At 38.9% G+C, this 72,089-nt stretch overlaps 1 protein-coding gene across 1 annotated transcript; it reads left to right on the top strand.

The window, feature by feature from the left end:
- Positions 1 to 12,910: 12,910 nt before the first annotated feature.
- On the top strand, positions 12,911 to 70,053 carry LOC116329203 (protein phosphatase 1 regulatory subunit 29). Its single transcript, XM_031751188.2, has 5 exons — positions 12,911 to 13,225; positions 25,919 to 26,076; positions 65,467 to 66,101; positions 67,139 to 69,184; positions 69,251 to 70,053. Exons 3-5 carry the CDS (start codon positions 65,763 to 65,765, stop codon positions 69,671 to 69,673), a joined length of 2,808 nt encoding a protein of 935 aa, XP_031607048.1. The 5' UTR covers positions 12,911 to 13,225; positions 25,919 to 26,076; positions 65,467 to 65,762; the 3' UTR covers positions 69,674 to 70,053.
- The last annotated feature ends 2,036 nt before the right edge of the window (positions 70,054 to 72,089 follow it).

Raw genomic sequence — 72,089 nt, 5'->3', positions numbered from 1 at the left:
TATTTCAATAACTATAATTATCTCCGTGTCCTGTGGAGAAACGTCCTGTTCTAGGCTCCAGTACCTCACCTGCTCAAGTCTGCCTGCCTGCGAATATCACCCTGTTGTCTCATCCCACAACAAATTAAAATAATGACCCAGGAAACGTGAATTAGGTGTTAGGCAATACAAATTAAAGCGCTAGTAGTATTTAAACAAATAATAATGTGCAAATAGGAACTGGGAAAAGACTTCTGTCCCTAAGTTCAAATCAAGCTTCCAATTAAATCAAAAATTTTTTAGTTTCCAGTCCAAATTAACAAAGTTTCCAAAGTTTTCAGATGATTCAGTTCATAAATTCACGATTGCAGTGGACATGCTCTGGAGTGACGCTTGCTGATAACCATTCTAAAGATGCTCTCTGGTGTGACTTCAGCCATTTGAGAGGTGCACAAGCCTTTTTACAGGACAAATACATCTATACAATAAAATCCTACGTCGAAGAAATTTTATAGTCGACGTCATCGATTATGTCGACAGATCGTTGCAGCCCTAATTAATTGACAGTGTCTGGAGACACTGATGCAGTAGTGGGTGTCCAAGCTGTGATACGTGTGTGTGTGTGTAAATGCGCATGTGTGTCTTTGAAAATGATCTGCATGCATTATGTAAATACACAGTATAACAAAGGAGGGACTTTTGTTCACTTAGATGATGAAAGAGGGAATGTATATAATCAACAAATAAGGATGCTTCCTTAGATGGTGCCATTGGTTTCTCCTTGTAGTGACAGGCTTGGACAGGTGACAAATTAAAAGAAAAAACATAAATGGTTGACCCAGCAGTGAGGAGACCCCCGTTGACTCTGTTATGCCCGTGGGGTTATTTTGCTGATGGTTTTGGTCCACTCGTCCACTTAGATGAATGTGTCGCTGCAAATTTGGGGAGGGTTGCTCTGACATCCTGTTTTTCTACATCCTGACTAGAATGGCGTCTTCCAGGATTATAGACCCTCCATCCATAGGCACAGTGGTTCACTGAATAGTATGATGACTGAAAATACTGTGACTCAGCTGCAGCTTTCGCTACACCTAAATCATAATTATTTGCACATAATTAACAACAAGTCTAACGATGACGCTCGACACCATCACCAAAACACAAAACTGGGGAATACATTATTATATTTTATTATATATGTATTACAAATGAGAGGTGGGAATCATCAGATACGCTAAGATACGATTATTATCACGATACTTCACTCATGATTTTTTATTTTACATTTTGTGACAATTGCAATAACACATATTGTGAATTATCACCTTTTTCAACTGCAAATTATCCTTAAAGTTTAACTCTGACATTATCTGTTTTATCCAAAGTTATCTCACTTCATCAATTATTCCCATAATACAGAAGTCAGTAGTCATCAGTATGCCATTATATGGGGTGAAGTTCACAAATATATGCAATATATTTCTGATAATACAGCAGTTAACTGTGATGAATCAGTGAACATCGCGTGTTTCTGTCTACATGGACAGAAAATCACATTTAACTATTACATCTGCACTCAGCAACCTTGTCCTGTTCCAACTGAATATAACCAGCTAGCAGTCAGCTAAGTCAAGTCCCCATGAGTTATACTTATTCATAAAGATTCAGACTGATATCAACATGTTGGCAAACTGTCTGCATTTATAAATTAGATAGAACTTGCAAACCTTCTGCAATCTCTCTATTGGAGACTGCAGTCTGTCCAAGTCAGACTGCGACTGTTTGCAGAAAGGTTGCTTCCTATCAAGTGAGGTAAGGCCTCTTCTTTCTACTATTCCCAGAGAATTTTAACTTTTTTAACAAAACATACATATTTAGTGTCTCTTTATCAATACAATATCGTCTCACAAAATATGGCAATACAATACTAAATCTTTTTTCTCTCCCAACCCTATTATTTATCAGAATCAGGATCCAAAATCCTGCTATAATTTTGTTATTGTGATTTTTTTCCTTTAATTTGTCACATGTCAGTAAGCAGGTGGGTTCCTTCGTATGCCATATAGTAAATTAGCTTTCACTGAAGTGAAAGCCTTTACTGCCCATTTTTTACCCTGGCCCCGTCAATCACTGTCGTCACCTACTTGAATAAATAAGAAATACATTAGAGCTACATGTCAAACTATAGAGAGCCCCATATCTTTCCTTAATAGTATCAGTTTGGCTTCCACACATTTCTTAATTTTCTCTCCACCTGCTGCATTCATTTGTCCCATGATTCCTTTTGTTGCCCCTGGAGGAATGATGAGCAGTCTCCAATCAATTGCAATCACAGATCAGCGGTGCACCAAGAAAGAAGGGGGAGAGAAAATCAGTAGGGGAGGTGGGCCTGGGAGACCTAAATAATGACCACCTACCAACCAAAAGCCTTTGGCTTGCTGCAATATAATCTTCACTTCATCAGGATGCTATTGAACTGTGTTACTCACAAAAAATCTGTGGTGCTGACTGTTAGGTTAGATCTCAAGAGCTGACAAATATAATACTAGCAAAAAGTTTGAGTTCAGTTTTATTTCAGTTTTTATGAATGAAAACACTATAAATGGACACTGCAGAGTTCACTGTGCATAAAACGGAGGAAAGAAAGATAGGTGAGTGGAGGACTGGACTGGAGCCAGATGGGTGGGAGCTTCAGTAGTTATTGAAAAGTTAATGACTTGAGCCATTAGTGCTATTTTATGGTCTTAACCTCAGAGCACTTAGAGACCAAGATCGTTAGAGCTCAGCTAGCCTAATTTAGGCATCTTGTCCTAGGATCCAGGTCAAACGATGGTGGTTTGGTGAAGGAGATGAATGAGTGAGATGTTATATATTTAATTGCAAATTTTTTCGTAAAGTCTAGATGTAAAACATAATATTTGCTATCAGAGAGAAAGGACATTCTTTTTTCTCTTTCTATTCCATATGGCCAGTCTAATAGCACACACTAATGTGGAGATTAAATACATGAAAAATGTTGTACATATGTGACGACATGTATAGTGTGCACTTCTTATTACTGATGGGATATGAACCCAGATGGCTGGGAGCGTGACTGACTGCTTAGCTGCCTTGCTACTAAATCACTACTGCTATCTCACAGCCGACTTTGTTGAGATGTTGCCATTTTGCAACTCTAGACTCCGAGCTGTAGATACAAATTCAGCCTTATTGATAACAGTATACAAGAAATGTAGCATTTAAAACACAGGACTGAAACTTCCTATGACAAGGGGACATACATACACATTATTAGTTTCACAGATGCCATAATTTTAATTTGCTTTTTACTGTTTTTGCTACAGTTACAAAACACATGTATTTTATTTTATTTGCTGGTAAAATAGGACATAAGTATGAAAATTTATTGAAATTCTGTTCAATTCTAATGGGGTTGAAAGTCAGTATTTTATATGATCACTTTCTTGGGCAAGCTTTCTTGTAATTCCTATAAGTAGTTTTCCAGCCTTCTTTAAGGAAATTAGAAGCTCTTCTTTGGATGCTGACTGTCTTTTGTTCAGTTCTCTGTGATCATGATCCCATTCTGCTTCAGTGATGTTGAGGTCCGGGTTATGGGGAGGCCAGTCCATGACTTATAGTTTTCCATTGTGTGTTTTCCTATCCAGGTACACTTTTACTGCATTGGCAATGTTTTTGGGATCATTGTCATGCTGAAAAATGAGGTTGTTGCTAATTGGTACTGCATGGCGGATCACCACCTGATGATACTTTTCTGTGGTTCATACTTCCATTGAATTTGACGAGGATCCCCAACAATGCTGGCTGAAATGCACCAAACCATGACTCCACCATGTCTTTCAGATGGCTGTAGATAGTCACTTTTGTACCATTCTCCTGCCCTCCTCTATACATACTGCTGATGATTTGAGTTAGAAAATAAATCTGAAGATAGAGACTATGAAAAATCTGCTACACTATGAAATTGCAGACCTCTGTAAACTTCTACAGTAAATAAAGATGTAAATGTCAGTATCGTGCCTCCCTAAATGCGGGTTGATTTACTAAGTTGCAGTTCATTACGGGCCAGTTCATTTTGAGCACTGTGCTCATAATGGACTTACCTAAAGTTTATATTTCTGGAAATCAGGTTTATCAGCTCACTGGCCCACAATTGTCACTCCCAACCAGATTTACCTCTCGTAGCCTCCCTTTTCCCAGCCACACCCCTCAAAATCAATGTCTGGATTCACCAGAAAAGATTATGCAAAGATCCTGAGAGGGATAACCCGAGGGAAACATTCACACTTGCTTACTCCTCCACATCAAAATTCTTGGCCACAGCACACTGTGCTCCCTTTTCAGCCTACCAGCTGTTGCGGTGCTGTGTGCAATCAATACAACAGTCATGTTTCACAACAACTGTCACTCCTTCACTGCCAAGAACCTGTGGGAGGTCCCCTTGGGCAAGAAACTCAGACACATAGTAGACAGTGAATCTGTGACAGCGTTTCAGAAATGCAACATCCAGTGACAGATTTGAGAGATTTAGAGTCATTTTCATTAGCTGTACTTCAATTGGGCGGGAATGTGTTGATAGGGGGGAAATCTGTGTTTCCCTGTATCGGAGGATGAGACGTGAAAGGAATACAGACGGTTTACACAGAACGGTGCTAGGAAGTGGGAGAAATGATGGAAAGCAATGCATGTAACAGGTAGAGATGGGAAATAAGAATGTTACAGTATGAGGAATAGGGGCAAGAAGAAAGGGAAAGAACAGGGAGGAATAAGAAGCTGGTGAACCTGCTCTTCAACACCACCTAACCCGCTGAATGACAGGAACTCTCACAGGAGGGTTCAAGCACATCTCATACCTGTCAAGCTAACCATAAATTCAGGAAAGAGTTGATGGAAAATCTGCAGAAATCCTTGTCACCAAGTATTTTCAACCCAGTGCTGAGTGTAAAGTCCCACGCTGCCTAGTGGCACAGACCCGTTATGCACTACCTGAACTCAGCTACAGTGTGACTTTAAAAACAATGCTCAAGTCATTTTAGCTGAATCAGCTAGAGGCATAGGCATTTTTTTCTCATTACTTTCATAGCCACATGCAGATCCGCAGAAAGCCAGTGGGCTTTAAACAGTGTGGGAATTGACAAGCACTTTTAAGTAAGGACTGAGCTCCACATCTGCTCAGTAAACTCACACGAGCCTTTATTTCAGGGCCAGTCTGATTTCGGCTCTCGCATTAATAGATTTGCAACTCCTAGCTTTATGACTGTAATTGGAGTGACAAAGTGGTGCAATATGACCTGACACTGACAAAATGATTCTGACGGAGAATGGCTGTCGCACACAAAGAGGAGGGTGCACTGATGCCTGTCTGTCTGACGGAAGGTGTTGGTGACAAACTCAAGCAACACATGCACGAGTGTTTTGATGTGTGTATGGACGGTCACGCCTCGCTTCAGAACAGAACATGTCAAATTGGCTACACTGTGAGAAACATTTTCAGCATTGCAATGGTAATGCATGTAAAGGGGCAAAGTTCAAGCAGTCAGCAGAGCTGCACTGTTGCACACGCACACACGATAAACCTTCTTCTTGACATCATGCACCAAATGCGTGCTTCGAAACTATTCAAGCTGCAAATTTTCCCGTCTCTCCCTGCACTCTGCCAGTGCACATTTCCCCTGCTCAGCTTCAACTACCACGTCACCCACCTGCAGACCTGCAGACTGACTCGAGGTATTTTTACTCATCATTCCCCAATACCTCTACGCAAATGTTTTCTGCCAGGAGTGATGAGGTCAGAACTCTATTCTCTGCCTTACGTAAGTACTCCAAATGTGAGTTGTCTGACTGAAATGGTCAGAGAGAGGGAAAAAAAAACATATCATCATATGCGAGTCAAGGTTCCAGATCTGTGTATTTACTGTAAGGTGGTGATCTGGAGCAAAAAGTCCACAGTTTTTCAAAAGTGAATGGAAATTAGTTCAACTAGTTTGAACTTTATGAAGTGTTTGGAGGCTTTCTAAATTTAATAATCTCAGAGGATGAAGGCGTTTTGACATGACTCATCCAATATGCAGCTGTTACTGATGTGAATCATAAGAGCAATATTTTTAGAGTCTTAGAAAATGGACTTACTCATATGTTAAGCGCACACAATATAAAATTGTTTACCTAGTAAGTGTCAATCAAAATCAGTGTCGGAGAGAAAAAGTATATTAGAGCTATTTAAAATGCTGTGATTGGTTTTCCACCATATCTGCACAGACTTCAACAGAAAGTTTAAGCTTTTGCATGTCTGGATGGATGCTTATTACGATCCATGAATGTTATGCATGTGGTCATTTTTTCATGGCATGAAGATGTACTGTATCTGCTTAGTGTTCAGTTTTTGTGTGCACTGTATGTGTGTTAAGTAAGGACGCCATCTGCCATCATCTTTGGTTTGTGCCAACCCCCCCACCCCTTTTAACCCACACCCATGCTCATATATACAAAATCCCTCGGCGTTTGAGTTTCACGAAGGAGCGAAAAAAAAAACAAAAACTCGCTTGCCTGCTGTGGATGTGTGTGTGTGTGTGTGAGAAGGAGAGGCAGGAAGTAGAGTGGGAGGGATGTGTAGAGCAGTGCAATTGTTCAAGGGTGATGAATAAAAGCACAGAGATTAATCGCAAGAGAAACTTGTGGTATTTCTGCTTGATATTTAACCTCTGGCATGCTACTTTCACTTTAAATGGATGCTTAGCATATTTTCTTGTAGATTACACACAAACACGCACACACAGATAATGAAATACAGTTACGCGCACATACTTGCACACACATAGCAAGTGGATTTTGGAATAATGCCTTGTTTTTCTGAACTGCCCTAGATTCATTTGGCATCTGTGCTGCACACTCATCTCTCTCTCTCTCTCTGTTGTTATCACTCTGCTTTTCCTCTTACTCACAGACAGCGACACTTTCCATCGCCCCTTTTCTTGTAGCCTACCTCTCTTGGATATCTCCCTCTTTTCCTGTCTTTATCCGTCTTTCCCCCCCGTCTTCCCTCCTCTGTTAGTACTGACTCCTAAGATCTGGGTATAAATATTTTAGCTCTGTCACCCATTCTGCAACTGCAGTTTCACAGAGAGACTGTATCTCTAGTCAGCCTGCTTGTGTGTGTGTGTGTGTGCCTGTGTATGCATGCCTAGGCACTGTTGATTTGGATGAGTATTTGGTGGCATGTTCTACTGAAGCATCTGTTTGCATTCTAATTAGTGTGATTTTTGCCTACAGAAGCTGACTGTTGCAATGTCTTGGCCACAGAGTTGGTCTAGAACCCAGTGTGTGAAATGTGTTATTTGTTTTCCTCTTACATACGCAAAAGTTAAGAGCATTCTGGTACTGAAAACAAAACGGCATCCAGAGAGCACTGAACACCTGAATACAGTGGCAATTGTTTCATCTGTTGAGATCGCAGTAGAAGTTTAGCATTTTTGTTATTAATGCAATTTTCTAAAGAAATTAGGCATTTATCATACTTTATAATTCACTTAAGCTGTATTTTGTTGTGGGAAAAAGGTGAAGACAGACCCTGGAGGCCTTCTGGCTGATTTGACGGAAAAGCCAAGCACTGACAAATCACTAAATTTGCAATGCTTATATAAAGTTTTAAAACAGGTTTAGGTCTTCTATATTTTGCCATGATTTAGACTTGATTCTTTTTCCCCTTCAGTCTAAAGACAGGAAAAATGCAAAAAGCAGATTTTTTTAAATACAGATATGCTACAAATGTGTATGCTTTGCTGCTTCTACAAACTAATTGGAGTACACCCGTTCCTAACTGAATTCCCTGAATCTTATCTGCACAAGACCTCAGTTTCATGGGCCTTGCAACCAGTAGGAGACCCTGCTGGAGAAACATCTTTTTTGCATTAAAAATGCCGTTATATATGCAAACATTAGTAAGGTACTTCCCGAGCAGTAGTGAAAATATGGTTGGTGCAATGGAGACTTTCACTTTCAAAGTGAAAGCTGTATTTTTGAAACTTACATTCAAAGTAAAAGATGAAGATGAATTATTTCTGTTTCTGGTTTGCATTACTCTTACAACCCCTCATCTAAAAGTCTAGGGGGGACAACCCAAACCAGAAATCTGGAACAAGATTATGGAACAAGCATAATATGAAAAAATGATTATATATAATATATATAATATACAAACTGTATAGCAAACTGTAGCAAAATATGTAACAAAATATATATAAAATGTAGCAAGTAGACGTCAGGGTCTCTAAGGCCAAGACAAGAATCATAAATCCCCATTCAGTAAATAAAAGAAATACTTAGCTAAATCAAAAAACAAAATTTCAGTGTCTAAGCTTCCTGGTCACCTGGTCATGAAAAAAGAGGAAACCTATACAAACACAGTGGCAGAGAACCCCTATCAAGCTTCCACGAACATACTGGCAAGTTTGATCAAACAAAACAGGACGCAGCCCACAGTCACCTTCCAAGATCATTTTGAGTTTTGACTGAACGGCATTAATCCTGCAACTACACATCACAGAGTGCAGTGGCCAGATGGCATGGAGCTTTCGCTAGATAGACAGTTTCATCATTGAGAGAAATGCTGTTTAGATGTGGCAATCAGGTGTGGGAGACCCAGAACATGAAGGCCCAAGCATAAGTCGACGCCACAGTTGCTCTTTTTGACATTTCACTTCTGCTTGGTGAGCAATTGATAAGTGTTTGTGGACAAGTTGTTGTCTTTCATCCTTCACAGAAGTCTGATTTTGACCAGAAGAGTCACACCAAGTTTTGGGTGCAGCCCGTACACAACTGATTTTACTCCAGCAACCACATGCCAACCAGGCAGGGAACACACATTTTCTTTAAGTGACGGACAGGAGGTTGGTCGATTTCTAGGCCTGTGTGAATGAGGCCTAAGGTCTCACTAAATGAAATGTGATAACCCTTTGGGAGCTTGCCACAAAGCGAACAAGACTGAAAATGCACTGATCTGATAAAGTGAAAATTAAACTGTATTGTCACAGGTCACAAGTTCTCGGCATTACTCCACTAACAGCATCAAGAAAAGATTTTCCAGAGTCCTCAGTCCTCTAGGTGGTAGGATACATTTAAACAAGACAAGAATCTGATGCATACCACTAAAAAACACAGAAATGACTTCATGCTCTACTGCGTTCAGAGCATCTCTTGAAAGACCTGAAAATAGATGTTCCCTATTCAACCTAGATGAGTTTGAAATGTCAAGATGTTTTGGAGAAACTGCTGAGAGCAACATTTGCTAAGCTTCTAGGTTAATTCCTGAGACATGAGGTTGTCATTGATGCCAGCAGTACTTTAACCAATTACTCAATGAAGGGCCTGAATATGAGGGCAGCAATCAAGTTCAGAGACTGTACTTTTAAAGGAAAAATCCTATATGATTTAAATTTGGCTGATATCCCCTTTTAAAGTAGTGTCCTTGTGTAATTATAAACTGTTCCTAGCAATTCTGCTGTGCTGTGGATTGCTGCTGTTATTTCAGATTTTCATTTGTAACATGCACTGGATTTCCTCCACTATGTCAAAATGACAACCGTTCAAAATGAAATTTCTTTTGGGGATGAGGAAGAAATGTAAATCAACCCGATCTGGCAAATAGGCAATGTTTTGAGGAACTACTATGTTGATGGATTTAAAAACATTCTGTGAGCAGACACAATGTGGCACATGCCTTAGTTCAGGATGTTTTTGACAAATGTTCTCTAGTTCAGATGGCACAAAAGTTGCAGTAGAACTCAGCACTGGCAATCTGTGGAAAAACCGGTAAATGTCATAGAAAAATATGAGAATGCATTTGGTCTTGCTCCTCACTTAATGTGCTTTCATTGGGCTTAGACAGAAGGGTGAATTCAGGTTTGTTTATACAGCTCCAAATCACGACAACAGTCACCTCAAAGCCCTTTCTACTGTAAGGCAAAGAAGCTACAGTATTCTGGAGAAACGCCCAACAATCAAAAGACCCCATATGAGCTAGCACTTTGCAAGGAGAAACTGGCTTTTAACAGAAATAAAACTCCAGCAGAAGCGAATCCTTTTATGGTAGTTGTCGCTAATGATAATCATTTCCATGAATCCAGAGTCTGAGATTTTTACGTTTTTTAAAAATACATTTACATGAAAAACTTGGCTTTTACATTGTTATTGTGGAGCACTATTTGTGGATTAGTGAGAAAAACAACAAATTAAATAGATTTTCGGATGAGTTGGAAGCTGTGGAAAACTTCCAAAGTGACTGTATTTTATGAAAAAAAATACTGAAACACGAAAAGCTCTGTTTGGACGGATCACCCTTTGATGATTCTGGGAAGACCACTTCTAAATTGTTCCAGCGGATTAGAGATTAGATCATCCCCCACTAACCTGCAGCCTGCAAAAACCTGTAGGTACTTGTGGCTGCTTTGAGCTTTGAGCTTACAGATTTCTAGACATGAAAAAAACAAAACAAAACCCAAACCAACACTGTATATCTGTGCCTTCATTCATAAAAAAGACTCATGTTCACATGCTTTCAGATTTACAGTCATGTTTTCTGGCTGAGAGTCTTCAGCTGTGGACTATAATGCAGAAATAAGCTTTCAGCGTGAAATAATCGATAGTCAAACACTACCTTTCCCTTAGTCAATAATAATATTGATTGCGGTAGATCCTCAGTTAAAACAAGCCAGGGAAAGTTCATTTGTTCTTCTTTTTCATTTTCCAGAGTCTAACACCTTTTTTTTTGTTTTGTTTTCCTGGTCTGTAGGCACAGAAACCCACACAGACTCACTGCAGGCCCCAATACAAGCAGACATAGGCTGTAAAATGTGCACAAAGCTAAGCCAAATGCACATCACATAAACACAATGCATATGCATCCTCTTTGCTCTCCTAGGGTTTAAAATCATTTCACAAATGCTCACACTTAATCCACCAGCCAGGCAACAAAGGCTTAGATGTGTGTGTGTGTGTGTGTGTGTGTGTGTTGTGTATGTGACACTGCACTGTGCCATGGTTTATATGCATGGCACAGTCATGTCGTTTATACAGTGTCATACTTTTGTAAACAGCTTACATAATAAAAGTTGTGAAGTAGTAGGCAAACTTTCACGATTTGGATATCAAAGATCTGAAGCAAAAGTAGATTTTTTTCTTAAAATCTAAATGTTTTTGTTTTTATTCAGATGGAAATCCACTAGCTGCTTGAGCTGGTGATGACAGTGACAACATATCTGTTCCTGCAGTTTGTTAGACTTGCCTGAAGGAGTGAGTGAGTCAGTGTATACATCTAAAAACCTTGTCTTTTAGTATTATATTACATAATATATATCGCAACCACCCAAAATATCCATTATTGTAAAATTTCACAATTCACACTGATGCCAACCACCTTTCTTGAATTAAACTTAAATCCAGTTTTCATCAATAAAGGATATTTTCATGATACTTTATATGTATTTGAGTTAATGATTCTTACCTGCCTTACCTCATACTTTTCTATAATGCTGTGGACGCAGCTATTTGTAAAGTGGAAAAGTATCAGTGATAACACTACAATTACTTATCAAACAATTGTGCCGTTATTTGTATCCTATACATTTTTTTAGCTGTCTTTGTTTCTTCTATACTGCCATTAGCCATCAAATGTTGCTTTTCAACAACTGCCAAACTTTAGTTTGCACATCAGCTATGACAGAAATGGCAAAACAGGCAAAATATGCTCAGGAGTAGACATATGCACATCACTTTGTCTGATTGTCACTTAATGACTCTACTCCATCTGAGTTTGTTTACATCTGTCAACCTCGCGATAATTCACCGCAAGCACTGGAAAGTTTTCCCTGTCCACTCATTTGAATACATTGCAATACAGCTCCTTGGATCTACTCCCACCATTATATGTACTGTGTACCAGCCACCTAAGCCAAATAAGGATTTTTTAAATGACTTTGCTGCTCTTGTTACTCATTTCTCAGTACTTTCTCCAAATTTGATAATTGTTGGTATCCATCCAGTATCCATATGGACAATGATAAAATCCCTCTTTCCAGAGATTTTACTTCTTGACTGGAAAGTTTTGGGCTTTTACAATACATAAAATTATATATCTTGGATTTGGTCTGCTGTTCTGGTGTTACCCCTACTCACTGTAAAGCCCATTTGTTTCCCCAATCTGACCATATGTTTATTTCTTTTACTGTAAATACAACAGCCTCCTAAACCTGTACTCCCCGTGACATCACATTTAGGAAAATTAGTAATATTAACCCTGCTGATCTTTCATCTGCCATTTATGACCTTCCATTTATTCACAGCTCCTCATCCCCAGATGAACTTGTTTCTCACTATAATGTCAACCTCCATAACCTTCTTAACATATTTGCTCCACTTAAACACAGAACGGTCTCATTTTCCCGTTCAGCACCTGTCAGGGTCCTGGGTCCCCTGACCCAGCATGTTTAATTCTTTATGATTTTTGTAGTATTGTCCTTGTGAGTTGTATCGTTTCTAGTTTCGATCCCTTGGCCTTTGTGTTTCTCTGTGTCCCCTCTGTTCTGTGTAGTCTGTCTGCATGTTGAGTTTCCCTCTGTGTCTTTCGGTTCTTAGAGTCCTGTCTTATGGTTTATGTCTCTGTGTTTCTTAGTTGCTGTCTCCACTGTGCCAAGTTCGTGTCTGTGTCATACTTCCTGTTTTACTTTGAAGGTCCGTGTCTTATGTAAATGTGTCCTGCTTTGCTCCCTCGTCTCGTCAGTCCTGATTTCTCCCAGCTGTGCTCTCCTTCTGTGTCTCATTCCCCTCGTCACTTCCCAATGTATTTAAACCCTGTGTTTCTCTGAGTCAGTGTCGCGTCGTCCCTCAAGCTGTGTGTTTCCTCGTGTGCCTCTCCGTCAAGTGTAAGTTTATATTTCCCAGTTTAGTTTAGTTTAGTTTGTATGCCTTTTCCCCTGCCAGCCAGTAAAGCTGTGACTTTGAGTTTACACCTTGAGTCTGAGCGCCTGCATTTTGGGTCCTACTCCTGCCCGCCACACAGCGTTTCATGACAGCACCATGGTTTACTCTTAACCTGCGCCATCTCAAAGCTAGAGGACTGGAACGTCTGTTCAAGAAAACCGGACTTACCATACACAAAGAAATATCTTGTTGTATAAGGACCGCATTGCTTCAGCCAAATCTGCATACTATTCTGGTTTAATCAGTTCTAGTGAAGGTAACTGCATGTCTCTCTTTTCATTGTTTAGTAAAATTACAAAACCTCCGGACTCATTCCCCTCTCATATGGACTCTGCTGACTTTTGCAACTCTCTTATATCTTTTTTTCACTCATAAAATTGCTGATATCCACCAACAACTTAGCTTTGTAGGAGCTTCTAACTGTGAAGTAGACTTTATGTTTTCCTCACTGTCTTCCTGCCAGTCATTTTCAAGTTTTACTCTTCCCTCCATAGCTGATGTATCAAATCTTATTCAAAAATCAAAATCATCCACTTGTCAGCTCGACCCTCTTCCCACTGTGTTAGTTAAAGCCTGTCTTCCCTCATTAGCTCCTCTCATAACTAGTATTATCCACTCTTCCCTTAACACTGGAATTATTCCTCCATCCCTGAAAACTGCTTCTGTCACTCCAATTCTCAAAAAGCCTGGTGTAGATCCCAATCATTTTGAGAATCTTCGCCCTATATCAAACCTCCCCTTTATTTCAAAAATCCTTGAGAAAGTTGTTGCCTCCCAGCTTCACTCATACCTCAATGACCATAATCTCTACGAACAATTTCAGTCTGGTTTCCGCCCCAATCATAGTACAGAAACTGCTTTGTTAAGGATTACTAATGACCTTCTGATGGCAGCTGATTCTGGTCTTTTAACCATTCTCATCCTTCTCGATCTGAGTGTGGCATTTGACACAATTTCTCATAATATCCTCCGGAGCAAATTAGCATCCATTGGCATTAGTCACACCCCCCTTGCCTGGTTCACCTCTTATCTCTCAGACTGCACTCAGTTTATCCAATTTAAATCACACTCTTCAAGTCTCTATCCTGTTTCTGCTGGTGTGCCCCAGGGTTCAGTATTAGGGCCTCTTTTATTCATTATCTACATGCTCCCTCTTGGCCAAATATTCAGAAAATATAATATCAATTTTCATTGTTATGGTGATGACACCCAGCTCTACATTTCCTCCAAACCTAATTCATCCCTTCCACCTACCTCCCTCTCGAACTGTCTTATGGAGATCAGATCATGGTTCTCCTCCAATTTTCTTAAACTTAACAGTAATAAAACAAGTCTTACTCGTTGGGACAGCCTCTACCTTAACCAAATCTCACAGTTTCTCGATTAATATTGAAAATTCCCCCATCCTTCCTTCCCCGCAGGTAAAGAGTTTGGGTGTCATATTTGACAGTACTCTCTCATGTCAGTCTCACATTAATTACATAACCCGGTCTGCATACTTTCTTTTACTTACGTAACATTAACCGACTTCGTCCCTTCCTTACCCCCCTTGCTGCTGCCATCCTTGTCCATAGTCTTATTAGTTCCCGGATTGATTATTGCAACTCCCTCTTATTTGGTCTCCCCAATAAGTCCCTCCATAAACTTCAACTTCTTCAGAATTCTGCAGCTCAGGTCATAACTCGTACTCCCTTAAGAGACCACATCATATTCTTCAACAGCTTGACTGGTAGAAGCCAGGATAAACTTTAAAATATTAGTTCTCACGTTTAATTGTATTCATAACCTTGCCCCTCCTTATCTCTGTGATCTGCTTCATATCACCACTGTTTCCCGTTCTCTCAGATCTTCATCTGCCGCTCATCTTGTTGTTCCCTCTGCTCATCTTATCACTATGGGGCACAGAGCTTTCAGTCGCTCTGCTCCTCGGCTCGGGAACTCACTTCCTTCAGCCTTAAGAAGTATAGATTCCCTTCCCTTATTTAAGTCACAACTCAAAACCTACTTGTTTAAACTGGCTTACTCGCTTTAATACAGATTTTACTTGCTGTCAAATCATGTTTTTTTTTTTTTTTTTTTTTTTTTTTTTTAAATTTGTTGTTTGTGCTTGTATTTTGCAGTTTTTTGTATTTTAATTTATTATAATCTATTTTAATCTAGTGTTTTATTGATGTCTTTTTCTCTTGTAAGGTGACCTTGGGTTTTAGAAAGGTGCCCTCAAATAAAATGTATTATTATTATTATTATTATTGTTATTATTGTTATTATTATTATTAAAAAGAAGAACGTGACCAGAAACAGCTATCCTCTGCTGCAAACAAAATATCAACTTAATCCAAGCGCTGGCCAAAGAAATGTGATACATACAATTTCAGTTTGTACAGCAGAGCTGCGGGTAACACATTTTTATGTCAGATGCTCTTTGGGCAGGTTTTCAGCAGTTTTGCTGTTGGTGGATTGTACACACTCCTTAAAAGTAAATTTGTGTTGAAATGTAGGTCATGTTAGGTGATCCTAATGCTGCAAAGTAATGTAATGAGTAGTGTAAAGAACTGATTCTTATATAAAGTAAGTAGAGAAATACTCTTCTGCTTGGTTGCAACACTGCTCAATGTGTAATGAAAAACCTGAGTTATTGTATGCAGGTGCAAAAATGTGCTGACATCCTATTACCAAGTTAGTTTAAAAGTTTTTTTTTTTTAATAGGTTTTTTCCTTCTTACATTTTGTATTATTCGTTCTTTATCAGTGTCAAATGCACAGATCCATTAATTTCTTCTTCCTTGGACGCCTTTTAAAGCTGTTGTCAAATCAGATTAGAAAAGCTAGCACTGAATGTCATGCTTTATATCAACAATGAAAATGTATCTTTAGAAATAAATATTGTTGGACTTCAATTTAAATCAGTTAAGTTTAATTCAATTCAGATTCATTTATGCAGCCCCAACAGCAGTGCCCTCTCTTTATGCTAATAATAGAAATATTACAGAGATGTTTTTTCTTAGAGAAAAAATGCAGTATATTAAATATTATCTACAATTTTATTAGATTAAAAACTTGCTATAAGGACCAAAAACAAAAAGAGATTTTATTAAACTGCTACATTTTGCTGTAAATTGCTTCCACATGCCTCTGCAATTGTTTATTATCAATAAGAGTAACCTGTACTACTCAAAGAGCAAAGTAATTGTATTGTGTATATGTTTAGGGTTTTTATTGTGAATAGCTTCGGACAGAAAGAGGACGTGCATAGGACATACCTTGCAAATTGTTACAAAGCCTAATTTGAATTTAGAGAGATTCCAAGGGGTATATCTCGTAGCCAATAAGGAGTATTGCTTTTTTCTGGCCCTCTTATGAGTTTAGTTAGTTTCCCAGAAAGGCAGCTATCAGGATTTGTCTATTGCTGAATATAGGTAGGAAATTCATGGGTAGCAGACTTGAGGCATTGTTGTAGCAGATTGGCAGGTGATTGGCCAGGAGGAGGAATAGGAAAAAGCAGCAGGATAGCAGGCTAGAGGCTAGCTCAGGAAAAGGCCTGGGAAAAGGGGGAAGGCTAGTCAGGTGGATAACTTTAGTCATTCTTCCACACTTAGACAGGTTTAATGAGTGCTTTTTTTCAAAAAATATAAATTGATTTAGTTTTACAATAATTATAATTATGACCTCAGTATGTCACAGATCAGCACTCCTATCGCTTTACAGACAAACTATATACAGTACACATATATATATATATATGCTGCTGATTGACATGGATGATATACAGCATATTAGAGTTCCCAAGATTCTCGGAAGGGGAAATAGAATACTCATGCAAAATATCCAACACATCACAATAGGTACGAAAAGTACCGAGTCTGTAATTGGCAGGCAAAGAACGAAGTAGTGTGTTTTCTGATATCAAGGCTTTATTCAATCTTTTGTCACAGTATATCACTCCTTGTCATCCTTTCATCGCTCTGTCTCTCCTTTTCTCTCATTTTTCTCTGTCTCGCCTGCCTTTAGCTCTGCAGTCAGAGGCCTCTGTGGCAGATTTTGCCCAGCAGTACTAAGGACACATGTGCCTTGAAGGAAAGACAGACAAACACACAGATGGGTGGGCCGTGAGGATAGACAGTGTTTGTTTGAAGCTCAGTTTCCGTCTTTCCTCATTCTCAGTCAGTGCCATTCGTGGTGTAGTCTGGGAAGACGTGGGAACAGTATCCATTTACTGGGCTGATTAAATTAAATGTTCTTTGATAATTCTGTTCTTACAGCAAAAATACTATGTAGTACTCATGCATGTTTTATTTCCCTTTTTTCTTTTTTTCCCTTTACTTTGCATTAAAAAGTTGTATATATACTGTGGGATAATTAATCTTGAAAGAAGAAGGCTGAAAGTTATGCCTGACTTTCGCATCATTAGCTAACCATTTGTGACACATTTACCAGATGTGGCCTCCTTCACTCCTTCAGCTCAGTTAGCTCACCTGCTTCCCCCCAAATTTATGACCTTCGTTGTGAGTCATGCGATGCTGAACCCAGTCTTTGTTTACAGCCTCAGTTTCTTGCCTTGCAGGGTGCTCATTATCATCAAACAGCAAACGACCTAAATACTGGCAGAGTGAAGATTTTGATACTTTTAGGTCAAATAGTTGTTTTCATATTCAGCTTCCACTTCATTAGGTACACCTGTCCAACGGCTCATTAATATAAATATGTAATCAGCTAATCACACAACAGCATCTTAGGGTAGTGGCATGTAGACACAATCAAGATGACCTACTGAGGTTCAAACTGAGCTGGGATTTTCCCACGAGAATGTCAGAAAAAGAAATACTATGCTGTAAGCAGCAGTTCTTATGCCAGAAAATGCCTGGTTGCTGCAAAAGGTCAGAGTAGAATGGCCAGATTGCTTCAAGCTGATGGGAAGGGAAAAATAATTCACCACTTATCACAACCAAAGCATGCGGAAGAGCACCTCTAAAGCACAATGATCCTTGAAGCACATGCAGCAGCAGCAGAAGACCACATACCTCTCTCATACTGTATGTATTTCTGTATAAAAATATTGTATTCTCGTTTATCTGCTCAGTGGCTGTATTACACATTTAAATGCAGCAAAGTGCTTGGATGAATTTCAAGCATAATTAAACATTTTTTATTGCTTGCAACCACCAAAAAATTACATAGATCATAATCTGGCATAATCTCACATCATCAAGACGCTGTGTCAAGTTAATTAGGACATGTCTTTATGCTGAGATGGTGATAGAGAGGTCAACACTTTGTCTTCCTCACTGAACGATTTGTCTGAATTTAGACAAACCAAAATATTGTAACAGCAACATTTAAAGAAATAACTCACTGTAACGGCTGACTCATAAGACTAATGAAACCTTGTCAAAGACAAAGACAGCATTAAATCCTTTGTAGAGTTCATGGATGAAACCTTATGTGAAGTCTTTGCTATGGTTGGTTAACACTTTACAGTTTTTTTATGCTCACGTAACCATGAAGAGCAAGTAAGACCCCAAAAATTAATTAAAAAAGGATTCAAATCTATTTTAAATCAACAGATTTTAAATAAAGTAGTCAAGATGCAGTCGAAGAGTAATTGAAGAGCAGACTTACAGCATAAATTCACATCAAATGTAATTGACCAATTCACTCGAAAGCTGTTTCATGGAGAGATGTGGGAAATTCTTTTGTTGTTTCTTAATTAATGAAGTGGTTAAAAGGTCTGGAGATGTCAATGGCAATTTTATTTTCATTACAAGCAAACTCAATTGGAGATGAGTCAAGGGGTATAATTTGGAAGCAAGGAGCTCTTAATGCAAGTGAAACATACTCAGACTGCAAAACAATATAAACCATCATAGAGAGAACATCGGGAACGTTAAATGTGGCCAGTTCTTACATTCTGAGAAAGAAAGCACTGGTGAGCTCGGGAACACAAAAGGCCTGAGTGTTCAGTGAAGAAACAGTCATAGATAATTGCAGGGTCCTTCCTGTGCTGGAGAAAAAGCTCTTCACAGCATCCAGCTGGAAGCCCCCCTCCAGCTCTGAAACCATATTCTTTCAACAGATGATGCAAAGATGAACCAAAATGTGGGTGTGCAGATATATGTAACATAATGGACAGATCTGAGAAAAAAAGTGCATGGCATGCTCGGTTTCCAGTGACACTGGGCCTCTGGTATTTATAAATGATTTGAAAAGAAGACAACTAGAACTAGGATAAATTCTGAAATTTGCATGGATTCGTTCCTCTCAGATTTAGCCAATTACAATAGATATATCTGATAGAGCTTCACAGTATAACGCGGATAATGAGCATAAGCATTCCATGAAAGCGACTCAGGTGGAAATGGATGAGTCTGACACCTGAGCTCATTCAAATGAGCGTGCAATTCAGTGGTGAAAACCAAACAAGAAACAATAAGAACAGGAAATAGATAGATAAAATGATTTTGTTCTATTCCAACTTTAAAAAATAAAAACAAAACAAAAACACGAAAAAGTTGCTTTGACAACCGTAAGTGATTTCATTTGGCATCTCTTACACACAGAACAATTTCAAATGGTCTTGACACAACAACACAAGATATAATGTATGTATATGACACCTGCAGTTACCCAGAACAACCACATTTAATATACCGCACCTTTGATCAGTACTCTTCTCTCCCCCACCGTTCTCTACCGTTTGTGTCTCATTCTCCTAACCTCTTAACTTCGAAACTCCTTTTTCCCTCTCTTCTTATCCCTCGGCACCTCATGAGTCCTTCCCAGTCATCATTGTTATACTTTTTGTCTACTTGCTGGTTAATTACCGTTAATGCAAAGAATTGAGTAACACATGGGCAAACACAGAGACATAGCCTCCCACAAACGGGAGATTCTGTAACCCATTTGTGTAACCCACCCATGGACCCATGAGAGGCAGTGGGAGCTATAAAATGCTGACTGCACACAGCTATGAATATAGTTTAGTTTACATCTGTGCTTTGGACGGCTTCATTTCCAACCTTCTCAGTGTGTCAGCAGCTGCTTTTCTTTGATGTGATTATGGGTGGGAGAGTGAGAGAAAGCCTGACAAGAAGAGACACTTGTATGTAAGGAAAAAGAGTCAACTCTGCAGTAATCTTAGCCAAATAGCTCCAGTTCTCTTTCTGGTCTTGTGTCTGGCTGGCTGAACTAATATAAATGATTTTTTTGACACAGTAATGTGTATTAAGTATTAGAGCTGGGAAATTAATTAATTAATTGTTTTGTTTTTTTTGTTTTTAAAGTCATTAATACACTGCACCCACCAAGCCACCTTGTACTTTATGTACTGTGCCTTTAAAACGTACTACCGTGTTTATTGTCACATGACTCTATCCAATCCACATTGTGAAGGAAAACTCCAATACTGAGGCGACTGTGCAACTCCAGCAGCTTGTAGCAAATAGAAACGCGATGTCTGTTTAAGTACAGACAACACAGACAAGAAAACTGAACCGAAGGTAATACCACCAGTCGTTTACAACATTTGGAACAGACTCAAATCACTAAAGAAAGTATCCCAGATTTAGTCTATACGCATATTGACAGTACAAACCTGTTGAACTAAATTAATAAATGAAAATACAGCAAAATATATAACTGATGCTGAGAGACAAGTACATGCTTAGTTTACACTAACTCTATTACATCATTTGTTGTTCACATGAAAATAATGGATTTGGGTTAAATTTGCTTATTTTGTATGAATTTTGAACTTGAAGGCGTCAGACTTCGCCCATTCAATTATAATGGTTTAGTAACACTACCAATAAATAAATTCACTTTTACTACATTTACTGATAATTACATTTCTAATAAAAACTCCACTGTTGATCAATCACAGTACTCACAGAGTTATCACCACAGGCCAAAGATAGAAAAGTCACCAGCATCACCACAAGGCCACATTTCACTGGCTGGCTGACCAGGTCGATGTGTTCTGAGATGTGTTCCCCGCTCACAGCTGAGGTGTTTCCTGGACGAAAACCAAGGGCAAGATAGTGCTCTGTTTATTTGCAGTTTATGCATCAAAAAGTGTGCAATAAACCTGATATGTTGGAAAACATTTTGAGAGATATTGCAATCAGTGAAGTTCTAAACAGTAAAACCCGAAAAACATTGCATTAAGGCCAAACATATCCACTTTGGTCTCAGCTTTCCAAAGGAGTTCCAGAAATTTTGGTTTGCTCAGATGCAACTTTGCAAACTTAATTTGTGCTGCCATGTTCTTTTTACAGAAAACAGCACTGTTAAAAAAAAATCCTAAAAAAACAGTAATATTCCAGCAGCTGGGGCGCCAAAATAATACCAGAAAATAACAGAAAATAACTTTCTCATAAAAATACGGTTATTTTCAGTAATGACAATACAGTTTGTTGCCCTAATGTTACATGGGATTCTGCCTTTTTCAAGTGCTTGTAAAGAGTAAATTAGGAACATTTTAATGTGATTAAACAATGAAATTACCTATAAACAAGGTCAATGAATGTGGCAATATGAATAATAATACGTAAATGTACAGAAATATACAGTTAACAGTTGGTTTAAATAATAATGGATTGCATGCCTTGGGACAGAGGCGAGGCTGCCATATTGCACCCTCTGGCCATCGCCAGTAGGTGAAGAGTCTTGACCAAGGACACAACGACCGAGAGTGTCCGAGCCGGGGCTCGAACCGGCAAGGCGAACTGCCAACTCTTGAGCCACGATCGCCCTAAATGGCAATGATAATAATACTTCTGTGATGTAACACAAGCTTATAGGAATCATGTTATATACTTTTCCATAGCATTACGTTTGAATTCAACAGTTCAATCTTTCAAATAACGGACAAATATTTGTGAAATCATGATACATTTGTGAATGTATTTTAACAATCTAAATATGCATATGTACAGACAGATACATTTAAAAAACATGAAAATTATGTTATATTACATTACAGTGATTTAACGTTAATTGACATTTGAAATGTGAAGTCACAGTCTATTTACGTAACTTTAATGATATTCTAGAAGAACAGAACAGAACTGTAAAATGCACAGTAAAATACTTTTATATTAGGATTTTTTTTTTACAGTGAGGCTTTCACCTGGCAACCCTTACAAACAAGCCATATTTCTTCAGTCCTTTTATAATTGTACTGCTGTGGACTTTTAATATGCTAACTAACTAACTAACTAAGATGTAGCTCTTGGATTTTTATTTATTTTTTGCTGTTTCTTTGAACATGGCAAGGCCTGACCTTGGAGCAAATTTTTGTGGACGTTTCAAAGACTGTCTTGAATCTTTTCCATTTGTGAGTATCCTTTCTTGCCCTAGAATGACAAACTTAAAATTATTTGAACATTTGTTTATTGGTTCCGAGATTACAAGCAGCATTGGCTTCTCTAAGACGACTGATGTCCTAAGTCTAAGTCCTGATGTCTTTCCTCCTTGGCATTGTGCTAAAACACAGCTCAATGCTCCAGATGAGAGTCCTGCTAAGCCTTCTGCTTTTATAGAGGTGCTCACAGTTGCTCATGATCAATTATTCAATCCATTTGATTAGCAGCGCCTGGTTGCTGCTCACCCTCTTAATTGCTATGGAAGCAATAAGGGTAGATTTACTTGTTTACAGTATTGCATAGAGTCCTGTGGAAACTTTCTTTTTTTTGTAAGTGTCTTTGCTTTACTTCATGCTTTGCTATTGTGGTTAACATCTAAAGTTGTTACTGACTGTAACATGGAAGGCTGTCCAATGAAAGCATAATTGAAAAGGGTTATTTTCTGGGGGAAAACTTGGAAAACTTGCCACTTGGAAAATCTTGGAATCTGTTTTTTAGTGTTGCAAACACAACACAACATTTCCAGAGTGTTTTTTGGGCCTTATTTTTTAACACATCAAATTAATAACACTTTTAATAGAAATGCTACTTAGTGACAGACAAATCAGAATCTGATAACGTGGGTCTATATACTGTTGCAGCATCTCAAAATATAATCTGTGAAACAGAAGGAGATCACTTGCTTTCATAATATTTGTCACTCTTTTTGTGCTTACTTCAGTTTAGATAAATGAACATAATGAAAAAGTAATGAAGGAATTGAATTGACTCCGTACTCTGCACACAAACAGAGTAACTAACAATAAAATTCAACTAAGTTTAAAGGTTTGCATCACTGAGCTGCTTAATTAACATAGCTTTTTCTTTCCAGTCAATCTCATTATCTTCTGTAAAGTCTTTGACACACCATACTTTAGGAATTCCTTGTTAATTATCCTTAAATAATGATAATTTCTGTTCTCAATCATTCCTGACTTGCTCTTCAGAAATTTGCACCAGTTGTTAAAGTCAAAATACTGTCTGTTTGTGTGTTTATGTGTTTGTTGCTCTGTGACTGCACTCATGTCCCTTGCAAGTATATGATGCGCAGAGTGAGAGCTAATAGGATGTGTTGTCCTCAGCATGCATCCATTTTCATGAGGCATGAGCTCCTGCCTTATCTCATGCCCATTCCTACTTACTGTGCCCAGTAATGTTCATGTCTAATCTGGTGATATTTCTCCATTCAAGTTGAAAAGGAGAAACAGGATCAGTCGAGTATTATTGCTAAAAATGAGATGCCCTGCTCTGCTCACTTTGGGGCAGCTAGCACAGACTCTCCCTAACTGATTTAGACTGTCTGTGTGGATGTCTGTGCTTGTGTTTGTCAGGAAAGGGTGACAGTGCCGAAGGGAGAGAGAGCGAGAGCGAAAGAGAGAGATAAAGAAAGGCACAGAAGCAAAGAGAGAGGCCTTAGAGAAAAAGAGAGGAAAAGAAGTATGTCAGTTTCTCTGACAGTTATTTGCACAAATTGTTCATAGATACGTGTTGTGTATTGATGACTGAAGGTATGTTGTGACAGGTGTCCTGCACTGTGACTGAAACAGAAGATAGGTAGCATCTCATTATATATATAGTAATACTTACAGATGGAGCCATCTGCCACCTTGTAGCCATCAGCTATTATTGCCATCATTATTGTCACTCTAGTTGTCTGCCCTGGTGATGCTAATTAGAGTAAACCACAGCAGCTGAAATAGTGAGCAAAGGTCAGTAGGAGAGAAAGAGGAAGAGGAAGACAAATAGTGAAAGAATGAGAGAGAGAAAAAGCAATATATAGAGCAGTGACATAGATTCCTCCTCTGTTGGCCTCTTTTTTTCATGGCCTCATGATGGAAGGGTTTGTGTGCTTGAGTGATCCCAGGAGCTACTATTTTGTTCATGACATTTTGCCCCTGGGAAGATCTCCCAAGGCAAACTTACCATGAGTGAGGAGCCAGACTAAGACGGCAAGACTAGGGGACTAAGTTACCCTGCCAAGGACAGGGTTAACAGGGCTCACACCCTTGACTCATACCTGGGGTAGGGGCTTGAGAGCAGGCACCTGACGCCCAGGACTTAGCCGTGCCCAGCAGTGCATACTCTTCCAATGGGCCCACCATATGTCATAGGGGTTTGAGCAATGTGAAATGAGCAACTGTTTGGCACTCCAATCCCTGGATGTCAAAACTGGCTCCTGCTATATGGAATGCCACCTCTCTGGCTAGATATAGTCTGGCTCACTTCACCACATGGCTTATGTTCTGGAACAAGTCTCCTAGAAAGGGGCTGGACTCTACTGCACTCTGGGATTGCCCCTAGCTCTGTTTCTGTATGTTGGGGATTTCCCTGGACAATGAGAGTTTTTTTAAAAAAAAATTTCCATGTGCTTTTGGATTTGGGAACTGGTCCTGTATGTTGTTTGAGTCTATGCACCAAATGAGCACCACATAGCCACAACTTCTTGCCATTGTCCTGCCAGTCGAGATCCATGCGTATGTGGTAAGTAACAGTGAAACCTGAGGGTTGTGGAACACTGGACCAGTTCTTTATCATCTCAAGGATATTTGAGGGAGTTTGGGAGTTTGCCCAAGTACTTGTACAAGGGTAGCAGGTACACATCTCTGCTTTGTGTAGATGTGATTCTGTTGGCTTCATTTTTCAACCTAGTGTGAATCGACTGGGATGAGAATTACCCTCTTCAAGTCTGAGGAAATGGTTTTCAGCTGGAAAATGGGGGCACTACTGCTGCAAGTGTAGGAGTTTAGTCAACTTGTTCACAAGTAAGGACAGAGTGAGAAGTGAAACTGAGAGACTGATATGTTGTGGTGAATAAAAAGTGCAGCATAAAAGTGAAGATGTTTGTTTACTGGTCAGTCTGCATTCCTACCCTCACCTGGGATACCCACCGCAGCTTTGGGTAGTGATTACTTTCTCCAAATGGTGATTTGCTTTGGGCATATCATGATGGGAGGAGGCCGGGGGCTGACCCAGGACACACTGTGTTGGCCTAGTGAGATCAGGGCGAGGGAGGTCTGCTGACATCACAAACCACACCCAGATGGAAAATGTGTGGATGGATAGATGACCTTATTCTATCTGTTTCACTTAAGTTTCACATTAAGTCTAATCATCAGCATTGCCAATCTATTCCTTTTAAAATGTATTTTAAAATCCATCAGTGCTGAGTGATCCAGTGTTTATGTATATTTTTCCAATCTTCCCTTTTAAGGATGGATATAGTTTACCAGAAGAAATTTCTTTTCAACACCGTTTCCATCTGTTTAATCCTGTGTCGTTTATTGCGATTCATATCAGCATTCATCTTTACTTACCATAATGAATAAATGGTAATAAACATCATTAGTAAATTTAATGAAGTAGTGACAGTGCTCAATGAATTTAATGAAGTAACAGCAATGCACTCTGCTTTTAATTGACCTGTTAAGGAACATGATTTAAAAATGGCTATAACAAGGTAAAGAATTTTTAATTGTAAAATGCTGTTAGAGATGATAGTTATGTTTAACTCCAGCTGTTTTTTATTTGTATTTCTTTTTAATGCAACTCCAGGTCTTCTCTAGTGTAATCCTGGCAGAACCGCTGAGGATCCACAGAACGAAGAGCAAAGCGTGTAAGAAGATCTTTATAAATGCACATCAAGAAGAGGAGCTTTGTATCTTTGTGTTGAAATCAGTACTTGAGGAGTGGACAACAAATATTGGAAACAGGTAGGCGATAAAAATCTTTCTAAAGCATAGTGTGTTCAAGCAGAGAAAGATGTTGCTTTTCATTTTTCAAACCATTTATCACATGTATGTGAATAACTGCCTACATAGTGGATTGCATACATGCTACAATCCTAAGAAATAAAACTAACCTGTCACAAGCTTCTGCTCAGTATGTGTTTCTGTGTGTGTGTGTGTGTGTGTGTGTGTGTGTGTGTGTGTGTGTGTGTGTGTGTGTGTGTGTGTGTGTGTGTGTTTGTGTGGCATACAACTTGGCATTAGGGTGAAAGCATTCTTTAGTGTGTTAACAAGCATATATTATGCCATCTTTTTCCGCTTTTATTGCACTTATTTTACTGGCAACACTGTAATTAACATTGGCAGTGTTTCACTTACCACAGTTATTATATTCTGCATGTGCATACGTGAGTGTACTGTGTGTATGTGCTTGTCAGACATAGATAAAGTCAAAGAAGTAATTGTTGTAATTATTTCTTTCCCAATCACCCCTTCCCGACTGTGTTAATGTTAGTGAAATCCCTGAGACTCTTGAGACAGATGTAATGCAGAGTAACGGCGCTCAGTTCAACCACCTTTCTATTCATGAAGTGACATTTCAGCGCCATTTTATGGTGCTCATATGTCATTAAGTTAATTACTATTGTCAGGAAGAGACTCGGCGGAAAAGAAAAAAGAAAACAGCAGTTATACATCATTGTTAAAAGAACTGAGTTTTTGTTTTTGGAAGCAAACCAAAGAAAATCAAATCAAACAATGTTTTCACATGTGTAATTATGAGAGGCGACAATTCCAGCTCAAAGTGTGCGCGTAGATGTCGCGTACCTTCTTCTAAGCTTTAAGTAGTTAAAAAGTGAACTGAGTGTATGCTCCTGGAAATCAGCCAGAAATGCAGTGTTTGTTCTTTCAACCATTTCTGGAACAGCTTCAGTATGGTCACACTTTTTGGGCTTTTTTTCCCAAAATGTTATTTCTCATGAGCAACGGGGGATTAGAGGAGGGATGTGTTTACTTATAACAAGATATATGTAAATATAGACCGTTCAGTTCTGTTTTATTTGTGACTGTCTGATGCTAACAGACTGCATCCCACAAAGCATCTGTAAAATAAAGAACTGAAACCTGAGCATTTCAACACAATTAATGTCCTTCAGTTTGACTTTAGTTTTCCTCATAATGACTGCCAGATGTTTAGGATTGATCTTTCTTTTTTCTTTCTTTCCTGCTTAAGCTTGGCAATGGCAGATGAATGAGCGTCTGAACCTCTTAGATCAGGTTTTAGTTTCTAATGGGCACTACCAATGAATACAGACTAAAGTGCCTTGGATAGACCTACGACTAATCAGAGCTAAGTGATGGAATAATGTAGACTGACCATGGCGAGCAGAGATGTAGTTATTGGATATTATCTTCCTCTTATTGCATAAACACTGATTGGCCATGCAGGAGCAAGGATGAGAGGAAATCCGTTTTCTTCATGGAAGTTGGAAATAAACCTGAAATGTAACTCTCTCTTTTAGAATTATGTGCTATGTGAAGTTTTGACTGTTGTTATTAGCTGCGATAGGCTTACCTTAAACAGCAGTGATTTATGACCTCGACTTTTATGTGAAACAAAAAGTGCTGTGTGATTTGTCCCGACTGTGATAGAGAAGGGGAGGTTTGTAGTTACAGTTGTGAACCTGCCAGTTCCTCTTAGAGCTACAGCCTCATCATATGTAGTGGGTTTAACATAAAAATGAGACTTTGGATCCATAAAACAACGGAAGATAAAATCAGATCATAATAATAATGTGTGTGTGGGCCACATACTGTAAGTATTAAATTATAAGACGGAGTAGGTTCTCTGTCTTTATTGGGTCTTTTTTTACCAGTCCAATAGTGTTTGTCACCAGTTGCATAATCACTGCTAAAAATGAATGCCTTGAGGCTTTTGTTCTCCTTCTAACTTTCTTAGCATGACCTCTGTGTTTGTTTATGGGTAGACCATCATTTCTTGATGTTGAAGTATTTCCAAAAGGCTTTTTAAGGAGTCAGAGGCCTGTTTTGTTTTTCCCGAATTTTCTAATTATTTAAAAACAGCACCAGTTCCACAATAAAAAGACGTAGTGCAGCTGTGGATTTTAAGATAACATTTCTTGAAGGGGTTCAATGTATAAGTCCAACCTCCTTTAGCTTTCTGCCTGGCAATTGTTATTCCAGGGCCACAAATTGTTCTGGATTTTGGTGTTCACTTTTAGCAATAGAGACCGGTGATACAAGTATAGTCTCATGGAAAGGGTTAGTAACTGGGGGAAATGTTGCATTCATTGTCCCCCATTAAGTGATTGCTTTAAATAACATGTTCTGACTGTATGGCATACAAGCTCAAACAACACTGGACTTCTTTGGCATCCCTGTGCTCTGGCAGGAATTGCATAATCAAATTAATGTGACAATGCCCCAACCTGTTCTCCTCTCAGTGTGTCAAATGCTGCCATTCTGTTAGACAGGTGTCACATTGATACCCACAAGGTGTCCTTAGGCAGAAATAACTTGATGCACATGTCTACTGCTTGTTTTTGAACTGCTAATTCACACTGGTGTTGATAGAAAGTTTAGGAATTAGCACATTGTTAGTAGATCCGTGCAGAACTTGTCATTACCATTGGCACATTGTTGTGATTGGGGCAATTTAGTAAATCTGGCCTTCAGCAGCATAAGGATTTTGACTTTTTCATACCAATATTTGTTTTTGTTTCCACTGACTGTTCATTTAGTACATTCCGTTCACTCATTAAATATCTATTTGGCCCAAATTTTAATATCTTAGAGGCCCAGAAGTAGAGATTTGTTCAAGAGGTGGATGGTACTAATGTATCCCAAAAGACATTACCCTTTTTTTCTGAGTACCAGCATACTAGTGTCACTACCCTGTAAGAATTATTAATGAAAAGCAATAGCTGCTAGAAAAATAGTGGTAGTTTATTCCTTTTTTGTGCAGTGGGATTTGCAAATGTTGACCCCTGTTCCTCAAAGACAGACATGGTTTCAAGCAAAGATTGTGTGTCATCCACATAGATTCCAGCATACACATTTGCTCTCAGCATGACTGCAGTGCCTTTATACGCGCCACCAGTCACTATGAGCTCAAGCCTCTCTGCTGGAGCTAGAAGTGCTGTCTCATCACAAGGAAACCCTTTATTCACAGCAGCAGGTACTTCTCACTTAAATAAAAAATAATGATGTATGCAGGGACTGCAAAAAATCTGCAAATCAATCAAGAATCAGTCAAATGAAGTTGAAAATGTTTAATCTGAGAAAACCATCATTCCTGGTGTTACCTTAATACAGATTTTCCAATATGTTTTGCAGTATAACAGAAGAGCTCATTGATTAAAACAAAAAGGAAAACCCAGAGACAACCCTTATGATTTTAATGTAAAAACACAGGATACTTATCTTTGGGAAGCCACACCTCAAAATGAATAAATGAATAAACATTTGTTTGTATTCGATTTAAAAAATCAACCACAGTGGGTGCAAACGTAACTGCTAGCACTTCCCAGGACACAGTGACAAGCATTGCTGCCTTACTTGTATATTTAATGACCTAATTAGCTTGCAGGATGAAATGTGCCCTTTTTGCATACAAAATATCTATTTAAAGGGGAAGTGCTAATCAAAAACATCAAGGCCAAATTCAGTTGCTGACCTATTTGCCGTGAAACTGTAGAAGACTTATGCCTGCAAGTCAAAGATCTAAATCATTAACATTTCAGGTTTTTCCACACAGAGTCATACCATTTAATTGTCATATTTGCACAAGTCAACATTTAATTCCTTTTGAAAACCTACAAAGGTGAGATACTCCAATAAATTATGCCGAAATTGTAGCTTTTTATAATTACAGAGGACTTTTGTCTTCTTTGTTTTTCCCACTGATTTGTTTGACAACCTGTATCCTCAGTGCTCATCTGAAATGGCACTCATGGCTATAATTCATAATGGGCACGTCATTGACATTAATATTGTGGAGAAAGTGAACTGGCTTGATTTTTAAGGCAATTTTTAAAATAGATTTATTTATATGTGCTGACAAAATATAGAACACGTGTGTGTTTTGTGCTTTTGAAGCCTCAGGTTGATAGAAATCATCTGAACTATGACTCCAAAAAAAAGATTCATGCACAAGAATTTGTTTATAGCTTCACCACTAAAAGTTATTCTAAAAACACTAGCAAACCCACCAAGGATTGACCTAGACAAAGACCAGATTTGAAAGCCAGCTTTTGGGAGAGTTTTAAATGGGGAATTCTCTGGAAGAAACACAGGAATTATAGATGAAAACTATCACCAAACCAGCATCACAGACTGTTTGAAATTCATGCAAAATGCCTTAAGAAGTTTCTTTTTTTGCTAAACTCGGGAATACTCACTTCGAAGGGAACAGAAGAATATTATTTCTATTGATTAATTTTCCTTGTGTGCGTGTGGGTTCAGGTACCGTATATCATTTTTGTCTGTAGGCTGTATATCAAAGAGGATCAAATGTTTTGAGGTTCAAATACATTGAGCAACCAATGATTTCGCTGTTTGTTTCCTTGCTTTTGATGACTATAACTTATTTGGCCACATGGTAGCTGACTTTCATACATTTCGCAGCCTTTCAGCTTTGTGTTAATATTGAGAAACATCAAATTTCTTTAAAACAAAAAAATGTATGAAACTTGGGAACTTCATGGTAAAGTCTTCTTGGTTGGAGGTGCTAGTGATTGCAGTTTTAAAGACATAGTCAAGGGTGAAGGCTTTGCAGGATATCGCAGCTTCACATTATTATGACATTTGATTATTCGCAGTAGTTTTAGCCCAGAATAATGAGTTCAGTCTGAACTCTAATCTAATGATTACAAGGAACCTGACACTTAGGAATACATCGGTGAAGTGATTCATATTCCAAAGATTTAACATTTGTGGTTTCTGCTGTTTATCTTAAAGCACAGTGCAAATTTTTGTGCTTGCAATGCAATAATTCTTTGACAAGTATGTTGACTATGAAAGCAATTAAAGTCCCTGAAGTATTTTACCTTTTACTGATGTTGTTGGTCTGTTTTCACTGTTTTTATTGTTTACTCCATGGGCAGTAATTCAGTAATACATGGGCAGTGATTGCCATTAATGAAGGTGTTGTTAAAGCCAAAGGCAGCATATTCACAAGGGCACACTATACCATATTTCTCAAAGAGTTGCCCAGTATAAGCAAATTAGTTCTTATATAATGTGTTTGGGGCATTTGCTTTATTTTTCTGCGTGTGTACGTAGTGTGAGCATATTCTAATAAACAGGGATTTGGCATGTTCACACCTGCAGACATATTTGTGAACAAATGTGTAAGCTCTGCACGCTTTTCACGGCTCTTATGATGGACTGTGGCCAAGAGCATTTGCATAAACTCTATTTGGAGGCAAATACAACATAGTGACTCTTGTTTGAGTCCTCGTTTTCACTGAGAGAGGTGTGGCCCACCCGTTCCGTTGTACTCACACCTACACCTTTGCCACTTTGATAAGGAGTAAACATGCAGCTCGCGAAGTCGGATGGACGGCAGATTTGAGCCTTTGTCTTTGGGGAAGGGATATTTTATCATACCGTTTTCACGTGTGCGACAGCAATTGTCTGTTTAACTTCCGCTTTTACCCCATTTAACCATCAATCTAGCAAATCCTGCTTTAATTATGAGCCATGCCTTTTCCTCCCCCTAAACTCAATCAGAACAAATAAAAGAGCCTTTTCAGCTATAATGGGATTATCGATCGGGTGGCAGCCTGAGACTTTGTGTATGTTTGTGTCTGGCTATGTGCGTGTGAGAAAGCTAAGCCATGTGTGAATGTGTTATTGTGTATCTGTGGGTGTAGAGCAGTTTGAAACTGATAAATGGAAAGACATTTGGGGTGTGTGTGTGTCACTGCTGTCTGGAGTCTTGTCCATGTATATGGGTGCTGCCAGTGAAGGGCTGAAGGAATGAAGCATTAAATTACCTCGCAGTTTGAGTCTCATCGAGTGTATGACAGGTTTTACTGATGAACTCTGAGCTTTTTCAACTTTTGTCCACCAACACTTTGCTATGAATACATGCTTACATGCATGCAACACACCAAATGCGGTCAAGGGTGTTAAGTGATGCACTTGCTTATCTGCCTACACTTACCTGCAAGGCTATGCTGCACAGTGAAATAATCCAAATCTATTCACTTAAAAGTATAAGGAATATGAGCATTTATTTTTTGAATTTAGATGTGTATACTTCCATAGTGTAGTGGCAAATGCATCAACTTGGCCTGCGAGAGGTTGCTGGTTTGATTCTAGCCAGGACTGGCAAGGCATCCTGTGTAAAGCTCTGCCAAATCAAACATGCGGCATGACCGCTTGTGACAAAGGACCAGCTAAAAATAACTCTTTATTATTATTTTTTTTCTGGTTCTGCTTGAGGTTTCTTCCTGTTAAAAGGGATTTTCTCCTTCCCACTGTTGCCAAGTGTTTGCTCAAATTTAATTGAATTTAACTGAGACAAAATTTATACAAATGGCCCTAAGAAGTCCTGATATATGAATCTTATATTTATCCAACACTTACCTCAACCTTGTTCTTATAAAGGCTCAAGCAGTTTTTCAAGACCGCTTGCGAAGATAGAAAATGTTACTAACATTTAACTACGTTTGCTAAACGTATTTCCAGAAATGATGGATTAAATTCAAATCACTGCAGCTGAAAAGCTGCCTGCATATGCCTCAATAGTCTGTGCATCACCTTTTAACAGTGGAGTGGTGCACAGTTTGTGCATGCAATAACCACAAGCATGTAATTGTTATTAGTAATTGCTATGCTGACTAATTTGGGTTGAGCAGGCATCAGTCTATGCAATACAACAGTGGGCTATGTGAATTATAAAACAGTGTAAATATTAATTATATCATTTCGTACTGAGAAATATGAATCTTTTTTTTTATTGACGGGCCTGGTGGCTTTGATATAACAACTAGCAGATGTGTAGCACCAGTGAGGAGATACGCCTTTGCTTGTGTTGTGTGCTCGAAAAGCACATTGTAAACTGAAAAGAAAGCATATTTTCTATTTTTTGATTAGTAGCTTCTTCTTCTGTCCATCCATCTGCACATTCTCAATCCAGAATCTAATCCAGTACATGAGAATGGATAGAGCAAACATACGGCTCAATAAAGATTATTACAGGACTCTCTTTTTAGTAAATATCACACTTCTTAACTGTTTGTGTGATATAACGGTGCACAGACTTTTTGCAGTATTTACATGGAAATTGCATAGTGGTATGTGTGGAAAATGTGTTAATAAGGTGACGCAAGTGGAAAACATCTGCTGTCAGGAAATGTAATTATGTAAATGTTATTGTGCTGCCACCAAATTATGTTATAGTGTCTCTCCTTTTTGCACCTTTGGTTATTTGTATGATTAAAATACAGCTTAAATAGACTGTAATGTGAGAACTTTGATATATAGAAAGCAGAACATAGATTCCAAGTTCCAAAATATTTGAAACACTGGCCACATTGCCAAATGTCCTTATACATATAACATAAAACAAAGAAATGTATAAGTTAGGATTTATAGTCCTTTCACTGTGTTCTGGCCTCTTCTACTCTTTTCATGTGTAGTAGTGTAGTACACAGTATACTCTCAGTGTACTGCATTTACCATTCAATAATACTACTCTCTTTAGGTTGCATCATTGGTGCAGCTTCCTGTATGTTTTCAATATATATGGCATGCAGAGAAAAGGCTAATGAGCTGCTCATGAGCTGTTTGCCTTGCTGTGTCTGTGCATGCATAGATATTTCTGTGTTATTTCATTCCCTCATGTAACTCATTTATGCCTGCGTCAGTGCACTCAAAAACAGAACAGGCAGTTAACACAGGTGCACGCATGCACATATGTGCCTAGCAACACAGAATCTAGTCCACAACAAATTAAAGAGAGGGATCAAACTTGATAAAGTGAAAAAAGTAAAGAAAATTCACATATCAAGTCATGACTTGTCCCGATGTAAGTTCTTCTCTCACTCGTCCTATCTCTCTCTTGCAAAGGGTAAACTTTTTAACAGTACCTCATATTTTTATGGCTGCCAACATCCTTCATTCTTTCTCTCAGCTCAGCTCTTTGAAGTGTTAATCTGGTTGCCAGGTCTGCTGGCTAATGAAGCTGAAGCCTTGAAGTAATTATCAGTACCTTGTGCTTGTAAGAGTGCCAGTGACAGAAAAAGAACTGAACAGAAATTGCAATTATTGCTGTAAATGCAATTTTAGTTTTGAACATTTTTTGCATCTGTGAGGGAGAGAGTCAATTGTGAAGTAATGTTTTATTTTTGTCATCTATCTATCTATCTATCTATCTATCTATCTATCTATCTATCTATCTATCTATCTATCTATCTATCTATCTATCTATCTATCTAGTATAAATTGATACTCAATGAGTTGTGAGAGTTTTATACAGTGATAGTCTTTATACACTTATTTATTTATACACTATTTTCGACTTTTTTTCTTCTTCTTTACTTGCAATAACTATTAAATCTGTGAAGTGTTTCTGGTAATCATTTTCAGTAGGAATGCACCAATAGATCAGCACATTTCTTTTTGAGCCATACATTTCCAGTGAAAATTGAGTTGTGTTTTATTAACACCCAAGTTTCAAATATAATACAGCTTTGCAAAGACTTTTGTTGGCTCACTGTCTTGCTCTTTTGGTAATAATTCCTTGTTCCTTGTTGTTATCATCAATTTATAGATGCGTGTAGATGCTTACACTGACAAAATAAACATATTTTGACTTTTTAATTAGCTGCCGACATGAGTGACCTTCTGAGAATCTTTACTAATTGATTCCTAAAACTCCTGCAAATGTTCATACTGACTGTCTTCAGCTTTTCTGTCGATAGATGTGTCGTCTGAACCTAACACTAGCTCTAGCGCTAGCAATAGCCACGCCAACAATCTGTAGTGTTGCAGCGCATTCATCACTGAAAACACAGGCATGTGCACGCATGAAACTGTACTTTGTGTTCTCTGACAACATATGAGGTAAACTCTACCATTGCAAAAATGGCTCATGTATCAGTTGCATATGCCCACATATTGCTTGAGGCATCCTCTCCATTAGAAGAAGAGAAGACAAGAGACATAATGATGAAGGCGCCAATCTTCGAATGAAGACGATCTAATAGGAGACATACAGAATATGAGAGAAGATGAACCTTAAATAGACATTATGGCTTATAGCATATTTTTTTCTGTTGCATCCAAATGGAGAACATTTAAACTTGAGAAAGGAAGGGCAAGGCTTTGAGTATTTATCTGGAAGGAGAGAATGAGTTTACATCAGCCTTATTTCATTTATGCTAATCTATGATGACATTCACATTATGGTGGTGCACTCCACCAGACGAAGAGAAATGTTCCTAATCTCTGCAGGATACGAGAAAAATGGCTTTTGGTTGTATATTATTGTATATTATTGTGTAATTTTTTTTTTTTTTTTGCATGTACGATTTAGTGGATGCTCTTCTAAGAACTCCTAGTAATTATGTAACCCCTGCAGTAACCTCTGCGGGGGGTTACTGTTTCTCATAACCAAGCAAGATTAATTTAGTGTCTAACAGTTGAGCACAGACACCAAACAGATGATTTGTAATATTTACAAAATAGGTGGAAGAGGGAAAAGAGAATTCAGAATGGATGGATGGATGGATGTATAAAGTATTGCTCTATAAAATAATGGCTTCAAAATAACAAAACATAGTTTAAGCTTATGATTTCCCAGGGGTATGACCACCAAACCAAGAGAGTGGGAAGACACAGTAGGAGAAAATGTGGAAGAGACATCCTCCATATGCAGTGAGCCATACATGTTGCATAAGCTGACCTATCTTGAAGCAACTATAATCAGATCAGTATGCTTGAAAAAACTTTATCCAGTAGCAACAACAGCCGTTCAGCAAAAAGGGTATGATAAATGACAGTGAGAGTTTGAGGCAGACGAAGAAAGAGAAATATCATCAAAGAAAATATCATTCATATCATTCAGAGAGCCACCCCATGGAGATTTTATGCATCTGTAACCAGCTTGGGGTTTTCTTTGGCTACATTTGTTTCATGGGCAGATACAGCTTAACAAAGTACTGTATGTGTGTGTCTGTGTGTGTGAGTGTGTTTTTACTGTGTACCATGTATGTTTTATGAGTTCTATGATATTGTAAGGTCTTTGCGATCTTTAATGTTCACTCCTGTCAGCGTAAGGGGGACGTGGTGGGATGGATGTGGGTGTGCCCTTGGAGATAAGTGAATCACCATATACACTATGTCCACTATGACTCCTCGTTCATACACAACACTGATAAAAAGGTTTTCATCTACAGTTGCAGGATGGTTCAGACCAGCTTTTACAAGGTTCTTGAACCCAGCGTTGCACTTTAGAGATCTGTCCACAGATTTCCTTTTTTACGTCATTGGTTTTTGAGAGCAAGCAGTTTGCTCTGAAAGATTTCTTGGACTTTAAGACCTCATCTTGACCTCCAGTTATACTGGTAACTGCAGTTTCTTACTTAAACTACAAAATGGGACCACCTGGAAGCCCTTTGCTATCTTCTTCTAATAGCCTTCTCCCCCTTCTTCTCAGGATTATTCAAATTTTTCTAGGTGGCTGATTAGAGGAGCCCCTGGATACTGATTGCATGGATAAGTAATAGCAGTTGTAGTAGCTTTAAAATTTGCATAATGATGACTGTGAACAAGCCATAGCTCTTGCAAGCTAATTGAGCTTGTTCTGTTGCCTCTCTACAACCTTTATTTCTTTCTTAAAATAAGAATGTGTTTTACAGTGAGTACTGGGTACTGCATCAGCCCTCACTGGACTGACAGATATAGTCATCTCTACTTTTATGATGAGGTTTAAAACTTCCCTTTGTGCTAAAGCTAGTAATGAGCTAGCCATTAGCTAGCATGCTCTAGTCTCAGGCTGACCTGGAACATTATGTTATGAAGTTATCACTTCTCATCCAGTCCTCTTTTTTCATTAACTTTAGTCTGTAGTTTTCTGTAGTTTTATTCTGTTTGCTCTTCTTAGTCCTTTTATGTCCCTTTTTCTTTTTTCATTCTCTGCAAGAGATCTCTTCTTATTAAACAGGGGTTCTTCATCCCCACTGTTGCCAAGTGGATTGTCTGATTGCTGAGAGTGTCTCTCCTACATGATAGGGTCTTGTGATGACTGTCGCTGTGAATGATATGCATATGAAGCTTAAATGATGTATTGCTACACATTCTATTTTTATCTGGCCCGGTAGATTCTGGGATTTTCCTCTATTGTTTTGATCCAGTTATTTTTTAAGAAATAAACACCAACCAAGTCTCCTGCTTGCACTAAGAGAACTGTATGAGCTTGTTAACATACTCCTCTGAATGAAAATTTTATAACAAATAATTTATGAAGGAGTGGTGCACTAATGTGCTCAGTACTGCCAAAAAAGTAGCAACTTCCAGGAATAACTGAACTAAGACACAGCTTACTGAGTCGGAGTTTATCTCCTAAGCAATGGTGTGTTTTATTCAGCCTTTTTTGTCTGTGCTGTTTCTCATGTCACTCTATGCTGCAGCCTTCTCCTCCAGTAAGCAAATGTGTCACTAAAAAAGTTTGGATATACAGTCATTTTTAGTCACAGGAAGTTTTTACTGGGTCATCATTTGTGTGTGGCGAAGTCTCAATTAAGATGCACGCACACATACACCTATCGCTGCGCACACATACAGTGCTAAGAAGATGAAACTAGAGCAGCAAATGAGGAACAGTATGTCGTCTGAGACTTAGCCCCGCGTTATTTTAAACCTGGGAAGCATGTCAGGGTTATACTATCTAGGTAGCCCAGAATAGGAGGGATCTGTTAGCCACCTACCAGATACTGTATGAGTTGGTAAATAGCTGTAAAGGTTGTTTCAAAGACAATCCAACTCACACATAGGCTCACTGTCACTTAAGGCCCAATATATATAATAAATATAGTACCAACTGAGGATTGTTTAAATGCCACAGCCTACTTAAGTTGCAGACCATGTCCATGATCACAGTGTATCCATCTTCCGATGGGTGCTTCCAGCAGGATAACTCACTCACTCTACTCATATCCACAGTCACCAGATCTCAGTCTAATAGACCACCTTTGGGATGTGGTGGAACAGGAGATTCCCATTTTGGATGTACAGCCAACAAATCTGCAGCAGCTGTGTGATGCTGCCATGTCTATATGGACCAAAATCTCTAAGGAATGTTTCCAGCACCTTCTTGAATCAATGCCACAAAGAATTAAGTGAAAAGGGGATAAACTCAGTACTCACAAGGTGTAACTAATCAACTGGCTGAGTCTATAATAATAATATCTTTCACAGAAAAATAGTTCCTTCATCTCCATTATATATTTTTAAAATGCACAGTGGGTCGTGAGAGAGCAATCACTGACTGACACACCCGAGTGTTGCTCTGAATGTTCATTTTCCTCCTCAGGAATGTTTATTTTGGACTCATTATTCAGTTTGTCATATTCATGGCAGATTTACACCACCTCTTCTCTGAAACCATACTGACTGACTTTTAGTGTTTTCACTGCTATGCATGGCAATGAATGGGAGTTGGTTGTGATTTGTAACACATATTACAGCCCTTCCAAGTGGCAATCACCCATTGAGTTCTCCACCTTCAGGGTAATTATACCTTCATGCTATATTAGGCCTCATTTACCCGCTATCCCATAACTTAGATCAATTCTAGTTTATGTTTAGGGAATGCTCAGAACCTATAGGCACAGATATATCTGAAATATGAAATAATTCACCAAGATGAATGTGTCCAAATGAGCTTCTTATCATTACTGTGCACTTTTGCTAAAGTTGTGATTTTCACTTCTATTTATGTGCGTGAAAGTGAGACATGCTTGGCTTACAGAAAAGTGAGAATGCTGTGTAGCAGCCAGCAGTCTATGAAACCATTGTTCTAACGACCGAAGCCATTGTTCTTCCAACCAGCTTCTGTTTCTGTATGATCACACACCATATGTTGAGGATATGCCCACGTACACATATAAAGAAATAATGATGCCCACGACAGAACGAGGACAAAAAACAAAACTATAAATATATATAGATGTGTGTTTACTTGCATCCGTTACTGTGTAAATCAGTCTACCAGCAGCCATTGCTGGACATGATTACCACTCAGATAGGTAGAGCCACTTGGGCTTTTTAAAAATCTGATCTCCTGCTGGGGCTTACTGGAGGGTGACAGCTAGAAAAGAGAAAGAAAGAAGAAAAAGCCAGCATAATTATTGGAATATAGTCTTACCCTCACCGAGCTGTCAAAAAGGTGAGAGAGAGGTTGGCAGAGACAGGGGAAAGCACGAAAACCAATAATGATGGCTTCGAACATTTCTAAAGCAGCCTAGGGACAATAGAAGTTATAATGAGGCTTGTTTTTGTTATCTGTCTTAGAGTGTCATCTAAAAAAAAAACCAACCCCAAAACAGCTGTTTACTTTCCTCACCATTCTTCTGTATCACCTTGCTCTCCCTGTCAGTCCTGTTCCCTCTGTTTCTCCCTCTCTTTATCACTTTCTCACGTTCTTTCTATCTTCTGGCAGTTTTCCCCCCTTTCTATCACAAGCTATTTCGCCCTGTTTGCTTTCGATTCCTTTTTCCTCCTTCTAGTTGTTTTTTTCCCTGCATCCAACACTTCGTTCAGAGCTTCAATTCTGCCTCCTCCCCCACCTACGGTATACTTTTGACCTCATCACCTTACTGATGCACGGCAGGTTTTCAACTGCCTTCCATCCACTTTAAATGAGTGGGTGTACACAACTTGGATACGGTACAGTTACATCTCTCCTCGTGCTTTCTTTCACCCTCCTCCTTTTTTTCTGAGACTGATAGTCTTCTGAAAGATAAAAGACAATTGGAAAGAAATATAAACCCCTTAAATCTTTTCAGTGGCAGTTTTAGAAAGTTAAATTTAAGGCGAAGTTGTTACATAATAATATTTTTATTACATTTTTTTATCTGTTTGCTGTCTTAATGGGCTTTAGTTATATGTTGTATTGTATTATACATTTATTATGCATATAATATAAATGTTTTATATATTGGATAATTTCTGTTGGATCCCAGCCAATACATCGGCCTCACCGATGTTAAATATTTTGTAATGTATCTATATAAGCATTTATAATAGCCAGTAAATGAACAATGTTTTAACTAAAGGAGAAACAGGAAAAAAGTTAATCATTATGTCTATCAGTGTTGCATACTTTGTTCACCAAAAGGCAACTTTTCTGTTGGCAAGACATGTGGGGAGCGACACAAACACAACAACCACCTGACTCAGGCAGGGTGTAAATGAGTAATCCAAGACCTGCTGTGGAAAAAAAAGATTATTTTTAAACTGCATTGTCATGTTATCTTAGTAAGGACTCATAAATAATGACACATAACAAATAAAAATAAAGCTTTTACTTTTTAGTCTCTCCCTCTGGCTTTCCCTGCCTTTCTTCTTAGCATTTGTTGCAGAGAGATTGTCTAAATATCCATAAGTGTGCCTATTTGCCAAGTAGGGCTATTCACAGCAGGCTAAAAACAAGAGCCACAGCCAGTGCTCCCAATGGGCAGTCCACGCCTGTGTGTATCATAAAAATGTACCTTTCAAAATAATTAACAGCTTATAAGCTCCAAATGTGCGGTATTAGATAATTAGATGTATGTTGTTGCTATAGCGTTTTTTTCTTCTTGTGATTAAAAGATTCTACAAACACCCTTTTAGTAAAGATTGAAGATAGAGATATTGTGAGAAGAAATCGTAAGTGTGGAAGTAACAGGCAAATTGTAAGTATGGTGGGAATGGAAGAGAAATTCAGTAACAAGTGAATGCGAAATAGTGCAAAGCCGTGTGACAGCTAGAAGGGAGGAGTGAGTAAAAACATGATGGAGTGAGAGATAGAAATCGAGAGTCAAAAGAATCTGTACCACTTAACTCAGATCTTAATACTTGCGAAGCAGACATTGTACATTTTCTTATAATTGAGTTAGCCTTATTTTACAGATGCTACAGAAATTCAAATGTAAAGAAATAAAATGGAATGTGAGAGGAAAAGCAGCACAGGGCTGTGGTGGTTGTCACTTTGCAGCAGAAACGTTCTTGGTTCAAATCCAGGCTGAGACCTTTCCATGTGGAGTTTGCATGTTCGTCCTGTGTCAGTGTGGGTTCACGCTGAGTACTCTGGCTTTCTTCCACAGTCCAAAGACATGCATGTTAGGTTAACTGGTGATTCAAAATTGGCTGTAGGTGTGAATTGTTGTATGTCTCGCTGCATTAGCCTTGTGACAGACTGGCTTACATTTCAGGAAGAACCTTGCACCCCTCCATCCACCTCTGTGACCTTGAATTGGATAAACAGAAGAAAATGGATTATCATTTCATGTTTCTGTGAAAATCCCTCAGTTCTTTTGTATGTACAGCCACATTTTCATGGATTTGTCAAATTTGGATGTATCAGATCTGCTAAGCATCCATCTCTCATATCTCTGCAAAATCAATATTGCCGTGCTGCTTCTAATGCTATGCATATGCTTCTTTTGCACATAGTTTAAAAAAAAAACATATTTGGCTCAGATTCTTTTGACAGTTTGGAATCTCATCTGATCTTGTGAACTGAATGTTTCCAGCTAAGAAGCCGTGTGTTCATTATCACATCCACTCACATCTGGTGTTACTGTTTGATCCCCGAAGCATACTCTTCTATTTAAATTCCAGTTGTATCCGTGTGCACGTATTTCTGCATGCACGGCGTGTGAGGAGGGTTTTTTTTTTTTGCGCACAAAATATTTATTTTGATGTAATGCAAATATGTGTCAGGCTTGAGCTGTAATTACAGAACCACATTAGACTTGATTAAAGCCAAGTCTTGCGACATTCTCTACAAGAAAACGGAGACATCACAATAAATACAGCAAACAAACAAAACCAGGCTTTACATGCTACAGCGTCCACCTTCCTCTTCCTCTGCAAAGCTGCATGTCATAGTTCATATTTGAGTTAAACACAGGGTACGAAAGGAACAGTCAGCAGGGCAGCATTGTCTACAAATCCAGCAAGTCATTTACTTTATGGGGATGCTTGTTCATTTCAAGAAAGGCATTTATAAAGAAAAAAAATACAAATAAAAATAAAAACTGCTGCAGTGAAGAGCTTAACCACCCCCATTACTGACTATAACACTTGATTTATTACAAGCTACAAGCTGGAATATCTACTGCCTCTGCAGCTAAGTGTTAAGACTGGTGCAGAGCCTCTAATGGTTGTTAAAATAAGACAGTGATGGCGTGGAGAGCAACTAAACTCCGACTTCATTTGAAAAAAAAACACAAAAAACAAATCTCTGGATTTGTTTCTGAATAATTCTTATTTTTCATTAAGTAAATCATTAAATTAATTACTACTTAATGCATAAATAATAGGCTGAAAAATCGCTAGTTAGGTTACTGGATGTTTTGGCTTAGTATAATTCATAATATGTTGATTTACAAATGTTGGCGATGTCTCAGCCATTAAGCTTGGTTGCGACACTAATTGTAAAACACGGGTTTAGAGTAAGAAAGGCAAACACGAACAGGGAACTCTGAAATGTTAGACTTAAGTTTGTGCATATTTTTTGTTTTATTCTAGAGTTAAAGAGTCCTGTGAAGAACGAAGTACAACCACTGATTTAATAACTTGTAGAACAACCTTTCGCATCAATAGCTTCAAGTATTTTTTTTCTATATGATTTTATCAGTTTTTTCACTTTGCTGATCCACACTTCTTTGCAAATGTGCTGTCCAAAGGAAGTTCTTCTAGAAGTCTTGTAGTTTGTTCTTATGCATGTTTGGAAATCTTAGCTGTGCTGCCATGTTCTTTTTTTAGCGAGAAGAGGCAACCCTCACAAACAATCCATTCTTTTCTGTTGTACTGTCATGAACTCTAAGATATAGCTCTCGGGTTATTCTTTGCTGTCTCTCTTAGCTCTGCAGGGTCTGACTTTGGTGTGAATTTGCTAGAAAGTCCACTGGGAAGAATGGTAACTGTGAATGTTTTCCACTTCAGGATAATTTCTCTAACTGTTGAATGATGGAGCTTAAATTGTTTGGAAATGGCCTTATAACCCTTCCAGGACTGATGGCGGGCAACAGTTGCTTCTCTAAGATCACACACCTGAATGCTCAAGACCAGCAAACTGCTAAAAACATCTGCTTTTATAGGGGTCACACTTGCTGATGATCAAGTGCATTTGATTCGATTGCTATTTACCCTCCGAATTCCTTAAGGGTTATACTTTTTCTTATAGAAACCTCCTTTTTTTACATACATATTTAAAACCGCTGTACTTGACCCAATATTGTCTCTAGTCAAGGCAGTCAAGTATGTAAAAAAATTTGTGTGAAAATGTGCTTTTTAAGTTTTTTTTCACCGCACAAGTGGGAGCCTGTTTAGAGCATGATGACAACACTCAGATTTATACACTTATACACGCAGACTTATACACATTTATACACTTCTTTTTACAAATATTAATGCTTAAGGGGAAACACTGAGTGAAGGTCACCAGCTATTTGAGGTGAATGACACAGAAGGCAGAAACCAGATTTTCTTGTACTCTCAGCATTGCTATTTTGCACATATTTTGGCTATGTTATATTACCAAAGGGATCCTTACACTAGAAGCACAGAAACTGATAGTTTGAAAAAAAATATATGTTTCTTGACTATTTGGATGTGTTTCCAAATAGTCGACATTCCTCCTGTGTCACCATGCCCTTTTAACTTGGCAGCAGGTGATGCCCCAGCCAATGAACCTGTCAGGAGGCCACAAGAAAGCTCAGCTCTCTGTCTCTGCCTGCTGCACATTTTGTAGTAAATATATTAATCGCAGGCATTAACTGACTGTATTCTGTCTCAAAGCTGTAGGATATTTTCCTATATAATATTGTAGCCTTATGTAATTAAAAAAACTTAATTTAAGTAAATTAACCCTTTTAGGTTACATCTATAAATTAAATACATCCCTTCATTTCTTTAGTTTTTATTTAACACCCATTACTACTTTTTTACTTGCAGCAGTTTTTGTGTTGTACATAAGTCCATAGCAGTTGTATGATTTAAAAGATATCTGTGAGACATGGAAAGAGATATAAGTGCTGTATATTTAGAAATAAACATTATAGTAAATGTAGGTGAGTCTTTGATGATCTATCTATCTATCTATCTATCTATCTATCTATCTATCTATCTATCTATCTATCTATCTATCTATCTCTCTCTCTCTCTCTCTATCTCTCTCTCTCTCTCTCTCTCTCTCTCTCTCTCTCTCTCTCTCTCTCTCTCTCTCTCTCTCTCTCTATCTATCTATCTATCTATCTATCTATCTATCTCTATCTCTCTATCTCTCTCTATCTCTCTCTCTATCTCTCTCTCTCTCTCTCTATCTATCTATCTATCTATCTATCTATCTATCTATCTATCTATCTATCTATCTATCTATCTATCTATCTATCTATCTAGCACCCTCCCCTAAACTCATTTCCTAACCTGGGATCAAATTTCCTCAGCATTAATATTTAAGATACAAAATTGGTTCATTTTAATTACCTCTAATTAACTTAGCAGCAAAAAATGGCACCAAATATGAAAGTAGGGAGAGTTTCTGGGTGTGACCATATGATGTATCTGTGTTAGGGAATTTCGAAAATGGCAAACACCTCATGGCTAGGCACTTTGTGTTCTCAATCTGAGCCTGAAGTAAAGAGTTCAGGCGTTTTCTTGACATGCGCTGAATAAAGACATGATTAAAACTGTCAAGTACTGCCTGGTTGAGGCTAAGGCTGTCCACATTGAATCCATAAAAACGTCCAGCTCTTAACATGGAAGAGTAAATGGCGCGGTGCTGCTTGTTGATCCTTGAGAGAGGGAGGGGCGACAGGTGCTTAAAGAGCACTGATGCATGCAGAGGCTCAAGTACATTTAATCGTGGTCTCTTTCCCGTCCAATCTTCTTAGCACTGCAATTGTAGTTGACAAATCTTGGAGCGTTAAAAAAAAATGCTAATTGGAGGGAGTCACAGTTAGTTAAAACTCCTAGTGTGAGATAATGCATTTCACTGTAGGGGGTTGTGATTCAGGGACATAAGGAGAGACAGCAGGAGAAATAGCAAGTGGGGCATCTGGCTTTGGAAAAGATTCCTCACTTGAAAGATGAAATTGGTAACATGTCAAAGGGGTGCCCATTGTACCAACTGTATAATATATATCATATTGCTGAGTTATTAAGTATGAGTAGTCCAAATCATGTCTTTGTTGTTTTTTGTTTTTTTAAATCAAGCAAATGATTTAAAAGTCAGTGGCATAAAAGCACCTCTTAAGACATTAGTGACACTCAGGTACTCGATAATAAGGCAGCTACCTTCTGTCAGTTTCACGACTCCTTACTTTACACTTCTAGGAGCTGTCATAGACTCCCATGGCACAAAAAGAAGGAAGAAGATATAAGAGAAAAGGAGGAAATGGGTGACTATTAAGCTTCACAGCTTGCCTCTCAGTAACAGCATAGCATATGGCGTAGCATTTTTTTCTTGCAGCACTGGCATCCCATTAGGGTGCTTCATCTGCACTTTCGACCACACCCCTTCAAAACAGGGTTGACTTTACTGTTATCATTGTCCCTCATTATTGAGCCTCATGAAAATTTCACTTGAAAAAAAAATATTTCACAAGTGCTGTGGAACAGAATAAGCAGTTTTTAACACAGCTTATCCAAATATCCTAGTTTTCATTTGAATGCTTATGTTATTTTACTTTGCACAGAGAAAATAAAGTAGTTCACAAAAAACCAAAAACTAGAGATTAGAGGTAGTTCTTCATCATGTTTAGGATTGTTGTTGTGTTGGAAGACAAAGCTGTTGCTGTCTTTCATAATCTTCACATATCCTTCTTTCTTCATGGTTTGACAAGATTCCCAGTTCCAGATGCACTAAAGCATCCCCAGAGTATGATACTCCCACCACCGTGTTTTACTGGGAGACGGTGCTGTGATAACTTTATATATATCCAGCTCCACTGTGTGAAAATTAGAAGACAACCCTCAATTCTAACTCGATTTAACAAGCTTTGAGCAAAATTACAAAATTAAAGCACGTCATTGCAGAGAAGTGGTTTGTGCTGCGGCTCAATATAAAGGTCAGATTTTCAGGGGGCTAATAATATTAACGCTGGCAATTTTAGGTTTTTCTGAAATAATTGTGGTGCTGTGTGCAAATTGACGAGTTGTTATGCTTCTGGACTCTGCTGGAGCACTCAAAGTGCTTTATACAACCTCATTTACCTCACCCATTCATATAAGCACTTTTTTCTATCTATTCACACACATTCACACTCAGAAGGATGCATCAGAAAGCAGCTTGGGGTTCAGTCTCTTTCCCAAAGATATTTGGCATGCAGATTGGAGGAGTCAGGGATCAAACCATCAACCTTTTGATTAGTAGATGACCTCCTCTACCTCCTGAGCTACAGCCACCGTGACCCATGAAGTAATTTATGCTAATAATTGTGTCCTTATCTATAGCTGCTGCATGTATATATATATCCATCACATTAAGTTTGTGAAGACACACTGATCATGCCTGAGTCATTGATATAGGCAAGTTAAGGCCACTCCAAAGGATTTAAGGCATCCTGTCCTTCTGTCTTTTTACATATTCTTTCTTTTTTTAATGAATTTGTTAGAGATATTGACACCAGAAGAAGTGTAATGTTGGCTTGATCCAGTTAATTACCCGGCAGAGGGTGTTGAAGTGTGTACTGTCTTCAAATCTTTTTGTGTTCGTGTTAGCACACCACAGTACTCATTGTAGTTAGAACTATCCTACTGCCTTCTATCTAAGTGTTGTTTGTGTCTCATTTCACACATTACATCCTCCCACCTTTAGGTGAACACAAAAGCCAGTTAAAAGAAGCTTTTATGGTGAATCAAGTGTGTGCTTTGGCATGCCTTTATCTTTTCGAGCCGAGTTGTCCCATTCAACCATTTGTTTTTCATTACTTTTGCTTTCTGTAGCTTTTTCCTTGTCTACTTTGCCCCCTCGGTTTGTGTAAACCAAGATTCAATTTATGAAAGAGGAGTTTTGTGTAAGTCAATAAAAAGATCAGGGGGGGAAAAAAACCCAGAGCTTACTCGTATGTCTCTTTCTTTTGACGTAATTGTGTAATAACCTCACCACTCTTTCTACTCTGGTGTCTGTTGCTTGTATATCTTTCTTTTTTCCTCTAATGTGATCTTTGTTCTGTTTCTCTTTTATTATCTCAGTCTCTTGCTTGATGTTCTTGACCCCAGAAAAGGGGTTCTTTTTCAGTGTCCATGTTTTTGAACACATTGTAATTCTTCGTCTCTCTCTTTCTCTGTGACACATTCCTTGTTGCTGAGATTTAACTGGCCAGGGAGAGTTTCATAACGTGGTCTGTCACAGTTCATTTTAAATCCGGTGCCCTTTGTTCTCTCTATCAGCCCTGTTCCTCTGCTCTCATGCATCTCCCCTTTCCCATGCCTCCTCTTTTTTTTTTCTTTCTGCATGTCTTGCAACATCTGTCACATCTCTGCCTCATGACTTTACTATCAGTAAATACTTCTGGGAATAGTTATTATTGCATCTTGACAGCATGGTGGAGCAGCAGCTAGCACTCTTACCTCCCAGCATAAGAGAGATCTTTGTCTAACCTACTTTGTTTACAGTAAGTCACATTTTTTGATATACTGCTGATTCATATTTGTCTACCACCACAATTTATCATTCAGCAGTGAAAAAGAAAACAACCTGCTACCACCCAGCAAACATGAGTCATTAACACCCCACCGGGTATCTCATAGTGGTACCTAGTAATACTACATTAGGAAATTTGGCGTTTCATGAGTGCAACCAAAGCAAATATTAAAATATTAAGGATTAGGTTCTCCCTCTGCTGTCCTTGTTATCAACAAGGCTGACAGGAAGAGCTGTGAGGGACTGAGGCCCCATCAAAGCCAATAATGGACAATTTTTGCGTACCATCTGTGCTACTCTAACATTGCAGCAGGAACCAAAAGTTTTGTATGAGAATATGTCGTGAGAGATTTTTTGTTCGGCTTGTAAGTCCGCAGTCTCAGAGCACAGTTCTTTTAATTGGTACTTGGGTTCACATGATAAAGAAGACTTTAAGTTCAATCTGCACTACTAAGATGAAACAATATACCGCGGATGAGCATTATAGTCTTTTAGGCCTCTTCGAATTAAGATCATTACATTTCAGATTCTTAGACACTGAGCCGATGGTCTTAACTTTGAGCAGCTTACAAGCACAAAGAAAGTACCACTCATATGTCATTGTTTTCTTCTCGGCAAAGCCAAATGTTATACAGTGAATGTTTCTGGCCTACCTGCTTTTTTTTTGTCTGACGTGATGTGATAATACTAGCAATTTATGGTTCACAGTGACATGAAGTGCACCTCCGTGGTATTTAACACTATTATGTAATTTCTTCATTACCTCATTTTTCTTCCCTCCATCTGATTCTGTCTGCTTCTTCTCTGCCGCGCTCTCTCTCTTTTGCCAGCAGCAAGGCAGTGGCCTAGTTTAGCAGTGCAGAAGGTTTGTTAGCATCACCCCCAAACACAACAATTGCAATTTGGATTCTTGTGAGAATACAGGCTTGTTCACAATCTGTGCATGTAAAATTGCACATATATACATGGACACATATACTGTAATCGTGGCTCCCTAGTGGAGGGAAACGTGCTATAATTATCCAAGCATACAGTAAAAGCGTTTGCACGTGGAAACAAAATAAAAGGAATGTAAACACACCCACACATACATACACACTCTGCTTTGGTTGCAATGCTGCCAATTTAATCTCGTTGAAGCATATAACGGTTTGCTTTGAGAAAAGCACACCTGCTCCCTGTCACGAAGGAAATGACAGGATAAGAACATTAAATATATTAATTATTTATACACTGTCATACATTAATTAAGCTATTTCTGTAAAATATAGCCTCGTCGCATTAGGTTTATCAAGCCCTCCAACTAAATCACTACCCTGCCGTGACCCATGTACACACTTCAGCACACATTCAGTAATGATATGTAGGAGGAAGGCCACTTACAAAAAAAAAATGTCTGAACTGGGAAGTAGGAATTTTAGAAGAGGCACAAACAGATACAACTTTGGTGGTGCTTTCTATTACAGCTCGGTAATAATGTGGTAATAGTGGGGTGACAAGGTGGAAACAAAGATATTAATTTACAAATCTGCAAGTTAAGAAAAAAAAAGAAAATTCAGATCAGATGTTTTTGGTCCAATTAAATGAATTTCAGTATAATATTACTCAGCTGTAACCATTGTTGCTACCCTTATATTACTTGGATATTACCTGTGTATTACTTTGGTAACTAAGTAGTAATAATGTGCAAATGTTCATATTGTTACTTTTCTGTTTCCATCTTGTTATACCATTATTATCACATTATTACCGAGCAGGACGTCAGGTTTTGGGGCACAGATTTGCCGAGAAATATGAAAAGGATGAATTTCTTCTTCCAGCATTGTTTACTCAGCATTTGTGAGTTTGGCTTTAAAAAATCTTGCAAACTGAACCTTAATTTTGATCTTGGCTGCACTCCTGTAAAGTTGCTGCTGCTGTAACTTGCGTGGTTTTGAGTCTGTGGCAATCTGGCTGATCAAAGTCCACAAAACTGCCTTTGTGGTATACACGCATACACAGACTCAGAAGTTCAGTTCAATTTTATTTATATTGCTTATTTATATCGCACAGCAACAGTTGCCTCAAGGCGCTTTATATTATCAGGTAAAGACCTTACAATAATACAATGACACAACAATGATTCAAAATCATACTAACTATGCTTTTGAGGCTGGTAAAAATGTGTGTAACTGAACTGAAGTCACGTGTTAGTGTGTGCACTTCAGTTCTTCTAACCAGTGTTATAACCATGGATTTTAGTGACCATGCTGCAGTCTGTATATACAATACTGTCCCTCAGGCTGTAAGAGAAGCCATCCATCTGGGGCCCCGAGACAGTCATTGCCATCTCCGTTATTATTAACTATGACTCATTGCCTGGATTCACTGCTGACTCACTGCTGATGAAATGAATCGATATACACAGGGAATAATATATTGTTCACCTCTAGTACTCGGTAGAGTAGCGGTTGGCACGTTAAAGCAGTAAAATAAATGTTTCAAAATATTTGTTTGCTCACCAGCAATGAAATTTGGCTCATGTTTCTGTTTCCTGGTTTTGAGTCCAGAGTAGTGGAAATGTATAATAGTGTGAGTGAAGTACAATAACAGGGCTGTCTCATAACGCTCTTAATATTTACCAAATTCAGAACAACTTTTGGAAGGAACACAATGACAGCTTGTGAAGTGTGCTTATTTGTTTCCCCAGCTAGCATTATTTTATTTTATTCCCATTCCTGGCAAAACATTTTTCTCTCCATTTTATAGTAACACCAGTGAAACAATCTCTAAAACAACATTTTCCTCAAGTTACACAAATGACTAAGGAGGTTTATTAATGTTTTATACGGGATACCTAAATGATTTGTTTTATAGATATTCTAAGTTATAAAGGGATGAGCAGTGTCAGCAACAGCACTCAGGTAGGCTACGGCATTAAAAAAAATACTGAGTGGTACAAAGGGGCCCAATGTGTGCCAAAATATCCCCCTTGCCATTATGCCACCACCAACTTGAATCGCTGATACAAAGCAGGATGGAGCCATGCTTTTGTGCTGTTTGCATCAAAATCTGACCCTGTCTTCCAAATGTCACAGCGGAAATTGAGACTCATCAGACCAGACAATGTTTTTCCAATCTTCTGTTGTCCAAAGTGATGAATTGTAGCCTTGGTTTCATGTTCTTAGCTGACAGGAGCAGCACCCAGTGCAATCTAGCTCATCTGCTTCAAGGTTATATGTGTTAGGTAATCAGAGATGCTCATCTGCATGTCCGTGGTTCTGACAAGATAATTGTAACATGTTTTAACACATTTATTTATATATGCTTTCTATCTGCTTTAATTTTCTGTAGGAGTGTATGGAAGAGATTATAGAAATATCTAGAAATTGTAAATGTAAATATTAAACTTCCTTTTATTCTTCCATAAGGGCCAGAAGGTCAAATGATGGCTCTTGTGCACTAGAGGAGGAATCAGACTTGTATATAACATATTAATAAGTGAGTTTTATGAGCTGACCACTGCCATCAGTACCCTTGTATTTGCCATAGAGATGTGAAACTGCTATCCCTCTAGTCTCCTTTTAGCTCAGTAACGAAGCCAGCTCCTCAAGAGAGTAAAGTGAGAAAATGGGGCATTATTTTCTGCTAAAACTGCTAAAACTTTGTTGTTACTGAGCCTGTCAAGATTACAATTAATGGAGACAAATGGGCAAAGTGCTGTTCGCAGCGATGTCAAATTCAATATTTGATGACAATAACTGCTTTGTGTCCCTCAGGCAGCCTTAGAGAGGGTTAAAACTCATACAGTGACTTACAGTAAAGCCATTTTGCGCCTCCACTATGCCATTAGATATTTAACTGCTGTGGTATTGAAAAATAAACTATTTAAAATAACAGTTAAAGATAAAAATGAAGGTTTCACTGGATAGGCTTCATAACATCTCACCACTCTGTTATTGCTCTTAGAAGTAGCACATGTATATTTTTGTAGAGCAAAGTCAAGCTCCGTTATTCTGTAAATCATGGCTATTCCCTGTTATTTTATTTGCATTGCTCTTTTGCTTTCTTTTCCTACTTTGACCAGGAACTAAGCCTGATGTGAAAGCGTTAGCGTTTTAACTCCACCAGCCGTGCTTCTCCTTTTATGTTTACACATTAATGAGTATATTGTGGTAGTCTGTTGCTTACTTCCTTGCTTTTGCAGTAATATTCACATAGCAGCAAGGAAATGTTGTTTGACAATTTATAAAGTAGTAATTGCCCAAGCAGCACTGGATATAATAAGCTGTATGACTTTTAAGGGATGCTTCCGTGTACCTGTAATTGAATTTAGAGTAATTTTGGGTTAGATTTTTGGGTCTATTCTCATTCACTTGTGTCATACCTGCACCTGCATAAGCCTAACCTCGTCTTCCTTTATTGTGTTATGGTTTTCTAATATTGTTGATTTTGTTAAGATCCGTTATCTTTTTGCAGCGATGTCTGATTTCTGCTTACCGCAGCTAATGTGCTTATTATTCCTGGAGATTAGTGTTCCCAGCAGAATCCTCGTTGTTGCATGGATTATTTCAGACCGAAGCCTTTTCCGCTCTATCTATAACTTTTAACCATTCACAGGCTGTGTTTCATTCCTTCACATAATCCTGTCCCTGACTAAACTATGCCAGAGTGATCGGAGAGAGTCACTGGGGATAAAATTTGTTTGTGCCTCTTATCTCACATATCGCATTAACAGACACCAGAGTGTGCCACGTCGTGTATGTACTCATCCAGTTTCACTGCTCACTAAGGGCATCCAATTTTCCGAAACTCTATTTGTAAGTGTAACATTTTCAGCCGACAGACCTTATTAAATCAACACATAATGTAAAGTGGCACATTAGGAAAGGAGATGTCGTTAAAAAGCTAGTTTTATTTTTCATGAAAAGTAAAACAGATCTGCCATCTGCTGTTTCCAGAATTATGGTTTTACCTACAGGGATGCACATAGATCTCAACATTGCAAGTTAGAGTTGCGATCCATTAACCATACCAATAGTGTAGACTGTCGGGGAAAAGACTTTTAAAACATATGACAAGTGTATCCTCGTGGGGTGCTCTAGTCAAACATTTCCAGTAAAACATTTTTCCTGTATACCCATCGACTCAATTTGATGTACAAACAGTGCAGTGTAACTTTATGGCTTCCTAGAGTCCTAGATTTTCATCCTAGATTTATGGAGACAAAATTAGTCTCCCTCACTCACTCCATCCATCCATCCATCCATCCATCCAGCCAGCCAGCCAGCCAGCCAGCCTAGCACAGTATGCAGGTTACTGCTGATTCACTGGTAGCACCATAATTCATTCATTCACTTTATTGATTGTTACATCATAACCTGTAAATCTCTATCCACCCACTCGTTGCCCAGTGCTTATTATCAATTCCCCGTTTTTTCTATACATAAATAAGTCTCTCTTGTGGTCTCCATTTCATTCTCCTCATTTCTATTACTCACAACCTTGTCACCTTCTTCTAATAAAAGGCTTTGAGTCTGAACTTTATATATTTCTGTCTGGCTCCTATATCTGAGTCTTTGCCTCTCTGGCTCTACTCTAACATGCTTGGCGTATTGCTAGTTCTTGTGCTCCTCTGTGATCAAAAAGCCAATATACTTTAGCAGTTTGAGCGTTCATACAGTGTTGCCATGGCAGCACTTGTGCCAATGGCTATAGACTATCAGATATGTTGATGGTGTAATGTGTTTCTCACCTGCGGTCTTGTAAGTTGGAAACTGTGATTTAACTCGCACATCCCCTGCTGTTTACGTATGCACGTGTGTTTGTGTTTTTCTTATAGTAAATTTGAGGTGTTTCTTCTTTTGAGATGATGCTGATGAGTCTGAATCTATAAAACTCTGTAAATGAGAGACCTCCAGGGCATCCCAGGAAAATCAGCAAACTAAGGCTGTGATCTTACCGACATTGAGATCGGTCTTGGGTAATCCAGTCACAAGGCCTTGACATTATGTGAGCTCACACATGACATTAGTATGCATCTCAGCATGACCGGCTGACTTCATACCTCCATACCTCATGTCCACTGCGTTTTGACTGCAAACACCAAACATGTTATTGTCAACCCGTTGGTGGGAAAAATACACTTTTCATGCCTTTTTTCACTTTTCATGCCTGTTCTGCCACAAATTACAAGAGGTATAAAAAATTCAAAGCTCTTTGGCCTAGATGAAAATCACACAGCATGCTCTATGCCTACTCCATTCACACAAATTCATTTTGCCTATTGTCTTTGTCACTTGAATTGCACTTCCTATGGTCTGTCATCTGCACGATGTACTTCTGCTTACACCAAACAAGAGTCGTCTTTCCTTTGGCCCAAGACACATTGACTTACCCATTGCTAACATTACCAGACCACTGCTGAATGTTGTATGAACAATGCGTCCTCAGAAGTGTTTTCACACCCATATTTAGAGCTGTCCACGTGCTTGTTAATGTTAGAGGTAAACGCTTTAAAATGTTGGCATATGATGGCTGAAATCTGTAAGTGAAAGCTGAGGCGTTATATAAAATAAAACATATTAGGAACAGCTTTTGGAAGCTGGTACATTTTGTGATTGATGTGCGTGCACTGTTTCTTTTTGGATGCTATTAAAAGGAAAATAATGAAGCATAAACAACTATTTTAGCTACTTTATCTTTCTGAAGGGAGACGTTTAATCATTTCTAGTAAACCATACAAATACTGACCTAAAATTATGCGGCTGTAGAAAGACGTTGAAGTTAGTTTTGATCATTGCCACCATTAGGGTAAGTTATGGATAATATCTGATCAAATTTTCTGTATGTATTGTATCGTTGTATCAGTGTTAAGGTGGGTTAGAAAAATTGGGAACAGAGTTCAGGTACCTTCAATTAATGAGCAGTTAAATGTGATTCATTCTGATGGGCAAGGAAATGCACATTACTGTTGAATGAGTTAATTTTTCATGTGCCGCAGCTTGGAGCTGCTTCCAGTAATATCGAAATACTTAGTCAGTAATAAGAAAATAATAAAATTCCACGGTCCGCTTATGTCTTCAACACTTCCTTTTTCCTTGCTCTTCCCTGTGAAGCGTTCATTGTGCTGATGTAAACTTGAGGTTGCGGTACTTAAGCACAGAGCGAGCTATAGAAGAGGAGCGAGCATAAAAGGAGGACCATTTTTTTAAATTATGAGATATTTTCTGAACAAACAAATATTTCAAAACACACAAAGTGTTTCTTTACAGTTTTTCACAAAATGTGTCTGCTGTATATCCCAGGGAGAGAGAATAAAACGTTAATGTGTGGTTCTGATAGATGGCGAAATATTTAAGAAAGAGACATAAGAGGAAGATGCAGGATTATTTCTAAAGGTAAGCATTGATCAGCAGGTGAAATTTAAATCTTGCACATTATGTTTGATTTTACAGTTTTTTAAATGAGATATTGGATCTACATGGAGACAAAGAGATGGATGTTACCAGGATGTGATTTGCCAGGAGATCTTGAGGGGGGCTTCCCCCCTTCTCCTGGTCTACATGTTCCTCCCCTTAATTATTTTTTATCCCCAGTGGCGATATAAAAATGTATTCCCAACTTTTCAGTGCGGCAACTTGAAACAGTCTACAGCGCAAACAACAATAAAATCAGAAACTGACTTTTAATTTCAGCACTCGTGATGCGTGACAACAGAGATTACACTGCTTCAGGGGATGATCTGGATCCCGTTCCATTTTAACTTTTCATTAAGTCGCTAAGCACCGCTGTTTCAGAGTAAAAACCATCATTAACTAAATAAAAGTGAAATGAAGTGGATTCAGAGCATTGGGAGAGTTTCAAAAAGAATCCTAGAAATATTCCTACTGTGTGCCAAACACTTGACTGATCATTGACATCAGAATTTCCCACAAAGCTGAGTTCTCCAGCTCTTTCTTTCAACTTGTTAAATTGCATGTATGCACCAGGGCAGCTGTGGGCAACATCCTGCAGTAACAAAGTTTATCTTTGAAGAAATTACGCTCGCGGTTTGTTGACTATGCAAGTGATGGTGCAGCTGCTGTTATGGGTGATAGACAGGGGCCACAGTCCAATGTAAAAAGAACAGACATTACCTAACACTCATTCACTGCATCAATCACAGGTTAGATCCTGATGTCTGAGATGCTGCAGAACACATTACAGAACTGAGTCATTTTGACATTTATTCCCTTTCAAACTGCAACTTTGTTTTGTTTTTTTCTACATCACATCCTGGATGTGGCAAAAGAAAGAATAAGACCGTAATTAGCTCCATGTATGACAGCCTCCTCCCTGACTTTGCAGGTGAAATTGCAAAACTTTGTTTTGTTTTACACAAAGATTTCTGATTTCCGACTTAGAAACAAATTTCTGATTAGTGCTGATACTGCTGAAATTGGAATTATATGAATATGTGAGCTGCATGTTAGGTAAATTTGTGAGTCGTTTAATCTATGCTAATTTCAAACTACCATGCTGCTACAACTAGCTAAACAATGTGTTAAAACTATGCCAGTGATGACAAATTTTTGTTTTTTTCTAGCCTACTGCATTTCAGCATACCAGTACAGTGGGTGGCACTCAGTGAATTCTACCTTTTATTCTAGTTTTATTTTGTCGAGTGATGGAAATCACCCATATAGTTCATGTAACATCATCTTATATCTTACTGAATTAAGCTGACTAAATATAATATAGCTCATTGCAGTTTGTACACGAGGAAAAATCTGCCAGAGCTCAGAATAAAATTGTTATGTGACGTATTTCTAAGTAATTATTTTTCCCAGGCAGCATTGACACCTAATGTTAGGGTTTCCCCAACTGCGAAATCTCACTTTAACCCCAGCCTGGCATCACACATGCTCCTCTTATTTAAGCTGAATAATAAAATGTCAGCCTACCCCATCTGTGGATGACCCATTGGCAAATGGGTTTTAATGCAGAGGTAATGCAGTAATTGCCATTCTTGTCACCAGTAGTGACAGACCAGTGGATGATGTTTTGTTTAAATCATGAGACAGCCAACAAACTAATATAAAACAGATGGATTTTTTTTTAACATCAGGAAAGAGGAAATCACACACAATTTGAACTTGTATGGGAATAAAATTAGTCATCACCACAGACAAGATTGAAACTACCCATCCTTCCTGAGTGAAATAAATTCTTTCTAATTGGAGTTTTATTTTATTTATACACCGCACAGTCATTTTCATTAGCCACAATCAGATATCTTGAGCTGTAATTTGAGTACCAGCCTCTTTACCAGGCAGCTGATTTTGGTGTGTTGATCCAGAGCTTTAGAAAATTTTGACTCCTACTGATTAATTTCTTTCAAGGTCCTTCTCCAAATTTCAGAAAAAATATGTCAGGTCATTGTCTATATAACTTAATTAGTCATTTGAGCTGTTTTTTTAAATTATCTATAGTGTTTACTCAGTTCAACCACATAAATTGCCATGATTGGTACATACAGTATAGATGAGCTGTTTTTGGATATCTAAAATAAATCATGTCTTTGGTTACAGTGTCTTTGCTTTGGTTGCTGTAGATACATACTGAATGTTTTATTTTGATCCTGTGACTATTTCTGTGACCTTATATCAGAACATTTCTCACAGGCTGCTCGTGTCTGAACATTTTAGACATGAGGCAGATGGAGCCTCTGAGGCAACAGAGGACTAGAAGGAGTAGCTGATGATATGTATTCTGTTATCGGTGGATCTCTAGCCCATTAGGGAATGCTTATTTCTCTATATGTGGGGGTTTCTCAATAACACACTTCAATGTTGTTTGTACAATTTGTAATTTTTCCCCTAACATTTAAGAGGCTTGAGAGCTGGCAGGAACCTTTAATAGACCTTTACGTACTATAATCCACTTTTGCTGACACATACATAGGTAAATATTATAGAGAACATTTTTATAATTTCCTGTACACCGTGCCATTATTGCCTAGGTTGCAATCTCTGAAGTTTCAGTGAATCACAGCGTTATCTCCACGCTTTGCTCTTCTCCATTGTCTTTACACTTATCTGTTGCTATTTTACCCTTACATACTCTCTATACCAAAATTTGAATTACGGATCACTTTAGAGTGTATGACTGGCTTGTCTGACATAAGGAAATGGAGGAATAATTAATAATTTATATTTCAGAGCTAAAACCCATCTGAACAGATAACAATCTAATTTGATCCATAACACCTTATATTTCTAGCACCTGCACCTCCTAGTATAAGTATTTTGGTTCACTTTAGTATTAAAATTGATCAAACTCCAGGCTAAATGAATGATATTTAGAATATTTTTGCTACTGCAAAATGGGTCAAATTTGACCTTATAGTATGTAAGGGTGAAATCGCTCTTCTTTCCACGTTTTCCATCAGCGTGCTCGAATTTCATCTCCAAATTTAACCCAGGCCTTGTTTGGAATCTAGCCTTATCATACCAGAAAATCCCTGATCACTCCATTACCTTACAGGCCCTTGTTACACCACGGAGCCGTGTCTCCTGGCCTTCAGTCCGGTCATTTGGGGCACAGAAAAGAAAGCATGTTAGTAGTAGTGATGTAGCGGTCAGTTGGAGGCCGTAGGTGCTCTGCTCCATTTAGCCCTAGACCTTTGGGCCCGTCTGTCACGCTCCACTGCATCACTTCTTCTTCCCTTTGAGGCATCCAAGAAATGGATATGATGTCATGCATGAGAAGCCACAGATGACAACGGTCTAAACATCACACACTGGCAAACAGATATAGACACAAAAACATAGAGAAGGTCAGAAAGGACAGAGAAGAGTGAGACACTCTAAAAAAAGAAGAGAGAGAAGTTGGACAGATCTCAAGGAGTGCACAATGATAAAATATGAATTATAGATCAAACCTGAGAGAGGTAGTTCGAAACACTCCTTCCCCGCTATCACTTTCATTTCTCTCTTTGTGCATGTACTGCTGCCTTACTCTCAAATGTTGGGTTTTTTTGTATCTGAATCATAATCATCAGGGGTGTTTCAACATCCATGACATTGTCATTGTTCTTTTTGGTGGTGAACAGGAAGTTTGTGGAAGAACCACAGATCAAACGCACCTTCTCATAGGTCCTGTCTTGGCTGTCTGTTCTCTCTTCTTCTTTCTGCCTCCTTCCTTTTCATCTTTCTAATTTATTTATATCTTTCTACATTTTTCTGTCCTGCTTGAGCAACAAATAGCTTCACAAAGCATGGGAGATTATCTAAACAATAATTATCTAAACCCATGAACAGGCAACATTTTGCTTCAACTGTATTTAACGAAGTAGTATTGCTGCTTTTAGCAGGTTCCTGTTATGACCACTGAGAGATCATCTGTTCCGCATACACACTGGGAAGCTCTCTGAGGAGCCTGCTCCGTCTGTAGTTGTGTTTGTCTCATCCATAAGCCCCGTGTGAAGTGGAGAGGAAAGAGTTTTGCTCACAGCCTCAACCTTTCTACACTGCACTGACTGTACTCCAGGGAGCAGGCCTGGACGAGAGGGAAGCGTAGCATCAGAGAAGAAGACTGATACAGGGAGAAGGGAGGATAGAAAAAAAACTGAAGGAAATTATGAGACAAGAACAAATACAAAAGCTTGCAGGGGATTAGAGGAGTTGAAAGACAGAATGAAGCAGAGTAAGAGAAGCAACAGAAAATTAAAAAAGATCTATGAAACTAAACTGAGAATGACAAACGCAAGGAGGACTACAAAGAATCTTGAGTGTAGATTATGATAAACAGTTTGCAAATGTAGGACATTTGGGACTTACACACACACACACACACTTTCAGCAATTTCCATTGCCATCTTAACTTTTTGTAACCAGGTGTGACCACATTAGCAAGCTTGTTTACCAAGCTGCACTGATTGAGCGTATTGCACAGACGATGCTTACTTGAATATTTCACTCATCAAAACTGTAGCATAAACTTCCTGAGCATCTATTAGCACATATGCCACACCTCATGTCATATTATTTGAAACAAATTTGAAAATTGCATTGCAGATGTGTCAAAAGGCGCCAACAACACAACTACTCCTGCCAGTATCGGCATCTTATTGCAATGTCCCTTTAATGCAAACTTTAAACCTTAAATATATAATACAAATGATCACCCCTGTGCAGTTTGCAGGGAAAATAAGCTATGAAATCCTGTACAATTTGGAGTTTTAACATTGGGGATCAACAGAAATTAACTTGCTTTTGGAGCCAGACTCAAGGGAGCAGTTAAAGTACTGTAGTTTTTGGCACTTGCCATTAAATCTGCGCCTGAAGAGCTGAAAAGGAGTTTGCTTGATCATGTTGTTGTAAGAGATTCTGAATGGATTAACTCAATAAAATGAAGGTCAAAGTGTGTGGATATGTGTGTGTGTGTGGTTTACATAAAGCTGATTTACAGTATTCTTCTTCTGATATAAAAAAATAATAATAATTGAGTCATCTGCTAAATGACCTATTGAGCAATCTTTGCGTAACAGTTACAACATTGGAATAAGAATAGATCGGTGTAGATAACTTTGTCCATACTAAAAAATTTGCATGACTATTCAGTGCAGTTAATTTTTTAAAATCTTTTTTGCTTCCTTCTCTTAAAAGCACCACTTGAGTTGACAGTTTAGATCAGATCACGTTAGTTTATGTCTATTTAATGCTGTCTGACTCATGGCAGAATCACTCAAACCAGTGTTGTTTCTAGCATGATGACAAAAATAGTAAAACTACCAAGTCCATCATGCCTTCACGAAAGGTTTTCATCAAAGAGGATAAAAAAACAAACAAACATGTTACGGAAAATTACATTTTACAGTGTAGTAGGATCTATTCTGCTTATGTTCTTCACTGTGTTGTGATCTCATCAAACACCACTGTGAGAATGCCTGTGTTTGGTGTAGATAATCACAGTTTGTATAAACCAAAGACAGTCAGTCAGAAAGGCTTAGAAAATAAGCTGCTGGGAGCCTGAATTTTTAGTACCTGCCAAAATAATAGAGCATGGTGTATTGGCACAGATTAGCAACTGCTACAACTTCAACAGATTTTTGTCCAATGAGTGTCAGACCTTATTTGAATCATCCTCCCGACAAGACATCTCAGTGATAGCCGCTTAGGCTGAGTCACCATCGCCCCAATTTCATATTTGGTCCCAGTTAAATCTGTAGCGCGCTTCTTAGCTCTCAGAATGCAACTAGAGGTCACAAGTTTATTTGCTGATTGTGTAATGAGCAGCTGACTGCGTAAATCAAATGCTAATTACACATGGACTGTGAGCACGACGTCAATGAAAGGCAGAGTTCAGATTTGCCCAGCACTTTGTTATGGATAAATGTCTCTTTGTTTTAACACGTCAACTCAACGAGCGCGTATAATTCACAGGTGACACAATTGAAAATGACAGCAGCATATGCAGCCAGAAGCACAACGAGTCCCAGCAAATACATTTACGTTTGGAATGACGGTGACCTGTGTCCACGAGTAATGTCGGTGATAGCACAGAATAGACATGGACCCTCTCCAAGTCTAACACCTGTCACAGCCAATGTTCACTGGGTGTTATTAGAATTGAGGCAGGAGAGTTACATCATTATGATTAACAAGGCAGAACACACAGTGATTTGATGCAAATGCCAACGACATCTTATTTTCTTAACATTGGACTTAATTGCCACTGTCCGTCATAAATGTGTTTCCATGGCAATCACAAGTATCAATATAAGCTTTTGCACTGAGTAACCCAGATGTGTTCTAGAAGCAAGGGTGCTGGTGAAATGTGACAGTGTGTTTGTGTATGTATGTGTATGCACCATACAAGGTAAAAGAATTATATATAATAAATGGATATATTGCATATATTACAAGATTTACAAAGTAGGCAATCAATAACAACTAAATATGAAATTCCCTGCAAGAGCAACAGAAATTAATGAGTTTGGAGTTGGAGTTTATTTAAAGTTTTTGGGAAATGGTTTGATGGACTCGGGTTTTGTGTAATGGACATTTTGTCTGTCACAAAGGTTTAAACAAAAGCATAAAAGAATAAAAGCTTCCCCTATCCTTCCATTTGTCACCAGCTGCAGCAGTGTGGCAACAGCATTTTAACGTCGTTCATGTGTGCATGTGTGTTTCTGATTACGGCAAAATTTTGTCCTGGTGACACCTGCCACAGAGATAAATGGTAATGGAATAGTAAATGGAACGGTTCCTATATAGCACTTTTCTACTCTGTCTGAGCACTCAAAGCACTTCATACAATTTGCGTCATTCACCCATTCATACAAGCACTTTTTTCTATGAACTCCTTTTAGTGTGTAACATCATAAGGTTTCGAGCTCATCATAACCTTAAAGTTTTAGAAATTCTAGGTAGTTGAAATATTTCTTTTGTTTTTGTTTTCAGACGATGCTTAAATATGAGCTTTTCTAAAAGCAGGTTTTTAACTTGAAACGATGCGTGATTATACTTCTGAGAGTTTAGCACATTTTCAGAGAAAATTACATTGTCTTAAAGAGGATACCTCCCAGTAAATGTGATTACACAGCATGCAATATTCAGTAAAGACAGCATTTAGTTGTGTGTAATAGTGTTAGAATTCTTTAAGCTAAGGTAGCCACTTTATCTATATTTTTAGTCTAAACCTAAAGTGTCTAAGTTCAGCTCACACATTGCTCAGATTTGCTTGGTTTAAAATCTTGGATTGCTTTAAGTGTGCAGAACTCAAATAATGTTTTATTCTTTTTTATTTAGGCAATTTATGGCTGAGGCAGTGTTTATGCTTCCAGACATATTTGAGGTAAAAGCTTACAGCTACGTGTTCACTTTTTAGTTTCTAGCTTTGAACTTTTCTGATGCCATGACCTACTAAGAGCACACATGCAGGTCAAAGATAGCTTTCATGAAAAGAAGCAAGAAACTGATTCTGTCAGTTTCCAGTGCTATTAATACTGTGCGGTGTAATCTGTATAGCTTATCAAAGTAACAAACGCCTCTGCTGAGCTTCATTTGAATTTGGTCTATAATAAAATGCATGTTTAATATAGACCAAAATCTAAAAAGTATGCTCTTATATTTGTCGCGGAAGCTAAATTTACAATGTATAACACCAGTGTGTGATACTGGCAGAAAAAAAAGTTGAATCTCGTGTCCCATTTTTATAGTTACAAATGGATCGATGATATGAGTCATGCATTTTCCCTTTGAGACAGGTGTGCTGTGTGTCCCGTATTCCTAATTATGTAATCATATCCCATACCACACACATGCAGACATACTGTGTTTCCTGCCTCTCCTGTATGAACCCTCTGGGTTTCAGTATGTGGAGCACCAAATGAGATCACGTCTCCTGTGGAGGGGATAAACCTCAGACGAAAGAGCAAGACACTCAGTTGCAAGGGAGTGTCCCAGTGCGTGCTCATGAGGAGTTCAAAAGAGAATATATTTGTGCCACTAGACAGAATGTAAAGAGATGAAAAGAAGACTGCAATATATTGCTTATAAGGTATACAAATGTTATGTATAGGTGTGAGTGTAAATGACCCATTCAGTGATTTAAAGGTTCCATCTATCCATCCATTCATTTTATTCCTTTTATCCAGTTCAGGGTTGTAGGGGGTCTGAGTCTATTCCAGCGCTCATAGGGTGAGAGGTGGGGTACACTCTGAACAGGTTACCTATGCAATTTTGAATTACCATTTAACTTAACATGCATGCCTTTGGATTGTGAGAGGAAGCCAGACTACCTGGAGAGAACTTCATGCAGTTACACGGAGAAAATCCACACAGCAAGATCCCAGCCAGTTCAAACCTAGTATCATCGAGCAGTGACGTGACAGTGCTAAGCACTGAACCGCCATCGGGAATAATATCATCAAACATAAAAAAAAGAGATTATTCATTTACATTATTGATTTATACCTGGGTGTTTCTCACAATTGACTTTTGGACCAGTCTGGTATAAAATGTTGCACATTCAGTCACTGTTCAAGTAAAATCATGTAATATTCTTGTTATGTTTATTGTTCTGTAGTTTGCCAGAAAGTTAAGCACTTATCTGAATCTCCTCATCAACAATCTTGTGTATAAATTTGATAAATTGAGTATTCAGAACTAAATCCATTAATTGTAAACAGACAACATACATTTAGTCTTCATATCTATTTGTCTAATCCATTATCCAGTACCTGTTTAATGTTTTCTTTGTGCCATGTCTCCCTAAAATCTTAGGACCAGAAACCTGACAGGTGCCCGAGGTCATCAGATACATGATAATGCAGTATTATGCAAAGAATTGCAGGGTTACCATTTTCTGCAGTAATAAGTAGATTAAAAGAGAAGATGGACCTGATTCTCTGCTCACACCTCTGGGGAGCATGGACCAGAATAAATTGTAATGAGTTCAATTCTTTGCCGGATTTAGAAAGAAGCAGAATTTAGAGCACAAGAAATAAATTTGGCCTGTTTCTCAGAGGAGCAGAGAGAGATTTTCCTTGTTGTTTTCATGAAACGATGATGGGAATCAAGAGAATATAAAACGGAGGGAATGTGAGATGATTTTTAGAGAGAATGGCACGTACAAAGACAAACTGTACAGTTCAACGCTGTACAGAATCTGTTCTGACTTGTTTGCCTTTAGATATCCTGTGTGCATACATGCGTGCTGTTATATGAGGGCGTCTATGAGCTTCAGGGTGCACATGTACTCAGCCACACATTTCTCTGAGAACATGTGTCCATTTTAGTGTGCATATGCAATGTATGTGTAATTTTAAGTATGTTTTTCCCAGCTGCTGAGCCGGCAAGAGGACAATGTCTGTCATGATGCAACAGGCGGCTAATCCTCTCCTTATGTAAACGCTTGACTGCTATTCAAATGGCATGCAGATGGGTTAGAGAGCTTAGGTTTTGGCAGGATAGTGTCATAACAAGGAATGTCTGTGAAGACAATGTGCTGTCAGCATTTGGATGATTAATGCTGCACTTCATGTTTAAAACAGGTCCTCTCAGGACTCAACAAAGATTGGCAGGTTCACATAGCGTAGGTATCAGCCAAAGCTTGATGACCTCATAGCCTCATGAATTGGGGAGGGGGGCAGCGGGTAATGACTAAGTGCAGAGGCAGTTGGCTAAGAGAACATCATTTGAGTGCAGCATGAATATATAATATATATATAAGAAAGAAAAGCCAGCACAAGAAAAAAAACTTGGAACAAGCCCAGTTGAAAGCCAACTGATTTTGTGATGCCCACATTAGGAATTTAGTGAAGTTTGACTTCAGTTCAATCTTTTAAAGTCCACAAATAAAACCTTCACTCTATGTTAAGCATTTCTTCTTTGACAACCCTTCCAAGCACAAATTGTTTAAAAAAGCAAAAATAAACCAAAACCAATTAGTTTTGTATTCAACATGTTTATCATTCACAAATGTTCCTTTTGTAATGTTTTTCCTTTTTCTCTTCTCATTTACAGATCCCACTGATCATTCCAAAGGTTTATCAATTTGAGTCTGTCACAACTAAAGCTGAAGACAAACTGTGTTACCTCAAACTCCTATCCAACAAAATATGACATAACATGGGTCCCCTGCAAATCACCATGAAGCAGAGACTGGTATCGTGAAGGCTTCACCCCTTTCACCGCTCCCAACCCTTACCAGCAGCTTTCGTTGCTTTCCTTTACCTGTAAACACACCTTTCTTTCCCATTTCCCTCTACATTCTCCTGATTATAGTTTGTTTTTTTTCCCCATTGATTTATATTGGAATAATGCAGGGTGCTTCTACCACCTCCGCTTTCCTTCTTATTCTTCCCTCCCTCCTATTTTTTTCTTATTTCCCTAACACGGCTAATGGGGACTGCTGGCTCATTGAGGGGGACAAAGGCTATGTGTGGCTAGCTATATGTAGCCAGAATCAGCCTCCATATGAGACTATCCCCCAGCACATCAACAACACAGTGCATGACTTGAGATTGAATGAGAACAAGCTGAAAGCAGTGCTCTTCAGTTCCATGTATCGATTTACCAACTTGACTGATCTCAACCTCACCAAGAATGAAATCAACTACATTGAGGATGGAGCCTTTGCAGGACAGGCCAATTTACAGGTAACAAGAAGACAGGTTTAAAATGCATACAATGCATTAGATCAGGGGTGTCGAACTCCAGTCCTCATGGGCCTGTATCCTGAAAGTTTTACGTGTCCCTGCTGCAAAACACCTGAATAAAATGTGTAGGTCCTCAGCATGCAGTCAAGTCTTGCTAAAAGACTTGACTGTATGCTGAGGACCTACACATTTTATTGTGTCAACCCCTAACCCTAACCCATAACCCTACTTAAGTAAATTTAAATTAAAGTGTAATTTATTTTTTTTAAAGTACTTCTAAAAACGACTTTTATTGCACCATGTTCATTCATTCTTGAGCTTCTGTAACATGAATCAAATGGCTAAATTGCTACCTCAGCATGCAGGCAAGTTCTGTATAGAACGCTGACCTACTAAATTCTATTCAGGTGTGTTGCAGCAGGGACACATGTAAAAGTTTCAGGACACTGGCCCTCGAGGTTTGACACCTGTGCATTAGATCTTAATTTGACCTTAACATTTTCAAATTGACCAGTGCATACATAGGATTTAGATTGTAGTACAAAAATTTTTAAGGATGTTAAGGAATTTTTTACAACTACAAATTATACTCTTACAGTATTTATTAGACAAATAACAAAGTGACCTCATGTTTTGATTCCCAAAATTGAGCTCTGGTCTTCTTTCTTATTCAAGAACAATATTGAGCTGCTGAACTAATTTTTCTGTTTAGGAAAGCCAGTAAATAACTGTAATCTCAGATCTTAGTCAAAAAAGATAATGATGTGCTTTGCTGTTTCTTCTGCGTTTTTGGGATTTTGTAAAATAAATTTGAAAATTCCAGGTAAACAGCTATGATTGTATTTTAGCAACAAAAAAAAACCATTTAAAATATCATTTTGATTGAAGCATATACTGGTGGCTTAGTTATTACAGAAATATTTTTAAAATCGTTATGCAAATTGTAGAATATGCTACAGCATCACAGTTATTTGGTAATTTGTTTGGGACCGCAATGTAAAAATATATAATTTTAAAAATGCTCCTCTTTTTCACAGGTTCTTCAGTTGGGTTACAACAAACTGACCAACTTGACTGAGGGTATGCTGAGAGGGCTAGGCCGTATGCAGTGCCTGTTCCTGCAGCACAACCTGATTGAGGTTGTTGCCAGCAATGCATTCTGGGAGTGCCCGAGCCTGAGCAGCATTGACCTGTCATCCAACAAACTTGCCCGCATTGACCCATCCACTTTCACAGTTCTCAGTCGGCTTATGGTTTGTGAACTGGCAGCAAATCCATTCCATTGTGGCTGTGATCTTTATAGTTTTCTAACCTGGTTGGAGTTCTTCAACAATGTCTCACATACTTATGACCGCCTCCTATGCGAGACGCCGCGCGAGATGTTTGGCTATCCTTTACTGAGTCCTATTGCGGCTGGACATTCTGGTCGGAATGCTAAAAACATTTTGTACCACCACTGCCGAGACGGTGTAATGATTCCAGGAATGACCTCTCTCCCGCCAGATTTGGATGGTCCTTCTGGGATCGGACCAGAGATGTTTGGTGGTATAGGTCCATACCACCAGCCCACAACCTCTTCCTCATCTACTGAAGACAGCTTCAGTCCCAGCATAAAGCTCCATCATGTCTCTTTGTCATCAGCATCTCTCCTTGTGAAGATTCCAAAGCCCTTCAGCAAAATGTATATTCTAACACAATACAACAACACATTTGTGTCTGATGTCATGAATTTGAAGAATAAGAAGGAGATGATCACCCTAAACAAACTAAAACCACGCAGTAATTACACCTTCTGTGTGGTATCCATCCGCAACTCTCAACGTTACAACCACACCTGCCTCCAGTTTTCCACTCGGGGGCAAAGTCAAGATGATATGCTCCCCACACCTTCCACCACTACTCACTATATAATGACTATTGTGGGCTGCCTTTTTGGAATGCTAATCATTTTAGGCCTCGTCTACTATTGTCTTCGTAAAAAACGGATGCATGATGAGAAGAGGAAGTCTATCTGTGTCAAGAAAACTATACTAGAAATGCGCTACGGACCAGAGGTGGCAGCAGCAGTAGCAAATGATCCATCAGCAGTCCACAAACTCCAGGAACAGTCCAGAGAACATCACCAGTATCAGCACCACCATGGAGGGAAACTTCCCATGTCGACATCCTCAAGCTCGGGAATGCTCCACTCAGCCAACACTACTTCCTCAAGACTTTCTTCTATCCCACAAGTGGAAAAGATGGCCACTGCCTTTTCGGAGGCCATGGCTACAAACAAAGGAAACTATATGGATATCAGAACTGGAGGGGCAGGGATGGAGCGTATGGGAGATGGTATGCATGGAGTGATGAGGGGAGAAGACTTGAGGGACGATGATGGAACTGATATTGGCGATGACTCGGATGATGATGGGCATGGTTCTGCATCTGAGATCTCAACTATTGCCATGGAGGTGGACAAGGTTAATCAGATCATTAACAATTGCATTGATGCCCTGAAACTGGATGCAGCTGCAGTTGCTGCTTCAGGGGCCTCTACAAACCCTACTTCCTCCAATCCCACCTCCCCACCGCCCACCAGCACGTCCTCCCTAACACGTGGCCTAATCCCACTCTCTCAAGGGATGACAGAGACATGCCAGGTCATCGCTCCCAACAAAGTACCCCCTCCACCTCCACTCCCTGCCTTGAATGCGCCTCTCTCTGAGCGCCCTGGAATCAGTGGTGGGGGATTTGTTGTCACTCCCCCCTACAGGCCCCCTCCTCCGGCCAACGCTGTACGTCCCATTCAGCGGCAAATGAGTGCAGATGCAGCTGTCGTTATTGTAAATTCTGTCAAGAAACAGTGCAGTACCACATCTTGTGGCTCTATGGGTCGAGACAGGGAGCGCGGAGGAGCCAGGGTGTACAGCCTGGACGTCCCTGAGCCAAGGAGCCCAGATGCCTGTAATCAACAGCAGCAGCAGTACCCAGACCGGGCCAGTCCTGTGGGCTGTGGGGAGCCCCTGGAGAGACTCCCTTTAGTGGGAAGTGGGAGCTGTGGTGGAGGGAGTGGTGGTGGTTGCGACAGTGGTGGTGTTGGTGCCCAACATCAGGACAACCAAAAATCCCACCATTACCATCAGCAGCAACAGATACAACATCAACAGCAGCAGAAGCAGCAGCAGCAGCAGCAGCAGCTGGAGGTGCAGCAGGACTACCACTGCTCGGAGCACCGCCACTCTGTCCCCGCTCTCTACTATGAAGGCTCCCACCAGGGTTCCCCAGCCCAAAGAGTTTCATTCTTAAAGCCCCTGACACGATCCCGCAGGGACGCAGCGTCTTACTCCCAGCTTTCGCCTGCCCGCCATCATTCCAGTTACTCAGGCTACTCCTCCAGCCCCGAGTACTGCTCAGAGAGCTCACTGCGGATCTGGGAGCGTTTTCGTCCCTACAGGAAAGGCCCACGTGATGAGTCCTGTTATGTGACCGCTGGAAATGCCCTTCGAAAAAAGGTGCAGTTTGCTAAAGGCGAGGACCTGCATGACATTCTTGATTACTGGAAGGGTGTGTCAGCGCAGCAAAAGCTGTGACTGGGGGCCAGAGTTAAGCACTGGAGGATAAAGAGTTCAGATACTGCTTTTACTGATGCACCCCTGGGTCAGAGAAATCAGTTTTACTCCATAGGGAGAAAAATGTAGGACAAAATTTTGCCTTTAGGTTTTTTTTTTCTCCTTTTGGCATGCTAGGTGTATAAATATTGCGCTAAGAGCAAGGACTGCAAAACTGTGCCTGGGATCTGAGTCATTACGGTCTATTTTTTTTTTTTTTTTTTTTTTTTTTTGTTACACATCATTGTAGCAACTTCTATGGATCATTCTTATTCAGTGTTTGTGGGTTTCATTTATAGTACAGGGAGCAAATGCCAACTGTGTAATTTAGTACTCTATTTGAGTGATCACATTTTGTGATGCAAAGGACCATCTTTATCAGTGCCATGTTTTCATCTGTGGGTTGTCACAGAGTAAATGCTGATACCCTTCATTTTCTGCTTAGTGTGACCCGAGATGTTTTGTGTTTTTTTCTATTGGGTGCTGCATAAGTTTTTAGCATTCCACCTGGGTTTGTTTAGACGTTCTAAGTAATGGTGAATCTGATAGGGTGTGATCTGTGCTGTGGTACAACTGACAACATGCAGATTAGTGAACAGAGATGTCAAATTCAGGCTCTGCCTTTTTTCTCTTAGATCATTCTTGGGGCAGAGATATTTGCATTTCAAAAAGCATCTGGGACACTAAAAAAAAGGAATACTTGTAAACAAATGAACATATGAAGATAAAATATAGTGAAGTGGGTTCTAGGAAAATCATAGGAGAAAGATAGACTGGGACATTGGCCGGAAACAGTGCCATGGATGCATCTAAAGGAGGGGTGGGGAAACGCCAGTCCTCAAGGGCCTGTGTCCGGCAGGTTGTGGATGTGTCCTTGATCCAACACAGCTGATTTAAATGGCTAAATGACCTCCTTAACATGTCTTGAAGTTCTCCAGAGGCCTGGTGATGAACTAATCATTTGATTTAGGGTGATATCTAAAACCTGCAGGACACCGGCCCATGAGGCCTGGAGTTCCCCACCCCTGATCTAAAGTGTGAAACGCATCCTTCCAAATAAATCTTGCATAGTTTAATGAGTAAAGAACGTGTTCCCTAAAATATCCTCACTGACCTAAATGGTACTTCGCTGAGCAATGATCTGAATTATGGTCTTAGTCTGAAGCAATACAGAGGACACATTAACATTCCCTTAAATACTACTTACCTGATGGTGTAGGATGCGGTGTACAATAAGGGAACCCAACTATGTAACACATAGATTGAAGTGATAGATATCACTTTAATCATATGGGTCACAAGACATGTGACCCATATATGGCAGAGGCCAAAAAAAGAAATGAAGGGTTCAACCCAGGTTACAAATCATTTTCCGCAGCCACAGTGAATGTAAGTAGATTACAAGCAGGCAGGTTATGGGGAAATCTATTTTCATCATTTAGTGTTAGCACGACCGTACATTCCAAATCCTTTCTCTTACATTAAACCTGAATGAGGCAGAGAGGGAAAGGACACTTCTAATTACTGCCAATGTGTCTGTTCTTTTCTGGGAATTAATGTTACTGTTGTATATAACTGATAATTAAAAAAAACAAAAAAACCCACAAAAAAAATCTTGTTACAGGCATGTCTGCTTGCACTCTATGCCTCATGATTGTGTGTGTGGCTGTGTGGTACACAGTGGTCATTGTAAGCAGGTGTTGGCATGCCTTGTTCGATTATATTGTATATTCCCCAACTAATTAAAATTAATATCCGTCAGTATTTCGCCCCATGGCTGGTTGTCTGAGTCTGAACTAGATTATTAACGGCATGTGTAAGTGTAGAGATGTCAAACATGTCCAGTGTATCTTTCTCCCCTTCTTGCTAACTCAGCCATCCCATAACCTCTAATCATAAACACGATTATCGGGTCTTTTCTTGAATTTTCTACTGAAATGACTTGCTTGTAATAATGACACCTTTGTGGGACTCAAAAAGGCATCCTGCTTACCTTAAGTGCTGTGTAACAGTTAAATTTTCATATCATCAGCTAACATACACAATCAGAGACATAATACCCTAAAAATGTGAAAACTAAATCAGCGGTTACCGCTCCATATCTTTGTTCACGGCTACCTTCACTAGGTTTTAATGACAAGTTTACCGTCAGGTATATATTTTCGTTCTTCTTACCCTCACTTGTATATTGCAAGTAGTGTTTGCTTGGTCCGCCTCCCACCACCTTCCCTGCTCCCACAGGTTGAATGAGATACACAGTAGGTGTGATGTGAGCAGGGTACCCAACACGACCTGCTCTGTTTTATTAAATGAGGCTGGTTGCAGGCAGAACTTGGAGGAGGGGTGCACCATGTACCAACACTGCTTTTTTTCTGTTCTTTTTTCGATTGTGATGTTG

The sequence above is a fragment of the Oreochromis aureus genome, linkage group 4 (genome assembly GCF_013358895.1).
Source record: "Oreochromis aureus strain Israel breed Guangdong linkage group 4, ZZ_aureus, whole genome shotgun sequence".
Taxonomy (NCBI): domain Eukaryota; kingdom Metazoa; phylum Chordata; class Actinopteri; order Cichliformes; family Cichlidae; genus Oreochromis; species Oreochromis aureus.
The sequence above is the reverse complement of the archived record's forward strand: the minus strand, read 5'-3'. Positions and strand labels throughout refer to the sequence as shown.

Coding starts and splice junctions, on each gene's coding strand:
- LOC116329203 (XM_031751188.2), top strand. CDS start 65,763: ATGCAGGGTGCTTCTACCACCTCCGCTTTCCTTCTTATTCTTCCCTCC. Junction 66,102..67,138: donor CAGGACAGGCCAATTTACAG/GTAACAAGAAGA, acceptor TCTTTTTCACAG/GTTCTTCAGTTGGGTTACAA. Junction 69,185..69,250: donor GCGACAGTGGTGGTGTTGGT/GCCCAACATCAG, acceptor CAACATCAACAG/CAGCAGAAGCAGCAGCAGCA.